The 71,324-nt window shown below is 40.1% G+C and overlaps 3 protein-coding genes and 1 long non-coding RNA gene across 8 annotated transcripts; 1 reads left to right on the top strand and 3 right to left on the bottom strand.

The window, feature by feature from the left end:
* Nucleotides 1–1,640: 1,640 nt before the first annotated feature.
* Nucleotides 1,641–14,592, bottom strand: LOC121514809 (hyaluronidase-5-like). 3 transcript variants are annotated; one of them, XM_041795158.1, is made up of 5 exons: nt 14,330–14,592; nt 7,075–7,185; nt 5,364–6,306; nt 4,901–4,990; nt 1,641–2,530 (listed from the first exon to the last, which is right to left on the bottom strand). In XM_041795158.1, exons 3-5 carry the CDS (start codon nt 6,285–6,287, stop codon nt 2,117–2,119), a joined length of 1,428 nt encoding a protein of 475 aa, XP_041651092.1. In that variant the 5' UTR covers nt 6,288–6,306; nt 7,075–7,185; nt 14,330–14,592; the 3' UTR covers nt 1,641–2,116. The 3 variants fall into 3 exon arrangements, with proteins under 3 accessions (XP_041651092.1, XP_041651094.1, XP_041651091.1); XM_041795160.1 differs by lacking the exon at nt 14,330–14,592 and adding an exon at nt 9,482–9,729; XM_041795157.1 differs by lacking the exon at nt 7,075–7,185.
* Nucleotides 14,593–16,467: 1,875 nt separating this feature from the next.
* Nucleotides 16,468–21,037, bottom strand: LOC121515413 (hyaluronidase PH-20-like). Its single transcript, XM_041796167.1, has 3 exons — nt 20,124–21,037; nt 19,216–19,305; nt 16,468–17,080 (listed from the first exon to the last, which is right to left on the bottom strand). Exons 1-3 carry the CDS (start codon nt 21,027–21,029, stop codon nt 16,739–16,741), a joined length of 1,338 nt encoding a protein of 445 aa, XP_041652101.1. The 5' UTR covers nt 21,030–21,037; the 3' UTR covers nt 16,468–16,738.
* Nucleotides 21,038–29,834: 8,797 nt separating this feature from the next.
* LOC121514550 (hyaluronidase-4) lies at nt 29,835–59,225 on the bottom strand. 3 transcript variants are annotated; one of them, XM_041794699.1, is made up of 4 exons: nt 59,105–59,225; nt 36,274–37,263; nt 33,920–34,009; nt 29,835–31,723 (listed from the first exon to the last, which is right to left on the bottom strand). In XM_041794699.1, the coding sequence occupies exons 2-4, from the start codon at nt 37,228–37,230 to the stop codon at nt 31,226–31,228; spliced, it is 1,545 nt and encodes a 514-aa protein (XP_041650633.1). In that variant the 5' UTR covers nt 37,231–37,263; nt 59,105–59,225; the 3' UTR covers nt 29,835–31,225. The 3 variants fall into 3 exon arrangements, with proteins under 3 accessions (XP_041650633.1, XP_041650635.1, XP_041650636.1); XM_041794701.1 differs by having other exon boundaries at nt 36,274–37,231; nt 59,105–59,217; XM_041794702.1 differs by lacking the exons at nt 33,920–34,009; nt 59,105–59,225 and having other exon boundaries at nt 36,274–37,260.
* LOC121514551 lies at nt 33,898–36,253 on the top strand. The gene is made up of 3 exons (XR_005992311.1): nt 33,898–34,026; nt 35,905–35,963; nt 36,113–36,253. It is a non-coding gene; the product is annotated as an uncharacterized LOC121514551 (long non-coding RNA).
* Nucleotides 59,226–71,324: the final 12,099 nt, after the last annotated feature.

The raw sequence follows: 71,324 nt of genomic DNA on the forward strand, positions 1-71,324 counted from the left end.
TTTCTACTTTAAAACGAACTATTTCTGATTTCATCTCATATTTTGACCTTTCAAACTAGTATTTTCTAATTAAATCTCATATTCAGTTCTTCAAAACTCCTGGTTTTTAAATTTTATATCATGTTGTAGGCTAACCTTTAAACTGTTGATTCTAATTTAATTTTGTTTTTTATCTCATAGTTTTGAATGTAAAAGTCATGATTACCAATTTGATTTCAAATTTGACCTGATTGTGAACTTGAACTCATATTCCTTCCTTTGAACTATGATTTTGAATTTTTTTAAAATAGGTTATATTCTGACCTTTAAAATTCATAATATTGTACCTTCTTTCATATTTTGAACTTTAAAATTTGCAAGTCAAATTTGTTTCTCATATTTTCTTTTTTAAAAGGCATAACTGCTGATTTTATATCGTATTATTGAATTTAAAACTCCAGATTTTCACTTTTCTTTCATGTTTTCTCCTTTTGATTTAAGGGTTTGGAATTTTCCCTCATTTTTTCTACTTAAAAACTCACTGTTTCTGATTTTATCTCATATTTCTACCATTAAATCTCATAAATTTCAATTTCATTTCATATTTTGACCTTTTAAACTAGTATTTTCTAATTAAATCTCATATTCAGTTCTGCAAAACTACTGGTTTTTAAGTTTGATATCATGTTTTAACCTTTAAACCTGTGATTCTAATTTAATTTTATATTTTTAATCTCATAGTTTTGAATTTAAAAGCCATGATTACAAATTTTATCTCAAATTTTACCAGAAAAGCTCATGATTTTGAATTTTATTTGATATTATGACCTTTAAAATTCATAATATTGTACTGTCTCTCATATTTGAACTTTAAAATTTATAATTAAGAATTGTATCTCATATTTTCTTTTTTAAAAGTTGTATATCCGATTTTATGTCATATTTCTTAATTTAAAAATCAACATTTTTGCTTTTATCTCATATTTTGAAAATATTTTGAATTTTATTGCATGCTTTGACCTTTTAAACTCTTGATTTCTTTTTTTATAATCCAGCGTGTTGAAATCATTATCATTATTATTATTAAAATCATTATTTTGAATTTCATCTCAAATTTTTCTTTTAAAATCATTACTTTAACTTTAAATGTTGTGTTGTGCTTTGAACAGCAGTGCCTGCTAAATGTCATTCCAACATTGTTTTGGCCTTTTAAACTAATAAGTTAGACTTTTTTATCTCAGAGTTCAGGCTCTTAAACTTATCATTTTGACATTTTTTCATCTTAAAATCATGTATGATCAGTGCTAAGTTTTTTCCCCCCATATTCATTACTGGTGAAAATGAGTTTGACCGTTAAGGTTAAATGTTGACCTTGTTCGGCTCTCAGGTTAGACCTAAATTCAGGATTGTGCCCCTGCTGTGATTGAGTTTGACACCCCTGGTTTACTGCATCCTTAAGGATAATGAGGATGTGTCCCTTCCATCACCAATGCTACACAGAAAACACATTTCAACGTTGTTTTTTCTCCGACAGCATGATTTCCTCTACGCAGTTTAGTTGCATGTTAAACAGAGGGTCCTCAGCACAGCAACATGTAGCCTCCACATAACAGCCTGTGCATTCGTACTCTGATCACAAAGCCATTGAACTCAGGACAGGATTGTTTATTTCTGTATTTATTTAATGATTCGTATTGTCTATCTTACATTTTCTTCTCAGAGTTCTTTCTAAGCTGTAGTGAAATCAAAATAAGGTGAAATTCTTTCTTTTATACAGACTGATCTCTAACCACTATAGTTTTCTTGACAGACTTTCCATCTTTCACTTCCATCTGCTTCCTCTGTGCCTGTCAGGATGTGGCGCCATCTAGTGGTGACTCTTCTGTATTACATTTCCGTCACCTTGCTGTAGTCCACCCCCTACAGAAGCATGGCTAAGGCTATGTTTTAAATGGAAATGTTCCATGCTTTCAGAAAAATATGAGAATGATATGTTTTAATTTTAAAATCTTAATGGGTTCACAGTGCTGGTAAAACAATCACACACAGCAAAAGAAAGCATTCTGATCAAAGTGAAATAATGCTGGAACTGTTCTTAAATGGCCTCAAAGCAGCCGTTGTTTGCTTTATATTTCCATCAGGACAAACAGAACTTCAGACACAGCAGTATCACCAGCAGCAGGAGGGGGCGGGGCCTTTCAGAACCTCCATTCCTTTTTGTGACCACGGCCTCAGGGATGAAGTTGAACATTTGGACTGACCTGCACGGCTCCTGGCTGTAACACATGCAGTCAAACTTCCTATCCAACCACTGGATGTCGTCCTGCCAGAGATCGCCGATCACAGTCAGAGGGCCGCCACGCCGCTGCCGCTCGATCCTAAAACTCCTGGGACTGAGGTGAAGGTAGACATCCTCTTCCCAGTTCTTCCTCACACAGCGACCTCGGCCCTGACACAGCGCCCTGCTGCAGAGTTTGGCAGCAGTGGAGACGTTCAGGATGTACGGGTTCATGATCTGCTCCAGGTGACGTCTGGCATCATAGCAGGAGTCCTACAGGAGAGTGGAATTAAAGGTTTGTTATAAGCTGTCTTCTAGAGCTGGAATCTGCTATGGCTGGGGCTGGTGACATCACAAAAGAGGCGGGCACTCTGCTTCAACCCAGGCTCTCATTAGCTGTTGTAAGCTCAAGACAAAGTAAGGAAGGTCCAAACTGGTCAAATGAAGTGTCAATCTAAAGGTCAGAGGTTTGGATTGTTGTCAAAACTTTCTACATCATATTTTGGACTAAATGTCTGATTTGACAGGATTTAGATGGTGGGGAATCTTTATGATGCAGTTGGGTTGTTTTTAATAGAATATTATGGTTAGGAGAGAAGAGGAGAGCTTTTAATAGTTAATTTTATATTTTGCAGGGCTGTCAAGATTAATTGGTTAATTTCATTCTTTACAATTCACTAAGGTCCAACAATTCTGCACAATTTTTTCAAACAGGATTAACTGCATGATTTTCTGTGCCTTTTAGCACTTTGATTCATCTTGTTAGCATCTCCCTGCTCCTTAAAGTCTCATTTCACTTTAAAAACTCACAGACAGCTCAGTGGACAAGTCAAAGCTCATTATGTTTTCAAACATTTGCATTTTACTGTTCTCTTTTCAATTAGAAATTCATTTAATTGTGGCTATCATAGTCTTCAGTCTACCTATTAAAACAGGTATATCCAAACAGAAAGTGAACTATCTGTAGTTTAAGGCAGTAGAAAAATCAGGGATGACACAAAAACAGTTTTGAATAGGGCTGAACGATTTGCAAAAATAATCTAATTGCCATTTTTTTCCAAATATTGCAATTTAATATGTGATTATTCTTGGGTTAATCTTAGGTATTTTTCGACAAATTCAAGCGATAATTAATTCCGTAAATAAGACCATGTGTATTAAAAACAATGAAATTACACTGCCTGGCCAAAAAAAAAGTCGCCACCACAAAAAGGTCACACACGCTAATATTTCATTGGACCGCCTTTAGCTTTGATTACAGCACGCATTCGCTGTGGCATTGTTTCGATAAGCTTCTGCAATGTCACAAGATTTATTTCCATCCAATGCTGCATTAATTTTAATATTGATGATGGGAGAGTCTGACCACTGCCCAAAGCCTTCTCCAGCACATCCCAAAGATCCTCAATGGGGTTAAGGTCTGGACTCTGTGGTGGCCAATACATGCGTGAAAATCATGTCTCATGCTCCCTGAACCACTCCTTCACAAATTGAGCCCGATGAACCCTGGCATTGTCATCTTGGAATATGCCCGTGCCATTAGGGAAGACAAAATCCATTGTTTAAGAAATGAGAAGTTACTCATTGCATCAGCTGGGGTTAAGTAACTTGTTGCCAGCTGAAAGATAATGGCCCATGCAGTAATTATCCAATAGGAGGCTCGTACCTATTTGCTTAGTTAAATCCAGGTGGCGACTTTTTTTTTTGGCCAGGCAGTGTATTTTCAAAGCAATTAATCCAGAGTAGCATGAATCTGAATACAGGGGGGCAACAAGCTTTAAGATATTAAGGAGGCAGCTGGGGTGGGGGAAGCGAAGCTGGCTACCAGCTGATCACAGCTGGGGTATGACTTTCGTGAAGTAACGCCAGACTTCATCAGTTTCAGATAGAATGAACTAACTGTTTTAACCATGGAAATTCTGAGATTAACTCCTTAACGCCTGTTGTTGCAAATTTTATACACTGATGATACCTCTATCTCATCAATATGCTCAATAAATTACTCAAAAAAACTTCTGAATACAACCTGATAAATGATAAAAATGCCCTCAAGTGGATTATCAGTCACCAAAAACACCAAATGAATGAAATGAGATACTAAAAATGTATTAGTTAAATTTTATGGAAATTTGGATTTTTAAAAATTTCAGTAGAAAGTTAAATGAACATTTCATTTCCAAAAAATTAGAATTTTCTGGCTATTATTTGTGTTTTCAGGCTTTAAGGGGTTAATCACTATTATTTTTTTTTACTTTTTGACAGCCTTAGTTATCCTATATTTTATTATTGTTAGTTTGTAGTCTAAATGTCTGCTGTGGTGGTTTTATCCTGGAATTGTTTACATGGTCAGGATACTGATAATCAGAGCTATCTGCTGGTGTATAACATGTGGTACTTTGCCATAGTTAAAAAAAAACAGTGGGCCAGACAGGATCAAATGAAGTTAAGTCTCTTTTTGTGTGCTATGACTCACATTCAGGGGCGTTTCCTCTTTCCCTCTCGCTTAGATGCTATCTGAACAATAGCCTAATAATAAAAACCTACCATCAGCTAGAACCTGATAATGTAAGGGAATATTCTGTGTGGTCTAAAGCACATAGAGGTGCTGTAAACTGTATGGACTTCATTATTTGTCTGTTTTACCTCTGTGTCTGTGACCTGCATGTCTCCCCAAGAGACAACTCCTGCAGCACCGAGGGCAGCAGCTTCTCCGATGGTGTTCACTAGATCATACTGCAAGAAAGAGAGCCAGCCACACAATTAGAAAAGCTGCAACTGTTTACATTAATATCTCAGTTGCAATGAGATTAGGGTCCAAAATAAATGTATTCAATTTTTTAATTGAAGCAATTGTGCCATGTTGTCATTTTAGGTGCACAGCAGTTAAGATAGCAGCTGGATACTACTAACTGTGGCATCATCCTGCTCTCACACTGATGCAAATAAGGACACTAACATATATACATAGTTTTACCAACAAACTGGCTGATAATAGCTAATTTATCCTGAATCACCAGTATAGTTTCATTGTTTATTCATCTTCTTACATACAAAGCTTGTGTCTGGCAAAGATTTTGTCTCTTTGGCATTCGAAGGTGTATCTAACCTCTGACATGTAGTCATCAACGCTGTCTTTGTACACAGGGCGTATGTAGGCGTAGATGGGGATGGAGTACGAGCTGTTCGGGAGCATCGACACCCTCATGGTCTCCTTGATGCGGTGACGGACAAACATCCGAGCCTGCTGGGAGTCTTTAAGCACCGCCTCAAGGTAAATGGATGGAAAAAGGGCTGTGGACTCCTTCCAGAGCCACAGCAGTTCATCATTTCTGTTCTCTTCAAGGGGGGGGCACTCCCCGGTGAAGCCCGCCATGTCCTGGTTGTAGTCATAGTTGTAGCAGTCAGGGTACAGGTAGTATCCCCAGAGTCTGTTCGGCCTCAGCCTCTTCCCGATGCGGAGAGATCGCAGAAAGTACCTCTTAGCTCCACGTTCAAATGATTTCTTCGCTCGAGCCTCGACCTCCTCTTCAGACAAAGTGGGGTTCTTCTTCTGCACGGTTTCAATGGAAATCTGTCGGTAGATATCTTTGCTGCCCCAGTTTCTGACCCACTGTGGCCTCCATTCTTCAAAGTCCAGAACAGCAAGGCCTGGCTGGTGGGAAGGGATGTAGTACTGGATGTCATCCTCAGCTTCTTCATGGTGCTCCTCCATGTCGACCAGCTGTGGTAAACCGTCCTCATACATTTCACCGGTGTCTTCTTCCACATAGGGGAAGACACCAAAGCGGTCGGTGTAGAAAATGGAGATGCTCTGGTTGGTTGCAGTCTTAAGGGTGCTGCTGACGAAATCAAAATAGGAAAGGTCGAGTGGCATGCCAAAGCGGATTTCACACAGCTCGGTGGGGGCATTCCACATGAACATGAAGGGCTGTTCTGGGCGTATAGGAGGGTCTGTCCTCGGTAAGGCTCGGCTAGAGCAAAGGAGAGCCAACATGTTGAGGAAAAAGATGACAAAATGCTTTTGGCTCATTTTCAAACAATGATCCAATCTGTAAAGAGGAAGAAAAAAACAAAAATAAGAAAGCGATGTTTTGCATGACACGGAAATGTTTTCTTCCCCTAAGAAGAGTAGCTCAAAGAGTCTCTCTGATGACCACTTAACAGTCACAGAGTCACTCTGATGATCACTCAACAGTCACAGAGCTACTGTGATAATCATTCAACATTCAGAGTCACTCCGATGACCAGTCAACAGTCACAGAGTCACTCTGATGACCAGTCAACAGTCACAGAGTCACTCTGATGACCAGTCAACAGTCACAGTCACTCTGATGACCAGTCAACAGTCACAGAGTCACTCTGATGACCAGTCAACAGTCACAGAGTCACTCTGATGACCAGTCAACAGTCACAGTCACTCTGATGACCAGTCAACAGTCACAGAGTCACTCTGATGACCAGTCAGCAGTCACAGAGTCACTCTGATGACCCATCAGCAGTCACAGAGTTAATCTCATAACCAGTCAACAGTCACAGAGTCACTCTGATGACCAGTCAACAGTCACAGAGTCACTCTGATGACCAGTCAACAGTCACACGGTCACTCTGATGACCAGTCAACAGTCACAGAGTCACTCTGATGACCAGTCAACAGTCACAGAGTCACTCTGATGACCAGTCAACAGTCACACGGTCACTTTGATGACCAGTCAACAGTCACAGAGTCACTCCAATGACCTACTGCCAGTTAACTTTTTCGCCTATTTTTGAAATAATACTGTTTACAGTTGTAATCAGTTCGTTTTTACACCCCTTACCTCCTCAAAATGTTCTGGTTTCTTACTGGAACTCATGACACACACATTGTTTACTTCCATGTTTTGGATTCGTCATTTTTCTCCATATCAGCAGTTCAGAGACATTCAGTTCTAGTTAAAAAAAAGGGGAAAATTATCTCCTATGACAATTGTGATATAGCACCACATGTCTTGACTTAAAAGAGATTTATGAGTTTTTAACATCCTGAGAAAGAATGGCTGACTCTAAAATTGTTGAGGAATGAGACATCGGCAGCTTCTGTTCCTGCCTGCTGTACATGGCATCAACAAATCCAGCTGTGAAATTTAGAGACGTCAAATCCACTTTACCCTGCATTGGGGGAGTGGGAAGCTGCTATTTCACTGGGGGAAAGACCAATTAAACGTACAAATAAGGGACTGTTTCTACAGCTGCTGTTTTTCTGCACTGGCAGCGCTTAGTTTCAATACACAACAGATGTAGTTCGCCATGTTTTTGTGCAAAATTGATGCACGTTAAAAAAATAATGAAAAAAAACAATCTTATTTTGTTTGAACATTGGAAATGTTGAAGCGATTTTAACAAGTCTATAGAGATTTAGAGTTCTCCTCAATCACTCAGTCACTTTAAAGAAAACCTCTTTAATATCAAAGTGAAGACAGATTTCTACACAGCAATGTCAATTGAATAAAAATATGTAATGTAAAATAAGTGACTGCACGAATATCTTAAAGTGACTGACCTAATTCAAAGGAGGTCCAGCCAATCGCTGCTAGTAGTCTCACAATTATTAAAATGAGGATTGCCTGAAGGCAGTGAAAGTGTCACATGTGATCGTAGTATAGTGATACCTTTGTCTTGAAGGTCCAGTCACTGGTTAATCAGTATTCCTGGCTACCCTTACACCATGAAGACAAAAGAACACCCTAAGAACCACAATAAAAAGGCTATTGAAAACTATAAGTCAGGGGATTGATACAAAAACATTTCCAAGGCTCTGATCATCCCCCAGAGCTCAGTTAAATCCATCATCAAGAACTGGAAGGAATAGGTCACATGTGTAAATCTGCCTAGATCAGGCCATCCTCACAAACTGAGTGAGCGTGCAAGAAGGAGACTAGAGAGAGGCCACCAAGACACCTATGACTACCCTGAAGGAGTTCCAAGCTTCAGCAGCTGAAATGGGAGAGACTCTGCAGACAACAACTGTTGGCCGAGTTCTTCACCAGTCAGAGCTTTATGAGAGAGTGGGAAAGAGAAAGACACTGTTGAAGAAAACTCAGATTCAATCTGGACTAGAGTTCACCAAAATGCACGTGGGAGACTCCATGGTCAAGAGGAAGAAAGTTCTTTGGTATGATGAGACCAAAAGGGTGTTTTGAGGCCATCAGACAAGACGCGAAGTTTGGCAGACACCAAAAACTGTGAAGCATGGTGGTGGCAGCATCATGTTGTGGGAATGCTTCTCAGCAGCCGGCCTTGGAAGGCTTCAAAAGGCTGAGGGTGAAATGAACGCGGGAAAATATAGAAAATCCAGGAAGACAATCTTACTCAGTCTGCAAGAGAACTGTGGTTTGGAAGATTTATTTTCTTAGCAATGACTGGAAGCATACAGAGAAAGCTACACAGAAACGGTTTAAACACAACAAGGTGAATGTTCTGGAGTGGCCAAGTCAAAGCTAGGTCAAGGTCCAGTAAAGGTCCAGATGTGCAAGCCTGATTGAGACCTATCCACATAGACTCAGTGCTGTGATTGCAGTCAAAGGTAACTCTACTAAATACTGACTTTAGGGGAGTGAATATTTATGCAGTCACTTATTTTACATTACATATTTGTATTTAAGTGACATTACTTTTTAGAAATTACTGGGTTTGTTTTTGTATTTGTCAATCCCACAGAAGGTCAGTTAAAAATGACAGGAGCTCGCTGAAACCAGACGCACTACAGATGTTTCAGAGACTTTACGTCTATTTATAGTCAGCCATCAACAAGTGCCCCATAGTCGTAAGTCTTGTTCTGATAAAAGTTAGCATTTCTACTCGTAGGTGTTTTTACAAGCTAATCAGAGCACCTGTCTGTGCTGACTGATAACACTGATTCACCTGCTCTGCTGCCTCACAAACCCAATAAAAACAGTTCTCACTGTAAAAGCACTGACTGATAGTTTTACACTCTCAACATGGTGTTAGCTTCGGTATCTGTACAAGGTCATAGGATCTGATGTGTAACTACAGTAGCTTTGTCTCCAGGCAGCTTACAGCCTGACAGCTTTATGATTTTAGAAAAAAGCAACACTCCCGATGGTTCATATACAGAGTAAAAACAGCACGACCCCAGTAATGTTGGGTTAAACTCTGAGAAAACATCAATAAACCTTTAAACCCAAATGACACATTTAAATGAGACGTTATTAGCTAAGTGCCTACCTGTCCTGGTGGTCCAACTTCTCGCCGTCCAATCTGCCTGCCTTGTGAGTTGTTAAATTATTACCTGTTCGTCGTAAACGCTAACCTCGCTCTACTCTGTGAGTCAAAACAGCTCCTCTTTAAATAAGCTGTTGCTAGAGTTTCAATTACAGCTGACGAACACTTGTGGAAACTTGTCAGAGTAGAATGATTTGTAAGCCCGAGGTGTTCTGTTATTTATTGGGACGTCCTGATGTGTTCCAGGCGGAGGATGAACTCACCCCCCCCCCCCCCCCCTTCCTGCCTGGAGGAAGATATCTGAGGAAGCTCCGGGATGAGGACAATGTGTGGACACAAGTGCCGCTCTTATCCGAGGGCTGTGTCAGGACACGCAAAGAATGCAGTGAGAGTTTGAACTTGGTCAGCTGTGGTTAGAAGGGAAATGAAGAGGAGGAAATTTACCAGTTTTCATCACCTAAGAAGTGAATCACAGGGAGAAGCTGGGCTGTTCCTTTATTGATCATCACTTCTGCTTAGTGTCAGCTAAATGTCGTCACAGGCTGACAAAGGCGAGGTTTACCTGTACTTTGGCTGGAGGATGAATAATAGATAAACACAATTCCACTACTTCTGACTAACATGTCACTGTACAGATGTTGTGGTGCAAATGAATGCAGATTCCCTGTAAGAATATGGTTTATTTGAATGTAGGATTAATGGGATCAGAAATTTGGAGAGACTTACCCTTGATAGATGTTACACTGGTGTGGTTATTAGCTTCTATCTTGGTGGTCCAGACTCCAGCAGCTTGTTTTTTAAAGAAAAGAATCTCTGATAGACCAACACGTTTGGGCTTGAAGCTTTCAATAACTCTACTCATTATCTTCTCTATTGTTGTGTGAAGTCTTTTTTTTCTGCAGTGACACATTCTGTTAAAACCTAAGGTGCACGGAAAGCTCAACTGAGAAATGTTTTTACTTCTGATCCCATTTACACCCGTGATCTGAAGCTCTTCTGAGTTATCAGTATTTGCAAGTACACTTTGTGGCTGGGGCATTTTCACATTAGTTGCAATTGTTTTATTTCATGCTAGGGTGCGATTTCTCCCCCTCTCCCCTCCTGCTGGCTGCTTTCACAGTAATAACATAAAACATGCATAAGCACACTTGCATATGTACAAAGTCCATTAAAGTGGGTGATGGTGTTACAGCCACTCTGCCATAACGCCCAGATCAATGGAGGGCTGCAGTGATGTTAGTCCATCTGGAACTCTTTCCATCTCCGCACAGGATCTCCAAATCTCAGTTGGAGTAGCCATGGGGTTCCTGGTCACCTTTCTTCCTGCACACTAATAATGCTGGGTTATTTTATAACCCAAATGCTGGTAACCTTGCAAAGCAGATGGATTCCCCCGTTTCATGTTTCTCACTGGCAAATCCATCTTGCAAAGCTCCTATCTGAACAGACTAGGCCCTGTATGGAAGTGACAGGACCAATCAGGAGTAAGAGGCAGTACTCCTGGGCGCGGCGAAGCCATGACTTTGCGACAAGAGGCTGGTGTGATTATGGTGGAAGAGATTAGCATGGATGCTTCTATAGCGTCAGTTTTTGTCAGAACAGCATTGAGTTATTTTCAAAGTCCCAACCGGATTGGCAAGAGTCGATTCTTCACGTGTTTTGTTGCTCTGATTGGCCCGTAAAGATCTGACAGACAGAACGTTCATCCAATCACCCTCCGAGTTTTTTCAAAGGCTCTGCCCTTTCCCAAGCGCTGTCTATGAGAGGTTTACCAGATGGATGTGTGAAACAAATCCATCCAGTGTGTCAGGTTAAAATGCTGGGTCAAGGCTGTTGGGTCACAGGTTGGGTAGGTTTGACCCAATGTTGAATTAGAAATAGTGACCCAGCAGAATTGGTTGCTTAATGGGCAGTGAAATACGTGAGAGGCACTGCCATTTTAAGTTTGAGGGGTGGAGTTTTCCCATCATGCTTTGAATTGTTTCTATGTTAAACACTTCTGCACCATGAGTGTAGCTGTCGGTACCTGATCCCGGAAACCCGATTTGTACTGTACATGTGCAAACAAGTGTCTACATCCACTCGCAGGCTTTCGAAGCATTTTACGGCAGTTACTGATTAGGCAGTGATGTTGCTGCCCGATCAAATCTACGGGATGTACCACCCATTAATTTTATAGAAGTATTACTGTTCTTATAAATAATTTTTATTGCTGAAGAAAAGTAGTCACCGAAGCCAAATTTGTTTAAAGACTGCAATATAACCCAGATTGGGTAATTTGGGCCATTCTCCCCCGATTACACAGTTTGGCAGGGCAGCCACCTCTTGGAAGAGTCCCGTTGTGCCAATCTTCTTCTGTTTGAGAATCATGGAGGCCACTGTTCTCTTGGTAACCTTCAGTGCAGCAGAATTATTTTTACTTAGTAAAGTGTGTTACTCCCAACACTGAATATGAGAGACACCAGACTCAACAATCCACACGAGCTTAAGGCTGCTAACAGAGCAACCTGGGCTTCATAACACCCCAGCAGTCCCATAGACTGATTGGCTCCATGCTGCGTTGATGCAGTAATTTCTGCAAAAGGAGCTTTGACTAAGCACTAAATCCATACATGAAAGTCATTTTCCAGAAGGTTGACATATCTGTATCACAAATCCTTTTTTGGGTTCGTGGTTTTTTATTCTCATTATTTGAGATATAAGAGTTTTGATTTTCATGAGCTGTATGCCCTAATCATCAACATTAAGACAACAAAAGTCTTGAAATATTTAACTTCTATTGGGATGAATCAAGCATATATGGACGTTAAAGTTCTTGCATTAAAGTTATGGGTGAATAAAGTAACTTTCTTTCATGCTATTCTAATTTTTCAGATGCACCTGTAGCACATTTCACAACATCAACATTGCACATGTCCAAATGTTTACACAACACGCTGTGACAAGAAAAGCACACCAGACTGGTATTACAAAAACCCGCAGCCTCAAGAAAAATTACACAACACTTTTCTAAAGCAGGAATTTATTTGTTTTTGAAACAGTTGAGTTACAATCAAAGGTGGTTCATTACAAGACTGACTATTCATCTTGTATTTTTTTAGCAGAGCTAAATATGTTGAAACAGATATCTCTGTTAGTGTAAAGGCATGCTTGCATACACGAATGGCTCCATATGCTGAAAAATTTCGTCAGAACTCACATTTAGCAACACATCGAAGACGTCTACTCTGGTTACAACTCATCAGAAGTTGGAAGAAAAAAACACCATAAAAACAACCTATCAGACCTACTTAATGAAATTCAAGCACCAATTTGTACTCAATTTATTTGTGCAAGTTTTAACCAATAATTGCGTACATGATACCTACCATTAACAACTATAATATGCTTAGATTAGTTGGGTAAATATCTCCTTTAAACCTCTTTATATATTTCAAAACCCAAAACTTAATAAAAATGGGTAGTTTGTTTTTGTAACATAGGGGATTTTTCATCTAAAGCATTTGTTATTCATTAGCTTTACTCAATAATATTTTTTGTGTCTTTTCAACTCAAATGAAGCGCAGCTGTGGTATTGTGGTAAGCCTGACCTTACTAAATTGGGCTCCAAGATTAAGCTTAGCACACCTGCCACGTGGAAGTCACATCCATTTCTGAGATAATGTCACTAACTGAGTAGGTAACTTCACTCATGGTGCAAAAGTGTCGACAACAAAAGAGACGCTAACACTAGGAACATGTGCAAAAGAATATTCAGTGATTACTACAAAACAGACATCAGAGCACATTTAAATGGTTGCTTTTAACTTTCTGCAAAGACGCGTTGGTTCCTACTGTGTCTTTACTTTATTTAGGATACTTTTGTTGGTGTCTACTTTTGGAGGCATCAAGGAATGATAAACAAAAGATCTCGTGGTCTTTGACACGATCAAGATATTTTAAAAAGGCTTTTTTGAAGCCTTGAAGATGAGGAAATCTTGTCTCCTGACTTATCTCATTTTCCATTTACCCTAAAGCTCTTATTTTCTGCTCAAAGACAAGAAAGAACCTGTGAAACAGATAATTGATATGACCTAACCTACCATCAGAATGACTGCTCTTTATTAATATGATCCAGTGCCAAGGCCACGGAAATTTGTACAGCTTGTCTACTGACACACCTGAATGGGCAAGATTCATGACTGGTGTTATTAAAGCTACCTGAGTTTCTCTTGCTTTGACAAGTCCACACGTCTGCTGAGAGAAGAGTCTAAAACTCTTGAAAGTGAATATGCAGTGCCAAAAACTGTCCAGTGGAAACTAAAAGATAGAGCCTGATCATAGTGTGATGACCTGTTACACACTGTGGCCATACATGGAGCATCATCAGGACCAATCCAGGAAAATCTGAACCTAAAAAAGACATGATCCCTCCAGAATCAGTCTTCTCTCTCTGTAGTTATCACATCTATCCACTTTGCCCCACACTTTGCAAAAGTTAGTTAAGCAATGCACAAAAAAACTGTCTAAACTATACACAGTTTTTTCTCTGAACCGCCGTGCAATGCTCCATAGGCGTCCACAGACTGCTTAAGCTCACCCAAATTAACTCTTTTAACGACAAGCAACATCAGCCCACCATCACAGCGTACAGACCTCAGGTGCATCACTGCCATCAGCATATCTCTACTCTTCAAAAAGAAAACTATATCTTGCAAGTCACCAATGCAGCAAGTACTAAATAATGTAATCACATTGGTCCCGTTTACACAAGCACACTCAGCTCAGTTGCGTACACTGCATTTCAACAGTGATAAATAAGCTAACTATTACAGTTGTTAAACTTTACAGCAGATAGATTGTGTTTGATACCTTTAAATGCAGAAAGGCCTGGGTTGCTCCGATTAAAAGCTCAGATGAACATGCGATAGTAACTCCGTCTGGTGTGTAACTTCAGTCTGGCACAGCTGTCACTCAAGTATGTGGCAGCTGGGTGTGCATTATCATTGCCTTTATAAGCCTCCCAGCTGCCAAGAAGCATCCCCACAGCATGATGCTGCCCCCACTGTGCTCCACAGAGGGGATGGTGTGTTTGTGGTGATAAGTAATAATTCATAACTCCTCTCTCCACAATGTTTTGCTAGCTATGATGTATAATACTGAAACATTCTACTCATTGTGCTGTTTATCAGGATCCCCATTCTTCCTGTACAGTAGGATATCTTCCAGGTTTACATGACTTCAGCTAACTCAACACAGGCTACTGTAGGCAGTAGATAATACCAAAACAACATTTTTAGCCTATCTGTGTGCCAAAGTGTTCTTTTCCTGCAGATATGCACACACACATACACACAAACATGCACTCACAGCTCAACGTGCACACCGATTTCATGCACGCGCTTCTGAATGCTCGCCCAATCATAAACAGGACCCCCACTGAACTCTACAGCAGTGGTTCCCTCCTTATTTTCCTTAGGGCTCCCCTACTCAGGCCTGAGAAGAGCTGAGCCCCCCAGGACCCACTTGGAAAATTTCAGTCAATTTAGTTTTAAGTGAAAGAATCTGAAAATAAAAGGCACACATACACTTCATCTAGACACAAATCGATGTATAAACTACCCATTATTACAAGTCTATTATGGCCACTCTTGAAAACAACAATAAAGAGGATTTGCTAGTTTTAAGAAAAATCTCTGAATTCTCAAGTTTAAAAAATTGTTGATTACCAAGTTAAAACAAGTAAAAAATTTTTCACTTTAAAAGTTGTAAATGTAAGTGAACCCAAACTTAGTTGGTTCCTCGTAAATTATTGGCCTAACACTATTGTAAATGTAGGATTTTTAAAATTTTGCATTTTTGAATTTCTATTGTCCAAATTTAAGACTCTATAAACTTGGAAATTGCGCATTTTCTTGTAAATATCCTATGTTTTAAACTCTGAAATTCTGAGTGTTTTTTCTTGTAAATAAAAAACTTTATAATCTTATTTTAAACCCCTAAAAATGTGAACTTTTTGCTTAAAAATTCACAAATTCTCTTCATCAACAAGCACTTCAAGGATGGCCTTAATGTGATATGTTCGTACATCTAAATTTGACAACCACAAAGTAGACCCTAAATAATGTAGCTCTATATCAAGAGGAAGATCAGTCTATTTAGAGTGAGATACAGCTCTACATAACCATTACCCATTTCTGTATGGTGTAGAAATTGCTCCATTATGAGTAGAAACATTTCTAAAATTAGAATAAAAAGTAAGGAAAGGAGGGAGGAGAAGATTTGGCACATTTTTCATGGGCGAAACCCACATACTCAGCTTTGCTGCCCATCCCACAAATGCATGTTCCTTACAAATGTGGCACCATTTAAAAGGATAATAAACAGGCTTTCCAACGGTATAAAATTTATTGCCAAGGAGTATTGTTACAACAAGGAAATAATGTACCAAACACAAATTTCCTTACTTTTTGTGCTATGTTTAAAAAGAATGAAAAACAGTTCTGAAAAGACTTAATGTAACACTGTATTGAGAATAAACTAAGGTCTGAATTACTCTGTAGTGAGTGCAATTGATGTAGAGTTGTTTTTATTTTGTTCATTGTGGAGCACATAATCATTTCGAGTTAAATAAAAACACTTTATAGAGTAAAAACAACTCTGAAAACATTACTCTGCAAGCAGAGTAAATTTTACTCCAAATAGACAGGGAACAAATGTTATTTTTTTCAGAGTTAAATTTTACTCAGTTTGAGTAAAATTTACTCAGGTAAATTTACTGTGTACTTTTAAAACCCGCCCCACTCCCACCCAAGCCAACTTTACCCTGAATAATCCATCATAAAACAGCCCAATCTGGCAACACTGCCCCTGAGGGAGGCCTGCCTCACACTTTGAAAAGTGCTTGACCTTTGTGGTTGGTGTTATCCTGTTCCTCATCCATGCTAAGGACACAGAGGAAAAATAACTCTCACGCTGTTTTCTGTTAGAAACAGACCTTAACTCGTCATGTGCCTGTGTATAATTTAGCTCTAAGAAAACCGATGCCAAATACAAACATCTTTTTTTGAGAAAAAACATTTATTAAGGTTCTTTTGAGTCATCAATTCAAGAGTCATCATTGGTGTTACTTTTGATTATAATATTATTTTTACAACATTCAATGTCCAGTTGCCTGGTATTCATTCCATTTTAAGGGGAATAATCATCTAATGTAATATTATATCAAATTACAAACAACTGTTTCATCTGCACCAATAGAAAATTTTGCTGTTTTAAGCTTTAGTATAAAGTTTTAACCCAGATGTGTTTGGTCGTTTTAGGGTGCACCAGTTTAGGTGAGCAGCTTGATCCCCTGTAGCACTGACAGGTGAAATGTTCAGCCCATGTCCTCAGATCAGCAGCAGATGGAAGACCGGCAGCCTCGTACTTCCCATCAGTCTTCTTGATGCTGAAGTCAGCGGGGCTCAGGTGCAGGTAGTGGCCCGAGTCATAGTCCTTCCTGAGGCAGCGGCCATTCCCCTGACACAACACCTCGCTGCAGACGATGGCAGCCGCCGTCACGTTGACAATGTAAGGGTTCATTGTGGACACCAGGTACTCGGACAGAGCTCTACAGGAACCCTGGGGAGAGGAGGTAGGGTTAAAATCAAAGATCAGGGGGAAAAAATGTGGCCATCAGTTGTTCACTACTTTTCATAATGCATTATGGGATAGAATGAGTTCACTATAAACTGAATATCAATGCTCACTCAGATTTCAGACACTACTACAATAAGGCGTCTTCTATGGCATGAATTTTGTGTCAAATTCAAACAAAACATATTATAAACAAAAACAGGTATTTTAAAACAAATGATTAGTCTTTAGATATTGTGAAAACAGATGAAGAAGAAAGCTAAGATTAGATAAGAACAAATTCAGATCACACACAGTACAGTGTCTACAGATACAGCGTTATTTCACATTTGTGAGTTAAGAGAGCAAACACTGCAGAGCAGCAGCCACTTCCTCCCTTAAGAGGAAAGAAGGGCACAATAGATATGTGCTGATTAATGCCTTGTCATCTGTGTTCCCCTTTTTTAGACCTGTGAAGAGAATTAAATGCACATTTTTTGTTATGGCTGCTGAAGCAGACAGAGCCTGACCAATGAGGAGACACGGCTGTGAGCTTTTTACAAGCTACCATCTAATCTGTTTACACATTTACAATCAAGATTAGTGTTACTCTACTTCAGCAGCTATACCAGATAGACTGTTCCATATATACATACACGGTATGGCTAATAAGAAATGGGACTGATACTGTAATACAATTTTACTGAACATAAATGTTCCTTCTGCATCAACACACCGCTGCACTCAGGTCTTCACTGATCAAATCAGTGCAGTAGGTCTTCTTCTGTCTCAGAACTTCTGTGGTTCTTTTCTTAACTTCTGACACAGACTCTAAATTTGTTCTCTGGAGCACAGATCTGATTTTAGAAAAAGGAAAATGTCACACGGGACTAGATCAGGTGAATAAGGAGGGTGGTCGTCACTGTGATTTGTTTTGGTCCAGTATTTACTGAGAGCTCAGTGGGAGCTGGAGTGTTGTCTTGATAAGGAGTGAAATCATTTTTCGCAACCGTGGTCCCTTTCTTCTTTTTTTCTCAGTTTTTCTAGAAGCTGTTTTGTTTTATTGGAATTTTTATATAACCTTTATTTAACCAGGAAAAGAAAATATTAAGATAAAAAATCTCTTATTCAAGTGTGCCAACAAAGTTACAGACTGACAATAAGCAGACATACATATAAGCATAATAGCATACTAGAAACATTAAATAAATATGTAAATATTTGTCAAAATTAGACAAAATTCCTAAAACCCCCATTGATAAAGCAGAACATCTACAAGTCATCCAGCATCCTTTTAAAAGCGACCAATCATGCCAACTCATTGAGTTTCAGATCAAATTTCTGCAGAGGGAGCCACACATTTAACGGCCATTTTTCCAAGTTCAGTTCTGACCCTTAGAAACTATCCTGAGAACAAAGATAGAAGGTTCCAGAGCTCCTCTGACTGATGTAGGTCAGAAGAAAGGAAGGAAGTAGACCGGAATTAGTGTTATACATCAGAAAATGCCAGTTATTTAATCTACGTGCAGACAAAGAAGACCATCACAAGTGCGTACAGCAAACAGTGATGGGTAGGAGCCTTAAAGTAAGTAACACAAACCTCAGGGCCATGACACACAGTAAACTCTGAGACAAGGTGTGCATGTACAAAACATCACCATAGTCCACCACTGACAAAAAATGTTTTCTATTAGTGTTGATTTACTGTTGACCCCTCTGGAACCCACTCCTCCAAAATTATCCCTCTAAGGTCAAAGACAACAGCCAACATGGCCTTGAATTTAGACAGTGTTTGTGGTGTTTTCATGCATTGACTGCTGTTTTGTCTCAGGATGGTATTGGAAGATCCAAGCTTCATTGCATGTTATCGTGGAGCAGTAGTTGAATTAAACGCTTGCTAAAGCCTGTCAGAAGACAAACAACAACATCTTTTCCACCATAAAAACTTTGGTCACCATTGTTAAGAGGCTTGCAGTACAACTAAACCAGTGTTATACGTGAGAGAGAGATAGAATGCTCATTGGTTTGGCCAGGAAAAAATGTTTCCACTCAGAGCTCTGCAAGATGGATCTGACAGACATTCAATCTGAGCTTAGAAAGAAAAAACTGGTATCTACCAGTAGGGACTTTAATAAGCCTACCTTGTTGTCGTAGTCTTTGGTTGCCCCCCACATTATGATCCCTGAAGCTCCCAGAGCTGCAGACTCTCCGATAGTGCTGACCAAGTCAGTCTGTAAAGACAGGACAATTCACAGAGAAGCTTTTAAACCTTATGCTTGAATGAACTTAACCACCATATAAGAAGTTTTAAGACCAGTTTTCTCATTTATGTCATGTAAAATTTGTCATCAGAAAGGGAATTGCTTTAAAAATGTACCAAATTATTTTAGGATATTATTGTCTAAGTAACCTTTTAGGTTGGAAACAATTTCAGACTTTAAAAACATATTTATATGAACTTTCTACTCAGTATGAGGGCTTATGTGAGCCTAGCAAACATATAAAAACTATTAACCCCATAGGATGTTTTACCCTTTTTTTGTTTTATAAATTATTGTTATCAATTATGGTCACTATAATTTGTCTATTTTGACAAGAAAACCTTGTTAATGTCAAAGTGAAAACAGATTTCCTAAGAGTATGTCAATTAATTAAAAATATGCAATGTAAAATAAGTAACTGCATAAATATTCACCCCCTTCAAGTCACTACTCAGTTTATGTGAAGCAAAACCCAAGACTTTTGAGTTAGCAAAAAAAGTGATACTGCCAGTCAGGACTATGTTGCTCTGAATCCAAGCATGTTTGGAGTCGTAAAGTCACTCGTTCTCAATAAATAGGAGAATTTTTAATGGTGTCAGGTCATGTGCATGACCTCACATGTGCATGTAGGGTCATGACGGCAGAAGTCTCATCATTATGATCCCACTGGAAAAAAGGATGCATGAACCTTTGTAGCTGAAAAGATAGGTATTAAGATTGCTTCTTTCATACTGAGTTTTATGGAGAGTCAACATGGAGGGGAAACGATTTAGCATGCATACTCGTACCTCACTCAGGAACACCAGGTTCTGGTCCCGGTACAGTGGCCTTAAGTAGACATAGATTGGTACTGTGTATGGACATTTTGGTAGCTTGGATACCCTCACTGCCTCCTGGACTCGGTTGCGAGCGAACAGGGTGGTCTTTGGGGAGTTCCTCAGGTGCAGGTGGATGTATATGGAGGGGAAGAGGGCGGTGCTCTGCTCCCATAGCCACAGCAGCTGGTTATTCTGCTTTTGCATATCAGCAGGGCACTTCCCTGTGTAGCCGGTATGATTCCAGTTGTAGTTGTAGCAGTCGGGGAACAGGTAGTAGCCCCAGTGCCAGCTCGGGCGCTCTCTGATGCCCAGGGTGATGGTCTCCTCCATGAAGTGCCGCCCGGCTTCCTGGAATTGGCGTTTTGCTTCTGCAGAGATTTTGCTCATCGATGAATATGGATCCATCTGCAAGGTGTGAGCGATGGACAACTTCTGATAAACACGCTTCGATCCCCAGTTCCGGTCCCACAGGGGGCGCCAGGACTCCCAGTCTATGACTACCAACCCAGGAGAGGAATCCTTGGAGATGTACTTTTCTATCTGGCTCTTGGCTTTGGCGAGGTGGGTTTTTAGGTTGCCTTGTTGAGGGACTCCACCGCTGCTAGTCTTGTGTGTTGTGGTGTCAACCTTAGGGTAGAGGCCGAGGCGATGCTCATAGAAGATGGTGAGGAACTGACCATGCACCAGGTTGGGTGTGGTAACGGCCTGGAAGGCTGAAGTGTCTAGGTGGATTTGGAATTTTCTACACTTTTCTGTTGGAATATTCCAAGTGGCGATGAAGGGGTGACCCTCGATCAGCGGGGGCTCTGTAGGGGGCAGTGTGAGGACTGGGGAAGTAAAGAGGACGACGCAGGAGAGAATGAGCAGGACTGTCATGATAGCTCTAGACTTATGGAAGAAGAGAAGAATAGTCAGATTTCCAGTCATGACCCCCTTTTAGCCATTACATCATCCATTTTAACCTTTGCTAAATCAAAAGTTCTCTAAGAATAAAACTGCTGATTAACATTGTATGAGTTTGGGGGTACGCCGGTGATGTTCCTAGATGAATAATTTCAAATATGGTTGCTAAAATGCTCTCTCACCAAAAAATAATAGAACAAGTCAACTGATAACACCAATAGTACGGTATAGGAACTCACAATGTTCAAATAATAATTGATTCTAGTCCACAAGTCTGAAGTTTTTGTAAATTATCTATTTAACTCCGTCTTGTCTAGTGCAGTGCCTATAAAAAGTTTTCACCCCCTTGGATGTTTTACACTTTTAGTGATTTTACGAATCAATCATGGTCGTTATAATTTTGCTTTTTTTGACAAAAAATCCTGCTGGCTGCTAAAAAGCATCCCCACAGCATGTGAGTTTTCTTCAACAGCGTCTTTCTCTTTGCCACTCTCCCATAAAGCTCTGACTGGTGAAGAACCCGGCCAACAGTTGTTGTCTGCAGAGTCTCTCCCATCTCAGCTGCTGAAGCTTCAAACTCCTTCAGAGTAGTCATAGGTGTCTTGGTGGCCTCTCTCACTAGTCTCCTTCTTGCACGCTCACTCAGTTTGTGAGGACGGTCTGATCTAGGACACATGTGCCATATTCCTTCATTTCTTCATGATGGATTTAACTGAACTCTGGGGGATGTTCAGAGACTTAGAATTTGTTTGTATTCAACACCCTGACTTATACTTTTCAATAACCCGTTCTCTGAGTTGCTTGGAGTGTTCTTTTGTCTTCATAGTGTGATGGTAGCCAGGAATACGGATGAACCATTGACTGAGCCTTCCAGACACAGGTGTCTTTATACTGCAATCACTTGAGAAACATTATGAGACTACGACCACTAATTGGCTGGACCTCTGATGAATTAAGGCCAGTCATTTAACAGTCTATGTAGAAATCTGTTTGTACACTGACATGAAAGAGTTTTTTTTTTTTTTTTTTTGTCAAGAAAGCTGAAATACATCATGACTGTTCTTTAAAAGCAATAAAAGGTCCAAGCGGTTAATTCCTTTTAAAGGCATTGTAATACAGGATAAATGTTCTAGCTCAAGATTAGGAGGTACAAATTCTACATAGTTTTCATTTAGTCCCCCAAAAAGTATATTTCCAGGTTGCAGTATGGCTATTTTATATACAGAGACAATTAACTAAAATTTGCCTTCATTCTGAAACCTTATATAAGTTATTGTATGATTTATCACCTTTATCTTTCCAATGATCTCCCTCACAACAGCTACAGATACTACATATAAGAACTATTTCTGCAGTATACTCGTATATTTGATAAGACATCATTAGTTCTTACCTGCTGCTCTCCTAACTGACAGTTTGTTGTTGAACTTCTCCGTCTGTGTTTTTGCTGCTTCACGTGTCAGAGGAAATGGTTTCTTCACTCTGATCGATCGTTATCTCGGCCACACACTGATGTCCTATTCTGGGTCCACTTTTCTCAGTTTTTTTTCAATATGGTCTTCAGTTTCTTCATTTCATTCACGTTTTCAAACACCAAAAATAAAATGAGTAAAAAAAATATGATCTAATGTCCACTGTTATATTAGAAAAATCATTAAACTTTTAATGTATGACACTGAGAGAAACAAACTTCAGACCGGATTACCAAAACTACTCTACAGTGGCTTTTGCTGTCTAACAAAGTGTGCCTGTAGCTTTAATGCTTTATTTGTTGTGTTTAAGTGTGTATCACATCTTTGTACTAAAGTATACTTCTGTGTTTTTAAATTTTAGTCGTAAGCCCTAAAGTCACATTTCATGCTACTGCTGCTGCTGCTGCTGCTGCTGGCTTTATGGGAGAATTTTGGCTGAAATTTGATGCATTTCCCCCTATTTCTCCTAAATATAAAGCTACTTCAATGTTGATCGTATTTTCATGATTGAATGTCATTTAAACGGTCTTCTTAGTGCCTGTCTGCAGTAGGCCTGAATGATTTTGGAACATAATCTAATTAGGATTTGTTGCGCGATTATTCCTGAAGTTCCTCGTTTTATACATTTTCCAACAAACACTATAAATAAATAAATAAATAAGCAGTAAATCATTCGATATAATCACCACCACAAAATTAGATAAAACTAGGGCGGAACAATTTTGGAAAACTATTTAATAGTGATGATTTTGACTTGTATTGCAAATTGGATACGAATAGTTGTATTGACAGGAGTGATCATTTTTATGTCATCCTCATATTTTATCAGAAAAATGTACAAAAATGAAGAAAGTAGGATTTTTTGTAGACTATTCCACAAAAAGGTAATTGAATGATTGCTTGATATGTAGTGCACAACATCTCTCCTGCCAAAAAAAAAAAAAAAAGTTTTAAACCAGTGTTTTGATGCAGATTTCAAGTTAAAATATTATTGCAACTTCTGCTATTTGAAAACTGCATCGCACCATATTGCAATTTAATCACGTTTTCAATTTAATTCCCAGCCCTAGTGTGTAGCAAAGGAATTATCTGTTTTACAGTGAGATCTTATAATTCAAAACTAGATACTGTGACTTCAATGCCTCAGATGTTTCTACACTTTTGAAATGTTATAAACACTCAAGGGTCAAACATCTGCTCTGACTTGTTGAAGACAAATGCAGCAGTTAGTTTCCAGTTGTGTGGTGTTTTTCATGAGTCACTGCTGGTGACAAAGCATCGAGTGTGACATTTTGGTCCACACCTCTTCCTCTTAATGGAAAGAGAATAAACTGGAAGATTATTCATGTGTTTGGCTCTGGATTAAAACAAAAACACTAGAATAACCCCACCCACACTCTCACACAGCTCCTCAATTCCAAGTAGCTCCCCCAACCCCACCCCCACCCCAGTACTCTTTAAGTAAGGAACTACCTTGTTTCAGATGCACCTTAAAGGTCTTTATAAGTCAGTCTAAGTCACTTTTTTCAATTTCACATAACTCAGTCACACATTATTTTCATCGTCATTTGTTGTCTTCATTGCCCTTTAACTAGGTTTGACATTTAGCCCTGGTTTACTTACAAACAGCTCTGTTAACATACTTATCTCCCATTTCTACACTTGGCTTTTTGTTTTATTTTGTTTTTTTCACACCACAGTTTGAGTCCATTTCATATAACTCTGTTATTTATTTATTTATTTATTTTACTGTTGTATCTATTGTGATCTTTTGCATTATAATGCTTTTGTACCCGTTCCATCTCATATACTTCTGTTAATATTAATTTTTTTTTTGCTGGTGTATTTTTTGTTCCTATAGCACTTTTCAATCTGCATCCCCCTTTCCTCAAAGAGAACTACATGTCTGCAGCAAGATTAGCACTACTACGAGGCATCTGCAGAGATTATACATAAAAGATAAATTCATTTTATCTAATTTAAATTTAATTGTATTTGTGAAAATCTTAGATGTTGAAAATTGAAATCCAGATTTCCTTTTGGACTTCCTCTGCTGCTCCCATCAAGCTTTGCCTGGTTTAATACAGTCAAACTGGTTGCCTGTATGAATATGCAGGTGCATTTGAGCAGCGGAGCGGATTCTTTGACTGTACAGTATTTTCCTCACAGACCATTACAGGCGCCCGGTTGCTACTCCTCGCATACATTTTTTGGTATAAAGCAGGAAAGTAAATTGGTTAAAACCGCAAGTCCAGTTTGATGTAAAAAACAAAAAAAGAAAGAATTTATTTTAAGTCCCCATCCCTAATCATACATGGGCTGATCCTGCATGTCTGCAAATACTTTCCTCCTCAATAAAACAGAAAAACAACACAGGTGTACTGAAGAAAAGTCTTTATTTGCAGTGCATTTACATTCAGGTAACATTTTTCATTTGTTGCATAGTCCTCATTGCATATTTAGTTTACAATCTCAATAAGAAAAACAGAATAAGTGCAGGAAACAGTCACCGATGATGATGAGACCCTTGAGATCTGAACCTCACCTGAAGGCTTGTTTGAGATGAAAGTACTGATTGATCAGCGTTTCAGAACGACTGACTGGTGCTACATGAGTCTCTGTGGAGACTTAGAGAGAGCTTTCTTTGGGATGACCACAGTCGTCTATAAACCTCTGATTTAGATGTGTATTAAGAATTATATGAGCAACAAACAAACCTAAATTTGCTGGGACAGTCAGTTGAAGTAGAAGCCTTTAACTGAGTTTTTGTGTGCAGCTGCCACAGAGAAGTCAACACTGTAAAAACACAAGGTCTTCTCCAGAGGGACTGTGATTGGTCTGATTGTACAGAAGAAAACAAAATGACGGCAGTAGAAAATGTAGTCTTACACATGTGGAACAGTTTGGTTAAAGACAAGATTGTGTTAGCTAATGTTTTGTCATCTTAACTGTGGAAAATTACACTTTTAAGAAGTCATCTAAACTAAACCACATCTGTTTCACACATGCACTCCTGAAAATTTCACTTATTACTCTATCCCGAGGCGTTCCCAGACCAGTCAGGATATGCAATCCCTCTGACGTATTCTGGGTCCTCTCTGAGGTCTCGTCCCAGCTGGACAAGCCCGGGATGTTGTGTTCCCACCGAACAAATAATAAAAGGTTTCACAGCTCACCAGGCAATCCGGCTTCCTCGTTCACTTTCAGCTATCTCCTTTTTATTCCTGTGCCGGTAGAACAGACACTTGTCGTAAAGCTCAGGGTAGCCACAGACAGACCCCACAAGTTTCCCCTCCATTTTTCTATTTGGATGAGCCCCCCCCCCAGCCTGGTCCTTCTGAGATCTCCATGATGATTGGCCATCGTGGTGTGAGTGGTTCACTTGAGTCCAGATTTTTCAACTGTGGTGAATAAATAAATGAAGTGACCGGCCCGTTGAACGTGGCATGAATTTACTTCGTTCATACGGATTACTTGCTCAGTTTGTGCGATTTGCATCAATTGCACTGCCCAAAGCAAACTTGCTTTTTTAAATTGACTTTTTATTAAATTAACTTAAACAAATGCTTCTATTAATGTCTGGTGTGAACACAACATAGAGCCTCCAAAGGGAGGTGCCTAGAAGGCATCCTGATCTGATGCCAAAACCACCTCAATGAACTTCTTTCAATGTGAAGGAGAAGTTGAGGCCAACCTCTGGAGGAATCTCATCTCCACCACTTGAACCTGTGACCTCGTTCTTTTGGTCATTACCCAGAGTTCATGAGCATAAATGAGGCTTAGGACGTAGATTCCAGCTCAGGTCCCACAGTTCTGCTAACTCTGCCTGTTAATCTTACACTCCCTTTTACCCTCACTCGTGAACAAGACTTCAAGATACCTGGACTCTTTCACCTGAGGCAGACTCACTCCCCAAAGGGGAAAACGCTCCACTGTTTTCCGACAGAGAACCATGGCCTCGGTCTTGGAGGTTCTGACCCTCATCCCAACCACTCTGCACTCAGATGCAAACTACCTCAGTGCCTGCTGGACGTCCTGAGATGAGAAAGCCAACATCACATCATCATCTGCAAAAAGCAGAGATGAAATTCTGATATCGGCTGATACCGATGTTTAATAGATGCATTAGTGCAACCCAATTAACAGTTTTGCTCATCATGTCTTCTATTGTATTGTACTGTATTGGCCTAAAAGAAAGATAGAATTAAAGTTCATTATGTTGAAATTATTTTTGCAAGATTCAAATGACAGAAAGAGCCAGAAAAAGCCCTTATGTGCAGAGATTTTTCTAGGCTTGTGCTCTGGTTTTGCATAAATAGAAATAATCAACCCAACAAGCTCGCTGTTTTTTTCTATAGCTCTTCCAAAGGAAATTTTCAGGAGTTTTGTGCATGTGGGAATTTGAGTTTAAGCCAGTCTTTGCCCTACAAAACAACCAGTAATGTCATAAAAAAGGACAGAAAACACTCAACGTGATTGGATGGAAATTGGATGGACCCTTTGAGAAGCCATGAAAATCTCAACACTTTTAGCATTTTGCAGCTTGGTTTACAAAACCTGAAGACTCAAATGTTTATTTCCCAGCCAAATAGGTCTCTATTGCATTACTTTGACTTCAGCTTTGACGGCATGGAAAACACACTTCTATTTTGTCTGAAAGACCCTCAATCCACATCCTATCCAAGGTCAGCTTTCTTTCAAGGCATATTTTTACAGAAGACAATCTAAAACTTTATGTAATGCTGAAAATTCATCTTTGGTTTGAACTGGAATCCCCAACTTTGGCAAGAAGCAGGCGTCAAAGACCTTTTAGACCACAAAGGGCCGCTGAGTCATGTTCTGATAGTATGTGCCATCTTTTACATCCTGTTCAGTGTTTCGTCATATCTACAGTACTGTACAGCAGCTTCAGAGACAGAAACCTCACTGCTCTCAGCCACAACAAGATAAGATATCAAAAACTAAACACAGTCTGCTGATCTGAACCCGCTGAACTGAGATATAACAACATAAACCTCAACATAATCACGCAAACAAACCCTATGAGCAATAAGTGGAACTCTTCGTCCAACAAAAACAAAGATAAAAAGATATATGACATTTGAAAAGAGAAGCACCTACAGCGTGTGCATCACGTCACAACAGGCTCAAATATGAGGTGTCTCCTGAAAATGTGTACTAGTGTAGTAAAATATAAGAAACAGTACAAATCATACCCATCTCATGAATAATGTCAAGTAAAATAACAGCTGTATGTTGTGAAATAAATGTCATACGGTTACAGATGTCTAGTGTTCTTAAATCGGACTGTAATGGGCTCAGATTCCTCCTCTAAGTGTCTGACAATAACAGAAAGGTTCCCTGCAGAGATGGACCTTTCATTAACAGTAAAATAAATTTGGGGAAACCAAGAATGGCGGTAGTCCTTTCTGCAGAGCAAACAGACTCCACTGACAAAAACAGGAAATGTCAGTCTACGGCTGCCTGGGCTGTAAGCTCAGATTCAACATGGATAACTATACAATCGGGGAAAGGGCTGGAGTCTATTGCTGCTGGGTTTTGCCCTTGTAGCTACCAGGAGTGTACCGATATTGATGTATATTGATACATCAATTGGTTGATTAATGATCCAATCACATTGATGGAAAGTCAAAACATCGATCTAAATCAATGCTTGAGGCTACATTTTCATTTTGAGATTCCCCTGTAGGCAGCATCCTCAACAAGCTAGCTGCAAGCTAACTAGCAGCAGTAGCTTAAAGTTTTGCAGCTGAGGGAAAGAGGATATCCTCTCCTCTCTCGGCTGTGCGGACCAAGGTTCTAATAGTTTTGTATTTTTCATTAGTTTCTGTTTTTATTTTTGTTTTCATTTTCTGTGTTCAATTTCAGTTTAGTTTTTATTAGTTTTGACTGCTGGTTTGTTAGTTTTGTTTTTATTTTGCAAAAATGCTTAGTTTAGTTTTTATTAGTTTTAGTGTTAATTTTAGTTTCTTATGAATAGATGTCGGGGCTGAGAGAGCGTAATACATATTAAAACAGGCCACTCTTCACTTATCGTTTTATGTACTTAATGATGATGTTTGAATACAACTCCAGACGTAAAACTACCACTGTGTGAAGTCTTAACCAATCAGATAAGGCAATTCTACACTCCCTAGACTTGGGTGTAGGTGCCAGTTAGTATAGTTGTGTCAAAGACTAAAACTAAGGGTATTTTGTTTGTGATAAGCGTTTGTGATAACTGGTGATGAGTCTTTCTCATGGCTGTGGAGGAATTTTGACCCACTCTTCTTCACAGAATTGTTTTAACTCAGCCATATTGGAGGGTTTTCCAGCATGAACTGCCTGTTTAAGGTCACACCACAGCATCTCACTTGGATTTAAGTCCAGACTTTGACTTGGTCACTCCAAAACCTTCATTTTCTTTATTTTGAGCCATTCAGAGGTGGACTGGCTGGTATGTTTGGGTCGTTGTCCTGCTGCATAACCCAAGAGTGCTTTAGCTTGAGGTCATGAACTGATGATCGGACGTTGGCCTTCAGGATTTTCTGGCAGACAGCAGAATTCATGGTTCCATCAATCACAGCAAGTGGTCCAGGTCCTGAAGTAGCAAAGCAGCCCCAGACCATCACACTGCCACCACCATGTTTGACTGTTGATGATGTTCTTTTTATCAAATGCTGTTATTTCTACTCCCGATGTAACGGGCCGCACACCTTCCAGAAAGTTCAACTTTTGTCTGGTCAGTCCACAGAATATTTCTGCAAAAGTCTTGGGGATCATCAGGATGTTTCATGGCAAATGTGAGACAAGCCTTTGTGTTCTTTTTTGTCAGCAGTGGTTTGCGGCCTTGGAACTCTCCCACGATGCCATTGTTGCCCAGTGTCTTTCTTATGGTTGAGTCATGAACTGTGACCTTAACTGAGTCAGTGAGGCCTGCAGGTCTTTAGATGTGGTTCTGTTTTTTTTTGTGACCTCTTTGATGAGTTGTGGTTGTACTCTTGGAGTCATTTTGGTTGGCCGACCAATCCTGGGAAGGTTCACCACTGTTCCCAGTTTTCTCTATTTGTGGGTAATGGCTCTTACTGTTCTGGAGTTACAAAGCCTTGGAAATGTCTTTGTAACCTTTTCCAGACTGATAGATTTCAATCACTTTGTTTCTCATCTGTTCTTGGATTTCTTTGGATCATGGCATGATGCATTTCTTTCTGAGATCTTGTAGCCTACTTCACTTTGTCTGACAGATTCTATTTAAGTGATTTCTTCATTCAACAAATCTGGCGGTAATCAGGACTGGGTGTGGCCAGTGAAACTGAACTCCACTTTCCAAGAACAGTGGTTAATCACAGTTAACTCATGATTGAACCACAGGGGCAATAACTTTTTCACACAGGGCCAGATAGGTTTGGATTTTTTTTTACCCCCTTCAAAAATTAGTCATTCAATCACTGCATTTTGTATTTACTTGGGTTGTCTTTGTGAAATATAAAAATTGGTTTGATGATCTGAAACATTTAAGTGTGATAAAATGCAAAAAAATCAGGAATCAGAAAGGGACCAAATACTTTTTCACAGCACTGTACATCTCTTGAAGTCCGCATGTCTGTAAATAAGTTCAATAAAAAATTTAAAATGGGAAACAGGCCAAAAATGTTTAAAAAATGTTTTAAATTGGATCTCTAGAGATCCAAGGTGGATACTACTTGTAAACATAGGCAATTGCAAAGATTTCTAGATGCGGCCTATAGGGGTTTCTTATGGGCTGATCCACACTTGAGGGCAAGCACAGTTGGAGCCACCATGGAACCCACTGACAAACCCACATGGGACCCATATTGTAGCCCACATATGGGGCCAACACGGACATGCTGGCTGGGGGAAGCATTCTGAAATTAAGGGTGTGTGCACTACCAAGCAATAGACACAGACTCTAAACCAGCGACCCTAGTGTACTGCAGCACTAAATTGGAGGTGTTGGCAATGGAGTCTGCCTGTTTTAAAGAAAGATTGAACTAAAATCAAAAGAAGGATCTCACTCAACAGAAAAGGTCAGTATCTGAGTGTATGATTCAGTAACGTAATAGTTTATCAGCTGCAAAAACAAGCATTTTATAGGAGGCCATCTTTGACTGTGAGAGTTTCTGCAGCCCGTCTCTTAGATGTAGAAATCTACAGAGATATTCCACTAATTTTAGTCATTAAGCACACAAAGTATGACCCGGACGGCATCTTTAGCACAACCAAGTGTTAAATGTTAGTGATTATGTTCCTCTTTAATGCCGAGTGGTTAGTATTAATACCCTTTGGTTTCCATTGAAAGTCTTGGGTTAGGGTTGCATTTAAAAAAAAAACTAAGTTTTTCCTGTGAAACTTAGAATAACTTAGAATAAAAGAAAACCAACTCTGCAGTTATGTTTCATGCTAATCTCTCCAGAAGTGCCTCCTTCTTAGAGATGACCCACCCTTAAGTCTGACCTTTAGTGTCTACAGTCCCTTATTCAAACTCCTATGCAGTTGTTGGCCAACAAAGGAAGCACAAGGTGTTCAACAGGTGATCAGTTTACAATCAAACGGACCTTCATGTTTCAAGTCAACATGTCAAATCTCTGTTTTATGTAAAGTGCTGTTTTACTTGGTAAAATGAAGTGACACTTGGACACAGCTGTGTTAAAATGACCATCTGTCCACCAGAGTGCATCATACGGCTGTTTTAGCTAACGAGTTCAGCAGGAGCATCAGCACCATCAGGTGGAGGCTGTATCCGGTCCATGCTGCCCTGCTCTCCGCTCCCTCCCACCGTTCACCCTGCTCGTCCTCCCACTCGGTCCTCTTCCTCTCCTGCTCATCCTCCTCATCGTCCCCCCACGGCCCGTCGTCCTCCTTCACTATGTTGATGCTGTCGCAGTGCTCGCCCTCGTGGCCTTCGTAGCAGTGGCACTTAAACCTATCCGTTAGAAGCTGCAGCTCGTGCTGAGAGTGCCACCCGGTGACAGTAAAGTCTCCGTCGCCAGCGCGCCGGATGCGGTAGCTCTTGGAGCTCAAGTGAAGGTAATGAGGAGAGAGGGGGTCCTGGCGGACACAGCGACCGTTCCCCTGGCAGAGGAACTCGCTGCAGACCTCGGCGGCTCTGGTCACGTTGGTGATGTACTGACCCAGGCGGTGGTTCAGGAAGGCCTTCACTTTGGAGCAGTTATGCTGTAGGAAACACAACACATGACATTTACTCCATAGCAGGGATGTCAAACTCAATCACAGCAGGGGCCGAATTCTAACCTGACCGGCCAGATAAATTTGTTTCACACATCCATCTAAAGCTTCTATAGGAAACATTTGAGAAAAAGGCAGAGGCTTTGAAAAACACTCGGAGTGTGATTGGATGAATGTTCTGCCTATCACATCTCAACGGGCCAATCAGAGCAACAAAACACGTGACGTAGCTGCTATCGAGCTGCGCGTGTGCAGCTAATGAAGAATAACGCGAAACATGGCGACTATAGACATGTAAGTACTTGACTTTTGTTGTTTTTGAAAAGAAAACAACTCACTGCTGTTCTTTGTTCTTCTTTTAATGAAGAAATGTCATCAAGTTCTGATAAAACTGCCACTTTAGCAGCATCGATGCTAATCTCTTCTGCCATAATTGCACCGGTCTCTTGCTGCTGCTTGTTTACGTTGCAACTCCGCCGCGCCTGAATGTACTGCCCCTTGACGCTGATTGGTCCTGTCACTTTCTAACCGGGCCAAAACTGTTCAGATGGGAGCTTTGCAAGATGGATTCACCAGTGAAAAACAAGGAAACGGGCGTATCCATCTGCTTTGCAAGGTTAGCCGAATTCTGAATTTGGATCCAACCTGAGGGCCAAGCAAGGCGATCATTTAACCATAAACTGTCAACCTCATTTTTACCAGCAATGAATTATGGGGGATATAAACCTTAGCACTGATGATAAAAGATTTTGAGATTTAAAAAAGTAAAAATGGTAAGTTAAAAGACTCAAAATCTGGGTTAAAAATTCAAACTTACCAGCGCAAAAGGAATTTAAAGTCAAATCATATTTATAAAAGGCAAATATATAAGAATGAAAGTTTAAATCATTTTTAAGGGTCAAAACATGAGTTACAAATTTGAAATAATGAGTTTTAAAGGTCAAAATATGAGATAAATTGTAAAATCGTGGGTTAAAAATGTCAAAGCCCGGGAAAAAAATAATAATTTCAGTTTCACAAAACATTACTTAAAATTTAAAACTGAGGATGCAAAAGGCCAAATTATGAGATTAAAAAAATATCAAAGTGATGAGCTAAAAAGGTAAAAATGTGATAAAAATAAATAAATTGTGAGTTAAAGGTCAAAATATTACTCAAAATAAGATAAAAAGTCAAAAATGTGAATTATAAAGGTCAAAATATGAAATAGAAACCATAACCATAACTTTGCCTGATAACTGAGATGCAAAATTAAGAATATAAAATGAAAACAGAAATTTATTTTCCCACATTCCTGCCTTTTTGTCTAACTATTTTAACTTTTTCTTATTTTTCTGACAGAACAAGGATATTTTAAATCATCAAGGTTAGATTTGTATACTTTTAAACTGGAGGAAATCTGCAGATCAGCGGGCCAGTTAGAATAAAAATATGTTATGATCTGGCGGGCCAGGTCTGTACCAAGGGCCAGATTTGGTCCCCGAGCCTTGAGTTTGACACCCCTGCTCTATTGTTTCCAGACAACCTGGAATTAAAGCATTCTCGAAAATAAGTTTTACAAACTTTGTTGGCATACTGGTGGTTATGTCTGTTAGGGACACCATACTGGACTTTTGCTGATATCCTATGACCTGAGGAGGGATAATGGTATGGGGCTGTTTCAGTGAAGGCCAATCTTAAAGCTTCAGCACACCAAGACATTCTGGACAATGCTATGCTTCCAGCTTCGTGGCAACAGTTTGGGGAAGGCCCTTTTCTATTCCAACATGACTGTAGCTCGGAGCACAAAGAAGGACTATAAAAACATGGTTTGATGAGTTTGGGACGGATCTTGACCGGCCTGCACAGAGCCCTGACCTCAACCCCACCTAGCACCTTTGGGATGAACTGGAACAGAGATTATGAGCCAGGCTTTCCGATGTCAGCCTGACCTCATAAATGCTCTATAGAAAGAAAGGGCACAAATTCTCACAGAAACACTCCAAAATGTTGTTGACTGTGGAGGCTGTTATAGCTGCAAAAGGGGGCCAACTCCATGTTAAAGTACATGTATTTGAATGCAATATCATTCCAGTCTCCATATAGTGAGATATTTATAAGCCAGCATATCAGTCTGTCAGAGTAAGAACTGCATTTTTTTTGGGGGGGGGTTGTGTTTTTTAGGAAAACTCAAAGGACTCCCACCCTGGACGAGGTCAGGTTCAGGTCCCCCCAGATGACGAATCCTGCAGCACCCAGAGCGGCGCTCTCCCCGATGGTGTGGATCAAGTCTTTCTGCAGGAAACACACAGGTAGGGATGTCACATCTACTCCAATGCTACCACATGCTAGCTGTCTTTGCCTGTTCAGTACCCATAGCTGAAAGTATTTAGTTGTATTAGATTCTGAGAAACTTTAAAGAACAGAACACAATTTTTTCTTAAGCTATAACAATGTTTGATATTAGATCTTTTTGGAGTACAGAATGACATCTCAAATATGTGCTTCTTAAATATTGACACAAATATTCAAATTTTGCTTTTAACCTTACACAGAGTTCCCACGGATCCTTGAAAAGGCTTAGAAAGTCTTACATGTGGCATTTGAAATTTAAGGCCATAAAAAGTCACTTTAAAAACAGTTCTAAATTTTTTCAGCCCACCTTTATTTAACAGGTTTTCCCTGACAAAAAAAGTGTTTTTCTGCTTTTAATAATTAAAGTTGTTTTGAATCAGCTCAGCATCCCTGCTAAAAAGTGTTATGACAAATATCACCATATAGCATATTGAAAGAATAGAGGTGTTAAATGTGCTAGAAAAAATCAAATTTGGGCTTTTATGACCAAAAGATTTCTTAAAATCAGAGCATTTTGTCCTGGTTCAGAGAAATCTCACATGGCTTTCATTTTAGACTGTTTCCAGTGCAAAAGCATTTCTCACTTCAAGTCTTTAAAAATATCTTATAAAGTTTTAAATTTGATTTTAAAAGTTTGTAAGAGCTTTCCTGTATCAGTGCAATAAATATTTTCCTTTTTTTCTAGAACTTCAATTATAAAACTTCAGCTGTTAAACTGGAATCAGAAGAAAACTTGAGGGCTGTGTTCATGAGGTCTTGGTTTTTGTCTTGACATCCACTAGATGGCGGTAGTCAACAATTCTGAAACACTGACACTGATGAAAACAGCAGTAACAGCAGAGATATGAAGATGTTTCTGAGGAGTTTCTCCACAGTTCACAAATCGGGGGAACTTTTACAGAAGTACTTTTTGGGGTATTGGTGTAGAAGTTGTGAGTTTTTTTTTTTTTAACTGCAAGTTTTAAATTGTCTGCAACCACTTAATCCTTCATCAGTTTTTTTTTTTTGACGGATCAAAAAACTATACTGATTCATGTTTAATTCCATTAGTGCCCAACCTGGGGTCTGGTCCCCCTTGGTGGGACAGGGGGGTGTTAATGATCTGTGGGGGGGGGGGGGGATTAGGTGGGCATTTATTAATTAAAACCATAATTAGGGTCGTAATGTATGCCGGCATATTACAGCCACCATAAAAGATTAAAAAAAAGAGAGTATCCCTTCATTTTTGAGAGAAAAAAAACATTAAAGTTTTGAGGAGAAACTCAGATTTTTTCAGATTATCAAGTTGTTTATATACAGGAAAACAAACTCAGTTTGAAAAGTCATAAATATATGTGGTAAACTCAAAAATTTCAAGATGTTAAAGTCACAATTTTACAACTTCAAGTCATGAATTATTAAAAAATAAATAAATAAAATAAAAACCGTGTTTGGCTAACCCCAGCTTCTAGAAAGGTCTCCTCCAGGTGATAATAAAAATATGTGATCTGGGCTAAAATAGCAACTATTTCCTGATTGCTCAGTCCCAGTTAAAGTTATAATTTTTTCCCTTGGCTCTTAACTACAGAACATTTGCAAGGAAGTCAGCTTCATTTAGCAGGATTTTCCCCCATGCAGTCAGCTACTTTGACATATTAATCTCTAAAGTTCAACCTTTTTTTTTTTTTTTTGAAAATGAACAGATCCATTGTTTTTCTTTATTAAGAGTTACGCTAATACGCTTTTGTAATAATAGAAAGTTTACACTTAGATCTTTTGTTAAAAACAAGTATAGTTAGGTCTTTTATGTCGAGATTTTGTCAATGAAAACAATTAAAATTGTTTTTTTTTCCAAGTGGGTCCTGGGAGTCTAAGCTCTTCTAAGATATGAGTAAAGGGGGTCTGAAGGATAAAGGTTGGCAACCACTTTTTAATTCCACTTTAAGCATGCAGTGAAACAATTTCTGTTATTCTATTTGTGATTATCTTTAACATCAGCTAATTAAGTGTTTCAAATAATCTGCAAAAAAGAGGCTAATATAGAGTTTTTGTACTTTTTTCCAGCCTTTCACAAGCAGGAAAGATTCATCAGACTCAGGAGAAATGAGGGACTTTGTTCTGCATCAGTACTGAGAACAGACAGATAAAAGAAAGGATGGAACTCATGTGCTTGATACCAAACTCTGAGTGATACACAGATATAAGGTGATCAACGTTGCCCTTACTGGGGTGAGGAAGGCCAGGGCCTCGTCCCGGTAGCCCAGCCTCAGGTACACGTATGTAGGGAGGTCGTACTCCTTGGAGGTGAGTGAGGCGATGCGGAGCGACTCTCTGATCCTGTGCTGGGAGAAGTGAAGGTTGCTGATGCTGTCGGTGTGACTTCTCCGGATGGCTACGGAGGGGAAGAGCGCAGTGCTGCTGTTCCACAGCCACAGCAGCTCGTCATTCCTCAGCCTCTCCAGCAGGGGGCAGAGGCCTGTGTAGTTCTGCTCATGCAGGTTGTAGTTGTGGCAGTCAGGGTAGAGGTAGAAACCCCAGTGACCGTTGGGGCGAAGGCGCGTCCCTAGCTGGATAGTCCTCTGCATGAATGCCTTGGCACTTTTTTCAAACCGCCGTCGTGCCAGCTCCTCCACCTGAGCATCCGTCACATTAATGTACGCCTTGGCGGTCAGCTCCCTTGACTTGCGCCTGTAGATGTCCTTCTTGTGCCAGTTACGGCTCCACTGAGGCCGCCAGAACTCCCAGTCGATGACGGCCAGGCCACGGAAGTCCTCTGCAGGGATGAAGTGGTTGATGTCCTGGTACGCCTTGAACAGGTGCAGATCCAGGCTGCAGTTCTGAGGCAGACCACCATGCACCGCGACGCCCTGCGGTGTGTAGTGAGGGTAGTAGCCCAGCCGGTTTGCATAGAAAATGGTGACATTCTGACCCGTCCAATCAGCACGCGGGCTCCCGTGAATGTGGAAAAGGCGGTCAAGGTTGGTGGTGATGTTGTACTTGATGGTGCACATGTCCAGCGGGGCGTTCCAGGCGGCGATGAATGGCTTTCGGCCAATCAGAGGCAGCTTGGCAGGTTTTTGGCCGAAGGCGGCGTGGAAGAGCAGGACCAGCCAGGAGCAGGTGAGGGCGACAGGTACCACATGTTGGGAGGAAGATGACCCGCCCACTGGCACCACAGGCATCCTGGGGATCAGAGAGAGCAGCTGTCAATCATCCTGGAGGGAGACAGGAAGAAAGAGATTTTTTAACCAGTTTTAGCCTGACTGTTTAAAGAGAAACTAATCCCTCAGACCACTTTATCAGATGAAAACTTACACACATGAAAATCTAGTAGTAGTAATGATCAGTTAGACATTTTAGCACCAAGTATTTTCCCCAACTGCTTACTTAGCTAGTAGCTGCTCACCGCCAAAATTACAGCTCCACCAATCAGAGACTTTTCTGTGACACTAGAGGATTGTGGTGAATGTAGTGCTGTTGCCCAAAATCACAAATAAATTGTGTTTTCCTTAAACAGTGTTGATAATGTCCAAGCTTATGTCTTCTCCATGAGTCTTTCTGAACCTTGTTCCTTTAAAAGTTTGAAAAATCTCATGTCACCCCTGTGAACATTATTGATTAAAACTAAACATTCTACATCCCTATGACTACTAGTGGACTCATGATAGAATAGCAACTCTAAGAGCGTTTTCACATTAGGCCCAGTTGTTTGGAACCGCGGCGCGACCCCCCCCTCGCCCCTGCTTGCCTTCACACTAGCAACATCGAATCGTGCCTGCATATTTACTCAGTCTGTACAGCAGGTGGCGGTATGCACGTAGCTGGTTTACAACCCTGCAAAGTAGGAGAAAGAAGAAGAAGCTACCATGGCAACCACTGGGGTCATGACCTGAGCGAAGATTGTTTTTGTTTTGCCCCCCAGATACAGCAGTTTTTGAGGTGAAAAGAGATTTTTATTGCCTTTGTACCTCCTCTCACTGAATCCAACTTGTGTTCATCTGTAAGTTGAGTCACAACAGACCGTTTATTGACTGGATTCTGATGATTTCTGCCCTTTGTTGAGGAAAAATGTGAACAAACTGCCGTGCTGTTGAAAGACGTTTAGCTTTTACGATGATGTCATAAAGCTGATACGACGCTCTGTCCCGCATCCGAGCGCGGTTGCATTCACATCTCCACCCGACCATGCCAAAGTCCACTTGAATCGGGCCCAGTGCCCGGGTGCGGTTCGTTTGCATTCACACTACCCAAACGAACCAGACTTTGGGCTCTAGTGCACTTGGGTTAGGGATATTAGCGGACATACATCCACACATATGCAGGGTGTTTCAGCATATAAAATGGCATTGCAGCCATCCCCAGGAATTTCGTGCAATAGCTCTGATGTATTTTTTGAAAAGCATTGTACTAGATGAATCATTTTTAACTGCATTTGGCATCTGATTCTAGGGAATTGGGACATAAAATGCATTTATATTGTCCTGTCTCTTTTTCAGTCATTTAATGCATCAAAAATCAGAACTGCAACATTCGCATTTAATAACTAGAATGGTCATCTGAGGCGGCAGACCCACGCCTAAGCAGCACCACTGAGGAACTTGCGCTCCCATTGATTACTATGGTATTCAAAATTTTGAAGTCAGAGAAAAACCGAACAAGGGCGCGGATCATCACCAAAATCTAATCAATTCTTCCCTGTCACCATCCCAATTATCCCTGAAAGTTTGGTGAAGATCCGACTTTCCGTTCTCGAGTTATCTTGTACACATACAAAGAAAGAAACAAAGATACGGAGCCCCTTACATAACCCCCTGCCGATTTAATCGGCGTGGGTAAATATGCATTGTTGAATGTTTTTTTAATTTGTGTTGCGTTTGTGGTTAAAGAGACCATGGTGGATCTTAAGATGGAGAAGCGCTGCTCCAAACCACTTTCATAAAACAACTAAATTGCCTATTTTTTTTCTTCAAATGGACATGTAGACTTTTAAAACATATTTTGGTGCAACTTGGCCAACATGCAGAAATGAAAATAAAAGAAAAGCCAGACTCCTGCACAGTTCTGACTGATATACAGCTGTCCATTTGCTGACTCAGATGCTGACATGATTCCAGGAGAGGGGCAAATGAGACTATTTTGATTATTAATGTCAGGGTGGCTTTGAATCTGCATATTTATGGTCATTCTAAAAGCATTTGAAAGCTTCCTGGTGGACAAAGGCTGGGATAATATACAAACTTATGTCTTCTATATGATATTATATCTTTGACAAACTTTCATTAGCCAGTTTAAACCGCCTTGTGTTGAAAAACAACAGTTAAATTTGGTTCTAGTGATACATTTTGCTCCTAAATGTGCATTCAGCCAATCAGAGGCGTCGCTGTGACACCATAGGATTATGGGTAATGTAGTACAGTTAGCCGAGGTCGCAAATAAAACATGTTTTTTTCTCAAAACGACACTGTGAAGTGAAGTGAAGTGTGAAGTGTTGTGCTCTCCATGGCCATGCATCATAGCTGTGGATCTAAAGAGCAGCATGGATGAGTGATGTTGTGGCTGATGAGGGACAGTAGGAAGGAGGGAGGTGGTATGTCTAAGCCAAAGATTGTCTCAGTGCCCTTCATGCCTAAATTACTGATGGAGAATGAGGTTTTCACTGAGAATGCTTGATCAGTCATTACTCAATCTTCGGTTTTCCAAACAGATTTACCAGCTGGCTCTAAACATAATCTGGGAAGGTTCTCCTGGGAATAGCTCCCATTGTTTGGAAATATCTCTCGCCATTAAGAGAAAAGATAATCCTACAAATATTTTTCCAAGTCTGATCTGAATAATGTCTTGAAGAGAATTCCTCCGTGTGCAAATGTTTACTGACTAACCTCCGGGGATGTTGGTTTCCTGACCCTGGGTTAAGAAACTCTGGCGTCATGTCTCCTCTAGAGTTTCACAACGCTGACAGACGACAGAACAAGCAGCAGAGACGCTCAAATCTGAGATTTTAATGACAGCATGAAACTCTATCCGTCTGGATTTCTATTGTTCCTCTCCAGTGGATTTATACAGCCAGCTCCTCTGAATTTCCTCCACACTGGGCGAACGGCTTTCTGTCACATGAAGAAACGCCTGTTTTTAGTGTTTGACTTAAAGCACAACGGAGGATTGTAAAGCTTTGGAGTTTGCTTTAACGTGATTTTATGAGCCGATAGTTTTCCATGTTTACGTCTATAAAGACATCTGGAATATTCAGAATGATACTAAATCCCCTTTTATTTTCCAGCTGTTTGAATGAAATCACTGAAAGTCCCGGCAGCCTGAAGAAAGACAGAGAAATAGAGACAACAAGGAAAAGACACTGACATAGAAAAGAGAGTTATATCCTCCTAAAGCAGGACTGTCAAACTCAACCACAGCAGGGGCCACATTCTGAATTTAGGTCTAACCTGAGGGCCTAACAGGGTCAACGTTTAATCATTAACTGCCAACCTCATTTTCAACAGTAATGAATTATGCAAAAAAAAACCTGACAACTGATGATAATGATCTTGAGATTAAAAAAAAGTCAAAATGATACGTTTAAAGGCTCAAAATCTAAGCTAAAAGGTCAAATTTATTGGTTTAGGAGGTCAGAACACAAAGTTATAAGACAAAATTCTGTTTTTAAGAGGCAAATATATGAAATAAAATTAGAAACCAAGACTTTGAAAGGTCAAAATATGAGATGAAATTTTAAACTGGAAACCTAATAGTCAGAACGAGATAAAACGTCAAAGTAAGAAGTGGACATGGACGAAATATTAGATAAAATCTAAAATGATAAGTTTAAATGGTCAAAATATGAGTTTTTAAGGTCAAAATATGAGAAAAATAGTTGCAATCATGAGTTTAAGAGATCAAAATGCGAGTTAAAATGTAAAATTGCTACTCTTTAAGGTCAAAATATGATATAAAAAGTCAAAGTAATGAGTTCACAAGGTCAAAATATGAGATAATATTCAAAACTGTGAATATAAAGGGTAAAATGTTACATAAAAAGTCAAAATTATGAATTTAGTCCAGACTGTAATACTTTCCGACTCTCTCGTCTCTTTTTTTCTGATTCTTTCTGTCCTCCTCTGTCAATAAATGCATAAAAAGCCCAAGAATGAATCCTTCAAAAAACAGAATTTTCAGCATTTTAGCAAATTCCGCCCTGTCGTGTTTGATCAAATATTTTATATTTGATTACATATTTATATAGATACAGTCTTAGCATTTCTTATTCTGTCTGTTTCATGTCATTTCTCCTATTTCAGAGCATTTAAATCACATTTTTTGCTCATTTTAAAGTCTATTTCAACATCTAAAGCATCTGTTTGATTGTGTGCACACCCATCTGACCATTGTTTTTTTTTTTTTTTTTTTATCTACTGACCACTGAGTCTTTAGGGTCATAAATAGTTCTTGGCTTATTTCCATAGCAGCCAGAGGTCAGAGGTCACACAGAGGAAGTCAGTTGACACCCAGGGATAAGAGGGAGGACCTCGGCTGCACAGGCCGCTATTTTCCCGTCCACATGTAGTCGTCCTCTGACCAGCGCCGAAGCCTCAGGCCACAATGACAGACCTCGTTGCCAAATGTCTCAGTGAGGTTTAGAGTCCGCTGCATCTCTGCGTCCCGTTTACCAAACATCCAGCCGGCGACAGACAGAGCAATAAGGCGTCTGAATTCTGCGTTCAGGCTGTTTTGGCCTAGTTTAAGTCTGTGTAACACAACAGTTTAGAGGTCCAGCATAAGACTGAGGAAATGTGGGTTTTATACTGGTTTTATAGGGATATGATAGTCAGGAGTGTGTTTTTATTGCAGTAAAACAACCAAAAAGCTCCTTCATGCTCTTCTCTCGAAGCACATGCTGACACCAGGGATGCATGATGTCGGGTTTTTGCTGATATCTATGATGCTGATGTTTCCAAACTCATTTAGCCGATACAGGTATCGTTATACACACATTTCTTACTGTAAAGAACACCAAGTGTCTCCTGTGCAAAGAGGCTGGGTCAAACAGAACTGAAGCAGACATTCATTTTATATTTGAGGGGTCATACGGACTGTCCAGGCCTCCTGGAGTGTGTGGCACCCTAGGGTCAGGGGTTCTCAACCTTTTCAGTCCACGACCCCTAAAATAAAGATGCCAGAGACCAGGGACCCCCACTGAACCTGAAGGTGGTTGAACACAGCTATGAGCATTCAAGAACAGTCATGTGCAGACAAGGCCACCCATTAGGGGGGTAAATGGGAGAGCTTTCTGGGGTCCAGCCAAACTGGGTGACCATGGAGGTCAGGAAAATCATGATGCACTCTAAAGTTAAGTACTTACTATATTTTAAATTTATATTTTTATTCATTTACGTATAGCCTTCTTAAAAATGTTCATCCATTTCCTTAAAAACAGAATTAAATGGATTGAATTAAATGGATGGAATTAAAACAGTGGAAAAAATGGTAAAATGGGATTGTAGAAGTAGCAGAAATGGGTTAGATGTGGGAAAAATTAGATAAAAGTGGCAGAAAATAAGCAAGAAATGTCAGAAATGGACTTAAAGTGGCAACAAATGAGTGGTAAATTTGGTGAAATGGGATTTGAAAGTGGAAAAGTGGTTTAAACTGGCAACAATTGACATAAATGGATTGAACTGACAAAAATGGTCATTTCAGATAGTGAAATGTGGTTAAAATGGGCACAAAAAGTGGTAGAAAGGGGTTGATAGTGGAAAAAATTAGATAAAAGTGGCAGAAAATAAGCAATAAATTGCAGAAATGGATTTAAAGTGGCAAAGAATTGTTGGGAAATTTGGTGAAATGGGATTTAAAAGTGTGAAAAGTGGTTTAAACTGGCAACATGGGGTAAGAGAAATCGCCAGGAATGGATTAAACTGGCAAAAATGGTCATTGCATATGGTGAAATGTGGTTAAAATGGGCACAAAAAGTGGTAGAAAGGGGTTGATGATGGCAATAATAGGCAGAAAGTAGCAAGAATTGAATTAGAGGTAGCAAACACAAGCAGATGTAAGTGTTGGAAACTGTTTAAAAATGACAGAAATGGCTTTACAGTCACAAAATTGTTTTTAAATCTGCTAAAATTGGTGGGAAAAATTATGACAATGAGTCAAAATTTGGCAAAATTGGTATAAATTTACAAAGAGGCAGAAAATGGTTCAAATTGTGCAAAAATTTATGAAAAGTGGCAAATAATGGTGGAAAAATTGTGTGGGAAAAGTGATTAAAAAATGGTTTTAACCATGCTTTCAACATTAGAACCCAAGAATAGTTTGACACACTTTTCAGCTCCAAATTGAAGGAACTGTTATTCAGGATGCCAGCACCAGTGTCACTGGTAAAACACCTGTTTACTGATAAATCTCAGCTGTGTCTGGGCTCATTCTCTCGGTTTGGCAAACATTCATGCCCCACCTGCAGAGAACAGTCCTGCAAAGAACCATGGACCTTGACTTTGAGGTGCTGACCCTCATCCCAGACTTTGCGCCCCTCTCCAGACCACCCCAGCGTCTGAAGAAGCCAACATGACAAGTTTTTCCTCAATCATGACAAAATTCAGAAAAGAGCAGGACATTGAAAATGAGCTGAGTGGCTGTACTCAGCTGCAGAAGTTGCATACTGCAGAAATGTAGGATATTTTCACAAATGGTGTGACTGTGTTTAACATATGTGTGCAAGGATGAGTATTTTCATCTGCCAAAGTGAGGCAGAAAAAGGTTGGGAACCTCTGCTCTAGTGTTTCTGCAGAAATTGGCTGTTTGTAGAGAAAAAGACTGATTCATAATTTTAATTCTGAACCAGCAATGATTTCTCTCTTTCTGCTCTTAGATCCTGTCAAACCGTTCCAACTCGATCCTCACTTCTCAGTTTGTTGCTCCTACTTTAAACGATGGCATAAAAGGGAAAGTCTTGGCATTTAGAAGCATTTTATCACTGCCCACTGACTGAAACACTACAAACTTCTCCATCTCTCCCATATTGTCTGATTGGCCTCATTCTGATGTAGAAGTGAAGAGAACTGCAACACACATGGACCTGCCAAACCAGGTTCAACAAGGCTATTGTCTTTAAAGGCCTACAACAATGTTGCCACTATTTATAACCATAAATCAAAACCCGTATAGTATTTTCACTCTTCCCAGGTTGAAGATTGAACCCCATCTGTTCAGTTTGAAGCTGTGATTTCTGTGTGATCTGGATTTCAGTGTGACAGTTTATCTATTTTTATAAAAGGTAAAGTTTGGTGTTAATCCTACCAATGTTTTTGGCAGAAGTCTTCTCCAGAAGTACTATAAAGAATGTTCATTTTGGTTTCTTTTCCTATCATACATATGTGGGTTTAGAATCAAAGTCCTTGCCTTTCTTTTTCTTCCTGCCAGCCCCCCCCCCCCCCCCCCCGGGAATAATTTGACTGCTCTCAGTGAAAACAGATCATTTTTCAAAGCCGGCTCTACTGCAGCGTTACCGGTAAATGTATGGATGCATGGTTGGTTAATGGAGCTGAAACCACTTCCATCAGAAGCCTGGCAGAGGGACGAGCACACTCGATTTGATGGGAGGTATGTTTCAGATTATTCTCTTAGTAGTTTTTTATTTTTAGCTCGAAATTTCCAAGAGCTGCTCACTGGTGGTCGAGGTTTGGAAACAATCAGGTGTGAGAGACGGATCACAGGTAGCACTCCAGCAGCGGTCCGGGAAAAAGGTTGTGCTTTGGTTTATTCAGGTATGAAATTATCTGAGGAGGATTTCAAAGGTTCTTTAGTTTTTGTTTGGTTGCTGTGAAAGAAGAGGTCTAACTTTATCCAAGGCCACAAATGATATACTGTTGAATGATTGGTTTTAAAGATATCTAAAGGACTGATTCTACAGCCACTTTTCATTTTACAGGCTCTGTGTCAAGTAGTTTTAGTTCTTCTGTGAATTTCAGCTTTTAGAAAACAGTCTTTTTTACATTAGGAGATGCTTAGATAACATCCAGGTGCAAAAACACCTGTATGCAGAGAAGAGAGAGCACAGGGAGACCACACAAGTGTACATATCATCCATAGCTTTTAAAGTTATAACACTGGCTGTTCACAAGGCCTGTATAATGAATAAGGAAACCATAGCAGGGACCCAGAGAAATCTCACTGAAAACTTTGGGCTTTTACTTTGAAAAGCACGCCACATGTAGTACTATTTACACCTAAAGTCAGGGGTTTATGGATGGATGTAGCAGGGAGCTGACCAGCATTGGTGGTTTACCATTAAGCAAAGGTAGGCAGCTGCCTGGGGCCTCATGCTTCAAAGGACCACATCCACCATGTACACCACCCTAAAGATGCAGATGTAGCAGTTTTTAACAGATTGTTTTCCCATGCCCCTGCTACTCAAGGACATCTAGAGCTAGATCAGGGTTGTGTCAATCCTCCACATTTACGCCTTAACGCAGCCTCGATTTTGGCCCAAACATGCCTCAAATTTCAGCTCAGTGCTGTACATTTATGACTTTTAAATCAAAAACTTTTAAGTGTTTTCTCATAAATATGCCTGCATAATTATGGATTGTTTGTACTTGAATCGTTTGTCAAGAACAAGTATATTTAGGCATATTATGATGGGATTTTGTCAATGAAAACATTTCAAATTGATGTTTGATATATGCTAGTGCACTGATCATCAACAGGAGGTCTGGGGGCCACATCAGGCCCCCCGCAGCTTCCCATCTGGCCCCCAGAAGATCAATTAAATTCAGAGAATGTGCTGAGGACAAATACACATTGTTGCATTTAGGGTAAATTTTCTGTTTTTCTGTTTAATCAGTTTTATAGAATCTACCCATCAGCCATTAATAGCAAATAAGATGCTGTTTTCTGCATCCACTGCAGCTCAGGTGCTTTGAGAATAGGGCTGGGCAACTTATCAAATATAACCAAATCGCATTGTGGCCAATATTTACATTTCAAACAGTGCAATGTTTCTTTTATCCAAAATGTGTCAAAATACTAGTTAAATACATTTTTTGCTACAGAGATTTTATGCTCTACATCATTATTTGTTGCCAGGCAACCAGAGCAGCTGGCAGCAGGAAGGATGCACTCTTCAGTTACATCTTGGACTTGTAGTGTTTTTCACAATCAAGTTGACATATGTTGAAACCTGTGAAAACAAATAAGATGGATGGTCTAGGACACCTTTGAGAGGAAGACTGGGAAATTTCCATCAAGAAAAACCCATAAAAGGTGAAAAAGAAGACCTCAGTCTCAACTACAGCCCTGGCTAGCTTAAAAGCTAACAACAGCTGATATTAACTGCAACGAAACACTGCCTGATCAACAGGAGACTACTGAATGCTACCTATTGAGGTAGTACGGGGTGGCGCACAACAGAACTAACGGCGTTCCCACAGAGTTTACATCTTTCCTGATTGAGATTATCCGGAGAACGTGGCGCTCGGAGACTGACAGGAAGAGGACGTGGAGCAGCACAACACCTACAGCCAGTGAGGAGGAGGCAGAGACGACATTGTACGAGCAAGCGAAAGCGCGGCAAACAAACCAGGCTGCAGGCTAGGCTAGGAGCGGCCCCACACAAAGCTGCCCTACCAAGCATCTTTCTCCAGGATGCCTGCTCTCTCACCAGCAGGATGGATGATGTAAGGCTGCAAATTTATAACCACCGCTTGGATGACTGTGTTTGCTGCTACAGAGGAGACAACCAAACGTAATTTTGTTGCATTTTTACAATGCAATGACAATAAACAACTATCCATCTTATACATACATTCAAGTGTCCCTTTTTAGAATTATTTACAAAAGTTTTACATTTCTTGTTTTTCAGATATTTTTCTTAAAGGTCACATATTATGCAAAAATTACTTTATAAGGTTTTTCTGACAAAAGTATGTGCCCCTGGCCTGTCCGCAATCCCCTCAAGTACCAGAAAAATCCACTCCCTCCCTCCCTCCCCCTCTTTTTCATCCTTTCAGAAATTGTGTGCTGAAACAAGCTGTTCTCAGATGTCATGTAGGGGGTTAGCCCCGCCCCCAGGTTTGGTTGGCCCTCCCCACTTGGAAGAAAGTTCTGTCCTCCTCTCCTGGTGGAATAACAGGAGAGCCACATCCGTTAAGCCGCATCCATTTCCTGAAAGGGGTGTGGTCGGGGGCCAGCTTTTAGACATACAAAAAACAATACTGGTGTGTTTTATCAGCAACAAACTTCACAGGCTCTGAGGCTTTAAACTCGTCTTAAAGGGGTAAAATATGTCCCCTTTAATCAAAACGAGAATTGCATAAAAATGACCATCCCTTTCAATATAGCAATTGATATGAAATTTGCAATATGATCCAAAATATTTGCAATTAGATGATGTTTTTTTTTTGTCAAAATAGTTCATCCGTAGGTAAATGAATTGAATATTGTGCTGGTTATGATATAGAGTGAATTATTGCTCATCTTTGTTAAATAATACATAAGATAAGGAACCTGAAATATCTTTAATATTAAATCACAACTGCAGTATTGGGGGGAAAAAATCACAATTAAAGGTTTTGAAATTGTCCAGCCTTATTTGTAAGTGTACTTTTTACAGCCTGAGAATTAAAATTTTATTTTAAATTTAGTTTATTTTACTGTCTGGCCCCCACTGTGTCTGCATGGACATAAGCTGCCCCTTGTAAAAAATAAAGTTGACCCCTGTCCTAGTGAGTCCTGGGGGGCTTAGCTTTTCTTGAATATGAGTGGGGAGTGGGTGGGGGGGTATTTAAAGTATCAACAATAGTTAGGATGATTGTAAATAGTTCCAGATTTATCTTGTAGACAGCCCTAACAATACAAAGTTGATTAGCAGGAAAAGTAAGACGGCGTGTATCTTTGACAAACAACTGTTTCCGGTTGTTTTCCTCTCAGGACTAAAGAAATTCTCTTACCCCATGAGCACAGCCAGGGTCCACGTGGGAGGACCCAGCCTTTATTTGCTCCTGTATTCGCTCCTTATCGTAAAGAGCAGAGGGAGCAGTCACAGATTAAACTTGAGGAGTTCATGTTTAGTTCAACTTTGGCTTTGTGTCAAAGTGAATTATTTATCCAGAGGAGCTCGGAGCCGTGGGCCGGTCTGGCATCGATTAAGATAAGACTGTGTTGATGTCTGTGGTTCTTGTGGAGCGGCTCCATTCATTCAGGAGAAGCAAGAAAAAGAGAGAACGTCTAATTTTCATCGGCTCTGTTGGGAAACTTGGTTATGTTTGGAGCCATGGCTGCCGGTGATTGATATTTCAACAGATCTTTGGCTTCCCAGCGGTGCCACCAAACCAGATTGTTGAAGAGTGAAGGTTTGACAGAGGAAACAAGGGAGGAAAGTTTGCTCAATATACTACAGCTCTCTAACTCCACCGCTTTTATAAGGTCATTGAGGAGCGCTTATCTGGACTGAAGAACACCAGCGTCTATCTTTGATGTAAGCGTCCTGCTGTAGCACCTCTCCCACCTCTCAGGAGCTGGTTTCTCACCAGTTCCTCCTGGAAAAGGAGAGGCTTTCATACCCAAAGAAAACATGTTTGAACACAGGAGTAAATGACGCTGACAGTTTGATGGAGGGAGGAAAAAGACAGGAACGCTCTGGGCACACTCAGAGATGCCAGGAGAGGGAGAAGGCTGTCCTTGGTTTGATGTTTGGGAATCGAGCCGAACCCCTGATGGAGGGCCGAGGGGCAAGAGCCAGAAGAACAGATTCCCTCACATTGACCATCTGGCACATAAATATGTTCCAACGCTGATCAGACGTCACCAAGTCACATTAATGCAGCATGAAAGCTTTACAAACCATGAAAGTGTTGGACGGTTCAGGCCTCTGCTGTCCAGTAATTTACCACAACTGAAGACCGGAAACTGTACAGCATAAATATCCACATTCTGTACAAGGCAGTGCATGAATCGAGACAACTGTGGGGCTATTAGATGGATCAAATCTGTCAACAACACTACCCAGGAAGCTATGAAGATAAATTTAGAATTGAAATGATAATTTTTTATTAAGCAAAAATGTCAAACGGGTTTGATTAACCATAAGGCCAGAGATGGGGCTCAGTGTAAAATGACAAGTGTTAACTAACCACAAATATAAAAAAAACAGGAGCAAAATTAATGGGAGCTCAGCGTTAGTTCATGCAGAACACCGTAGTCAAACGCCTAGCTGTGATCAGCTGAAAGCCAGCAGATCTTAATTATTGTCTCCCAGCTCCCACAGCCAATCACAGCTCTTTCTCTCAACACAGCGGTGTATTTAAAAAAGTTATTCTCACTCATCCCTGCTTGCATCAGTGCTGATGCACCATGCTGCTGCTGCTGCTGCTGCTGCTGCTGGCAAAGCTTCACCTCCTCCACCCCAGCCTCCTCCTTTATAGCATAAAGCTTGTTGCACCCTCTTGCTTTTGATCTAATTATGGCATTGCCATAAATGTATCTACCCATACGGGGCTTTCTAGCACATGTGCTTCCTGAAAAGTCAAAGCAGCTGCTTGACTAACCCATGGAGCATCTTTAGAGCAGAGCTTTCTCCACCAAGTAAAACTGCAATAAAATGGTTAAATGTATTATGAGTGTTCCTGACTGAAATTAAAGTTTACTGATGAAAACTGATCTAAAACACTTTGATTTTTTTCAACCAGAATGCAATAACTAGAGATGGGCAAGATCTTATCCAGCATCAGTATCAGGTCCAATATTGGCCTTGTTTTTATATCAGTCATTGAACTAAAGGCGCCAATCTACGTCACTGATCTTTGGTTTAAAAAAACACCAATATTGGATCCAAATTCAAACATTTTCGCTGGGCCGTGAGATTAATGCATGACATTGTGCCGTAAACAACGATGCTGCTAGCATAGCAGGATGCTATGTTACAGACTACCACTCAGTCCACCAGTGTTGGGGGAAATGTGTGATAAAGTAATCTGTTTACTTTTTTGTTGTAACAGGTATTGTAACAAGTAGAGGTGGGAATCTTTTGGGCACCTCATGATTCGATTCAGTAACGATTCATAGGGCTACAATTCGATTCCTAATTGATTATTGATGTGTTTTGATGCACTTTGAGTTTTTTTTTACATTTCTGATGTTCTTACTGAGTCAAACATCATAAAAACATTACATTTGTGTTGAGAAAAAAAGAGAAATTGAATGTCTACTATCCTCTAATGGAGGATGTGTGTAAACTAGAAATTTAGAATTGCACTGAACCAAAGGCTGCAGCATTCTTTCCTTGTAACATTTCTGAAATCGCAAACATAAAAATGTCCTTTTTCACACATGAACAACTGGTAATCTGAATCTTGCTGTTACGAGATGCCTGTCAGAATTCCACCTTTTTGTTGCTGCTATCCCACAGTATCAAATATTTAAATTATTATCGATTATTGGACATTTATAAATTGATTCAGAATCTTCCACCTCCACATCAAGTTGCATCTAAGAACCGATTTTTTCTCCCACCTCTAGAAACAAGTTAGTTTTACAGTTCAAGTAATCTGTTATTAGTTATATTTTCATGAAAGCAATCAGTTTCTGAAAGAAAAATTCCCATTTTCCTTTCTCTTTTGTGGCCACAAAAAGAGAGAGGATAAAACAAGTCCTTCGAAGTATTTGCACTGTTTTTCTTTCTTTTTTAAGACAGTTTGTCTTATCCCAGTGCTGCAGCGGCTTGTATTAAATCCACAATTAGTGATAAATTTCAGAGCTCCATGATACACACTGTCCAACATATGGAGAGTAGAGGCATTCAGGTACAAAACATCACCATAATCAAGAAAAGGTATTTAAAAGTGGACTCAACTCATTTCTTTTAGACCATAAAGGAGAAACAGGACATGTTTCTGTAGTAAAATCCCAGTAAAACCTTCAGCTTTCAAGTTTTCCTCAAGTAAAAACCCTGAATATTTAAAAGAAGTTACCAGCTAGATATAAAGCACATGAGTTTAGTTTTATCTGTGTTAGAACAAGTTGGGAAAGACATTAGGAGTGGCTGTAGACCTCTATGGTGGGGCTTTTTAGGCTCATGCGTTGCAGACCTCTGCAATGGTTCAACCTTGACCGTTAGGTGGGAAGTGAAGTACTAACTCTTGTTGGGTTTCCCCTTAGTTTATGGTGGTTTATTTTAAATTTTATCCCCCTCGTCTTCCCCCTTACTCTAACCCTAACCTTTAGGGTTCGGGAGCCTAACCATAACCCTCTTTGGGTTTTTCCTCAGTCTGTGGTGTTTTATATTAAAACGTATCCCCCTGAATAAATTTTCAATTGTATTCATAAAATTCTGGAAAATATCCAGTTACCATAACCTCTGACTGCGAGCGAAAAATAATCGTCCTTCAGTATGTCATTCTGGTTTCAACTTGGGTAACATAACTTCCTGCCCCATGGCTGCAGACCTCTACCATGGGGTGACCTCAACCATAGAGGTTGCCCCATGGTAGAGGTCTGCAGTCAGATCCTCTTTGATCTTGGACTACATCAAAAGCATGCTAAAGATTTTTAAAGGCTTTTGCAGGTGCACATAGGTAAATAACCATATCATCAGCATAAAGGTGAAACTAAGTGTTTGGAAGTATTCTGTCCAATAGTAAATAAGAGTTTTCCCAAAACTTAGGTACCCCCTTGTAGATTTGTAGAACCTCTGATGCAACACCTGTATGAAGGGGTAGAGCTCACTGAACCTACCTTTTACAAAGCAACTTCAAAAATAGCAAAATGTCCCTTTAAACCTGCTCAAAAACCTGCAAAAGCTGTCCTAGTGATACTGACATTCCTTTAGAAGGAAATCATAATGCTGTTGTCTTCGGCATACTGGGATTATTCGCTCAAAGATTTATGGTAGCATGGCAGCAAATGTTAGGTAGAGATTCATTCTGTCTTTTGTTTAAACTGTACTGTAACAATTTCTTTAGTCAGACAGGAGTGTTTGTTTACCTGCTTTACATGTTTCAGCTACTTCCTGTAGCCTTCCTCAGAAGCAGCCTACAAGACACGTCACAGCACCATCACGTAACGCTTCTGAGGAAGGCTACAGGAAGTAGCTGAAACACGTAAAGCAGGTAAACAAACGCTCCTGACTAAAGAAATTGTTACAGTATGGCAGCAAATGTATGAAAACTTACATCTGGAACACCTACAAGTGCTTAAAAATGGGTGTAAATGCAGTCTTAGTGAAAAGCTGACATGATATCTGCTGTCAAACATAATAATGTCCTGCTGCTCAGCTTAGTTCAGTGAAAGGAGAAAGTCTGAGTCCCATCACTGTTTCCTGAACTTACTTATACATGTTTTTGGCAAACAGATTAGCACTCCAACTGTGCACTAACAATGACTGTGCCATGGCCTTTCTCCTCCATCATCACTTCAAACGCTCAGTAACATGACTCTGCATCAGGACTTTCCATGAATCACACAGAAAGCTGGTCAAAAAGTTAACCAGAGCAAAGAAAAGCACTTTTAACAATTATCCCTGGTGCCTGAATGTGGTGAGGATTCATGTTTCTCACACGAGAGCGAAGACACAAAAGCAGCTGAAGAAGTAAAAACTGGAAAACAGGAAGCAAAAAGACGGAAATCTTTCCACCCAGCAGAGCCAAAGCTAATCACAGCCTGGTGATCTCGGTGCCAGGGCGAACATGATTGGTGAGCTCTGGTTTGAGGTGGATTTGTCAGATGGAGAAACCAGACGGATGACCTAAGAGGAAGACAAAACGCTAAACTAAACGGAGGTGAAAATAATGAAAGGGACCATGGGATATTTTTCAGACTGAGCTACGTAATAAGCCTTCCTGAGTGCCTTTGTTTATTCTGATAGTGTTTACTTTACCAAAATATCCTTTTGTTTTCAGCTTAATGTCAGAGCTCAACAGACTCATAGCTGCTTCCTGTTGGTTCGGCTGGACAAAGTGACGTCAAGGCTAACCGTCTACGGAGGAGGAAGGTGCAGAAATCTTTTTCATTGGTAGAAGCAATGAGAGATTATCAGATTACATGTTTCCTCTTTGCAAAGACGTGTTTTCAGAGGAGCTTTTTAGGATTTTTGCAGACTTTCAGGATTTGTGATGATGGTTTAGGCATTGCTATGATATGACAATGGCCATATATTGGCTTTAGAACATTGTTTTTGCATTATCAACTTCATATTGATATAAAATATGATCAGTTATAGCTGAAACATTCATTCTTTCATCACCAGACCACACTTAACCACTCACACCCATGCATTCACTGATGGTGGAGGCTGCTTACAGTGTTAACTAATCCCATTCATAGGCATCCAAACACATTCACACACCACTGATGCAGCAGTGGGAGCAGTTCTGGCTTAACTGTCTTGCCTAAGAACACATTGATGTGACTGCAGGAGCTGGGGATTGAACCCATGACCTTCCAGTTGACTCCACTGACTAATCCACAGCTGTCCCTTCAACTTAACCTTAAATTTTTCACCTATTTCATTCCAATCTTGTACACCTCTACTATAAAGGAATAAACAGTGGCAAGAAAAAGTTTGTTATCCCTTTGAAATGATGCCGTTTTCTGTACTGATTGCTCATCAAATGTGTGCTGATCTGCCGAATACCACACAAATAGTTGTAATATTTAAAGTCTTTATTGGACATAGCCATTAAATATCTGGGAAAAGTAAGTGAACTTTAGGCTAATGACTCCAAAAAGAGCTAATTGGAGTCAGGAGTTGGCACACCTGAAGTCCAATCAATTAAAGGAGATTAGAGCCAGGTGTAGGTGACTTAAGAAAACACTGAAACTCTATGAGTTTGACTTTGATCAGGAATTGTTGAATTGTGTAAAACTGGAAGGGGTTCCAAAGTCATGTCAAAGCCTTTGGGTATTCACCAGTCCACGGTTAGGCTAACTGTGCGCAAATGGAGACAATGCAATACTGTGGATACTCTAGCAGTGGTCGTCCAGCCAGGTTGGCTCTAAGGGCACAAGGGAGAATGCCCAGGGATGTAAAAAAGAACCCTAGAGTAACAGCTAAAGGCTTACAGTAGGGGTATCCAAACTTTTTCCACTTTTTCGGTGTGGCCGTTCCGAGACCCCCCTGCCTTTCCTCTAACCTACATAAAAAGCATCAGGCAGGAACAGCACATGTTCCTGCTCTTACTATGCTGATAAGGAAAGCCTAAGGCAGGGAGAAGAGCAGCAAAAATCCCAGAGCAGAGCAGGCATCAATGACAACAGAATGACACTGATTAAGTCAGAAGCAGAATGAAGGAGGAGCTGGGGTGGAGGAGGGTTGCAAGAGCAGCTTGCAGAGAGAGAGAGGCAGAGCATAGCCAGGCTAGAGCAGTTTAAATAACGTAGCATGAGAGCGTTTTGACAATAAGGTGCTCAGAGCATGTTTGTTTGGTTTTTGGCAACGCTTCACTGTTTTTGGGGAAGCCAGTCAGATTCCAGGGGGCCCTGTTTGGTCCTCGCTACCACTGCCTCAGCCCCTTGAATATTATTGGTAGTCTAGTTGCTGCTGCAGTCAGGGAGTTAAAAAACAAAATACTGATATTATTTTGGTTGCCAGTATGTTTACCATGTAGAGTTTTGTCTCTAGTAAAAGAAACCTCACATCAATAAAATCTTTTTGTCAAGATGTTTGTTTACAGAATTAGCATGGTCGCCCTGCCTTGTGCTGATACTATAAAGTACGATACAGTTATGAACAAGTTTCATGTTGAATGTGGGCCATATTTAATTTGATTTATTGAATTTTCTGCAGTTTAGTTTGGACACCCCTGGCTTAGAAGATTAATTGGAAAAAGTCAACACCTCTGTTCATGGGTTTGCCTTATACTAAAGATTGAACAGGCGTGGTGTCCATGGCAGGACACCATTGAGGAAGCCGCTGCTTTCCTAAAAAAACATCACTGCATGCCCAAAGTTTGCCAAGGAGCACCTTGGCACCCCACAACACTACTGGAGCTGAGGTTGAATTGTTTGGGGAGAACATGCAGCACTATGTATGGCGTAAAAAGGGGAGCGCATACCAACATGAGAACATTAGGCCCACAGTGAAGTAGGGTGGAGTCAGAGTTTGGGACTGCTTTGCTGCCTTGGGGTCTGGGCCATTTCCCATCATGGTGGGAAAAATGAATTCCCAAGTTTATCCAGGATAAATTCAGGGTCGCTGTCCTCTCCCTCAGTGGTTCTCCACCTTGGGGTCGGGACCCCCTTGGGGGTTGCCGGACTCTGAGAGGGGGTCACCAGATGCCTCAAAAAAACTAGGAATATTTTTTAGATGACACTGTTGCCACTTTACACCAATTTTACCAAGTGTTAACCCTTTTTCTTCACTTTTTAAAACCAATTTTAGCACATTTTTGCCACTTGAAACCAACTTTTGTCTATTTTAAACCCTTTCCATCACTTCTTTTTGCCTGTTTTTGCCACTTCAAAATCAATTCTTGCCACTTCTGCCTATTGTTGCCTCTGTTGACCCATTATTGCCTCTATACACCACTTCCTTTTGCCCATTTTAACCACAGTTAAGCTATTTTTGCCCATTTATATCAATTTTTCATCCCATTCCATTTAATTTCCACCATTTTTTGCACATTATAGCCATTTCACCCATTGACTGTGACTGTTATTGCCACTTTAACCTATTTTTGGTTATTTTTTGCCACTTTTATCTAATGTTTCCAACTTTTAACCCGTTTATGTTCTTTAAAAAATCCAATTTCACCACCTTTCCACCATTTTTAGCCATTATTAACCAATTTTTGCCACTTTCAATCCATTTATGTTCTTTAAAAATACAATATTACCAACTTTTTACCTTTTTAGCCATTATTAACCAATTTTTGCCACTTTCAATCCATTTATGTTCTTTAAAAATCTAAATTTCACCACCTTTTCACCATTTTTTATCCATTATTAACCAACTTTTGCCACTTCTTATCCATTTATGTCCTTTAAAAATTCAATATTACCATATTTTCACCATTTTTAGCCATTATTAACCAATTTTTGCCACTTTTAATCCATATATGTTCTTAAAAAAATCCAAAATCCAATTTCACACCTTTTGACCATTTTTAGCCATTATTAACCAATTCTATCCACTTTCAATCCATTTAATGTTCTTTTAAAAATCCACTTTTTCCACCTTTTCACCTTTTTAGCCATTATTAACCAATTTTTGCCACTTTTAATCCATTTATGTTCTTTTAGAATCCAATTTCGCCACCTTTTCACCATTTTTAGCCATTGTTAACCAATGTTAGCCATTTTTAGCCCATTTTAATTATGTTTTTAACAAACGTTCTTTTCATCTAAAGAAGGCTAAATGAATAAGTAAAGATATTTGTTTTCTTGATACGAGTGGTTATTATTAAGGTCAAATATAAAATATGGTTTTCAAAGCTTAACTTCACAGTGGACCATGGTTTTGCTGACCTCCATGGGCCCTCAGTTTGGCTGGGTCCCAGAAACCTCCCCCTTTATGCCTCCTTATGGACGGCCTTGTCTGCACACAACTATTCTTGAATGTTCATGGCTGTTCAACCACCTTCAGGTACAGTGGGGGTCCCCGGTCTCTGGCTCCTGTATTTTGGGGGTCGTGGGCTGAAAAGGTTGAGAACCCCTGCTCTAGCTGAAGCTCAGAAGAAGCTGAGCTATGCAGCAGGACAATGATCCAAGAGAGACATTCAGGAAGAATGATCCAAAATTCCTCCTGTAGTTGTGTAGGTCTGATCCACAACTATCGGAAAGGCTTGGTTCAGGTTATTGCTGCCAAAAGAGGTTCAACCAGTTATTAAATCCAGGGTTCACTTCCTTTTTCCAGCGTTTGGGGGGTATTAGGTGAAGAACATCTTTGTGCTGAATGCATCTTTGAGACAGATTTAAGTGTCAGTGTTTTAGAGGTCAGAAGCAAAGATATTAAATCCACTATTTCTACAAAGGGAGTGTGCACTGCTGGAAATGTATTTTATGTTGTAAGCTGTTGCTTGAAAAAGAGCTAAACAAACAAACATTGATGGCATTGACATCTAGCTTTAGAAAACTATCAAATAAGTGTCAAAGAGACGTGGTTGAATGGGAATGCAGTGAGACAGAATATAATAGACGTGTTTATCACTTTTGCATGAAGAATAAGTCTTTTTGACATGCAGTTAGATGAGATTAGATCAGACTGGATTAAAAGTCTGCTGTTGGGAATACTGCAAAAGAACGGACTGCTCAGTGCATGCTGACTCAGCACCAAAGCAACACAACACACACACATATATGAGATATAAGAGAATCCATATAGGAATCAATTAGAGCATGAAAATGCTACATGCAAACTAGATGCAAGAGTCTTAAATATGCATGATAGTGTAAAGACAAAAATACTTGCCATCACTAAAGGCTGGAAAATAAATAAAACACAAGCTATGGGTTGCATGCCATGCCACCACACAGGCGAGTCCAGGAATGGACAAGTGTCATGTTCAAGGGGCAGAAGGCACCAAGGATGGAGTATTCTGTAGCCACCGTGCTAACTATGGAGAAGATTGAGGAGTTATCTGACAGACAAGCCAATAGATATTCTGCTAAAACTCAAATAAAGAGCAGTAACAATGTTTTGCACCACAGCAAAAAATGTGCTTCTGTTTTTCTTTCATGAATGCTTCTCAAACTGTCAGCACGTACCCAAACCAATGTGCAACCTTCCTCTTTACGTTAAAGTTTGTGTTAGACAGTTAAATCTGAATTTCTAAGAGGAACTGAAACACCATGTTAGAGAGTGACTCTGTGAAATACAAATACAATATTTGCCTGTGGATACCACATTTATCTATGCATCTTATAAAGGCACAGAATATTTGGTACTTTCTTTATTTTAACAACAAATTAAGCAGGAAAACTTTTGCACACAACATTTTTGTGCAATTTGGGATTATGTATAAATCTAAAGATTTTGAAAATGATTTTGGCTAATAGTGGAGGTCTGCGCTCTCTGAATGCTTTTGTACTTTTCAAACTTATGGAGACGGACCCGCTTAAACATATGGCATTAAAAAGTATTGAAATTTTGCTTGCATATGCTGTATATCATTCAAACCAAACTACTTCCTGTGGCTGATCTGTGAATCTAAAATCCTAGTTTAAAAGTCAACACCACTATGACTTTCTCCAACTTCTGTTAGACATCTTTACCAAGAAAAGCACCAGAGTTTTTACACAAATAAAGTACGAAGTAAAAGTGTCTCTTGTTCTGCTGCATCAGAGAACATTTGCTGCAATGATGCAGACAGGAGTTTTAACAATGCATCCACCTGCTGACTTTAACCGTCAGTCAGCCGTCCTGAAGGCCGAGCATCCTTCTGATTACCTGCACAGATTAAATCTCAATCCTGAAAATCCTGTCAGCTAATCAAGGCTCCCAGCTCCATCCTTGTGATCCCTCACCTCCGTCACTTTCACTCCGCGCGTCTGAGCAGACAGCAGGCTCAAAAACATCAGACTCCCATAAACACAAAGAGCTTTTTTACAGCCTCTCTGATGAACTTTAATCCAGCTGTTTAAGAAACCGTGACCTCCCGTGTCGCCGGCTTTTCTTACATTTTACTGTAAGTCATTATGAGTCACAGCATCTGCTAAATGACTGTAAGTGTACATAAATGAGGCCTTTAAAGTCGACATTACTGCTGATGTGCAGCTTTCAAACAGCCTGTTGTGTAAAACTCACTCTAGACATGAAAAAGGAGCTGCTGTGCCTCCAATTTCAAAATAAGAGAAACTTTCTCAACTGAGGGTATTCTTAAGGGTAAGCCAACATTCCTGACATGACAGGGCACTCCTCCTCTTCCTCCTCCCCCTTCCTGCATCACCCAAAAACAGACCATGCTGTAACACCCAGGGTTGCCGCCTCCCTCAGAGTTAAAAATACACTTTAATTTCCTCTTTGTGCAACCGAACAGAAGCTGCAGAAAAGTGTTTATAATCCGGATAAAAATGACACAAACAAGCCTTAGACATCTGCAGGTGAAAACTTTGAACTCAAGATGAAACGCTCACCTGTAGATGCTGCAAACCGACCAATACTGAGCAGCCCAGTGGGAGGTTGGGGTGTCTTCTTCGGGGTCACCACAGGGGTCATGGTGGCCCTCTGCGGCGTACGTCCGAATGGCTCGCAGTCATTCTCGTCTGTCTGAAACCAAAGCCAGCCTTCTACACTTATATACAGCCCAGAGAGGAGTGCAGAGAGAGAGAGAGGGAGGAGAAATCGTCACCACCACAACACAGCGATTAGAGAGCAGAGAGGGAGGGAGGGGGGCGAGAGACACAGAAACACAGCAGAGAGAGAGAGGTTTATAATCCCTGGGAGTTTGCTGAGCTCCTCTGAGGTCTGATCCTCTCTGGAAGAAAAGACTCGACTCATCCACTCCAATCGCTTTTAGACAGACGTAAACAAACATGTCAACAACCACGAATTTTAACTGAAGTTAACCTGCATGAATGAACTTTACCTTACTCTGCGTTTGGATGAAAGAGAAAATAGGCAACAGTTTACAGACAGCTTAGATCAGTGAAACTCAGCGTGTGGCTCATTTGTGATGATTTGAGGCTCTTTTAAAATATTATTCCCCCAGAAAATCTAATAAAGGAAAATTTTACCTCAGAAATTTTCCATTGTAAGTAACATTAATCAGTTTGTTTCCCACTCTTACACAGTCGGCTTTAATTGTCAAACTTGATTGTCAACCTCTATTTTGTCTGCATATTTCCATTGGCCTTTTTTGTATTTTTTTTTTTTTTTTTTTACTAATTTCCTTCCATTTTTACTGCTTTTAGCCCATTTTTGACACTTTTATCCTGCTTTTTGGAATTTTTTGCCCCCGTTTTTTTAGCCTTTTTTGCCACTTTTCGTCCATTTAAGCTGCCTTTTGCAATTAAATGCCACTAATTTCCCATTTTGCCACTCTTTCATGCTTCTTGCCAATTTTTCCTACCTTTTTTTCTGATTTTGAGCATTTTGGTGGCTTTTCACTCATTTTTTGCCACTTTTGGACCATTTTTGCCCCCTGTAACTCACCTTTCTCTCAATTTTCTCCCAGTGTTTGCCACTTTAAACTCATTTTTGCTGCTTCCTCTTGTAACTTTTCTCCCTTTTTGACAATTTCATCCTGCTTTTTGCAATTTTTTGCCCCTTTTTGCCACTTCTTGCCCATTTAAGCTGCCTTTTACAATTAAATGCCACTTTTCGCCCATTTATCACACCTTATTTTCTAAATTGTTGCCCATTTTAGTCACTTTTAAATTATTTTTTGCAGCATTTCTCCAACTTTTAACTCATTATTTGGTCACTTCCCACCCATTTTTGCCACTTTTTTCTTAGTGTTCGCCGCTTTTTGACCATTTTTGCCCCCTTTAACTTATTTTAATTACCACTTTTCAGTTAGATTGTGGCTCTTGCAAATTTATTTTTTAACAATTTGGCTCTTTGGGTGAGCAGGGTTGAGTTACACTGGTTAAGATGTTTTTATGTATTTCTGCCCATTGTTTCACAGTTGAGACCCTGGGTTATCAGGGGCCCAGATGTGTTGGGATATTGGGATATTTCTTCTCTCTGCAACATACAGCGTAGTTAAAAGGTATTTGCCCCCTTTCTGATTCCTGAGTTTTTTGCATATTTATCACACTTAAATGTTTCGGATCATTAAACCGGTTTTAATATTTCACACAGACAATCCAAGTAAATAGAAAATGCAGTGTCTGACTTATAATTAAATTTTTTAAGGGGGGGAAAAAATCCAAACCTATCTGTGGTTAATCACAGTTAACTCATGATTTAACAACGGGGGCAATTACTTTTTCACACAGGGCCAAATACACAGCCCCCCCCAGAAAAAGAAAATCCTTGTTTAAAAATGACAATGACATTTTGTATGAACTTGGGTTGTCTTTGTGAAATATAAAAATTGAGTTGATGATCCAAGTGTGATAGATATACAACAACAAAAATCAGGAAAGGGGAAAACTCTTTTTCATGGCACGTTATGCTGTGTAAGAATAAGTAGAAGACCCTAACCCTCCCAAAACGCCTGAAGCTGAAAGTTACCAAAAAACCCCAGCAGTTTTTATCAAGATGGACTGATAAATATGAGTCAAATGTTTTTGGAGTTATTTTACAAGCTGTAGGGAGTTAATTAAATAGAATTACCCATAATACCACAGCCTATTTTTTTCCTATGCACATCTTTTATATTTCATCTTGTTCTGGGGATGAGAACTAGTTGGCGATCAATGCCTTATTTCCTTTTTTATCCAGAGCAAATTCCTTTTTCCGTGGTTAAGTTCATGTTAAAATCTTTGATCTACGTATAAAGCATGTCTGTAACAGGAAGTCAGTTACCCTGAAGACAGCAGAAAAATCCAAAATGACACAAAACCGTTTCAAAATTCTGTGTTTCCTCTAATAAAGGATGGGAATCAAACTGCAGCTGGGCCCCGTTTTACAGGGGTCTTGGTCAGAGGTGGAAAAAGTAAGCGTAAATATCTGAGATTAATCAGGTTTAAAAGTCCATCAAACAACACAGAAGTAGCAGGATGATGTGCCTAAGAGCCAATTTATATAGGAAGGAAAAAACACCAACGCCTGAGAGTGATAAAGGCACCATGTGAAGTCTTGAACCACTTTCTTTGTTTTTCTGAGCGGTTTACTGTTTTATTTGTTCTCCTGCCCGGGCAAAAAGTCATCATGATTGTGGGTGACATGGTACACATTCCTTCCTATACCAGCGTGTATTAGTGTACGGCTATAAGGCTCCAAAAATGAAAGGATTAATGCTCCAGCAGAAACAACACGCCTGATAAAAACACCCCAAATCTGCTCTGCACATGTTTTACAAGAAAAGAAATAAATTCAGTGTGTACAAAAGTCCTGCATGCAAGATGCAGAATCAAGGCTGAACATGAGGGGGGAGAAAGGGGAGAGCTTTCTGGGGTCCAGCCAAACTGGGGGCCCATGGAGGTCAAAGAAGAAGCAGGAAAAATTGGCAGAAAGTGACAGAAAAGAGAAAAAATGGGCAAAAACCAGCTAAAATGGGATAGAAGAACCACAGAATTGGTATAAAATAGACAAAACATGACAATTATGGGTTTAAGATGACAAAAAGTGGCAAAAAAGGGTTGGAAATGGCAAAAAGGTGGTATTAATAGCCAAGAAACTGCAATATTTGTTAAAACTGGCATAAAGAGGTGGAAAATTGGGTAAAAAATGGGAGGAAAAAATTGAGTAAAGCACTAAAATTTGGTGGCAAAAAGAGGTAAAAATTAGCAGAAAGTGGCGAAAATCAGCAAAAAATGGGAAAGAATTACCACAAAAGTTGCAAAAAATGGCCAAAACATGGCAGAAATGGGTTAAAGGTGACAAAAATTGGTAAATTGGTTAAAACTGGCAAAAAAGAACTGGCAAAATTGGACTAAAAAGGCATTAAAAATGGATGGCAAAAAAATTGTAAAAATTGGGTTAAAAGCATTAAAAATGGATGTAAAAAGGCGCGCCAGTAGTCGAGTGGTTAAGGCACATGCCATATACGCAGGCGACCCTGGCTCGATTCCGGCCCGTGGCACTATTTCCTGCATGTCTCTCCCCGCTCTCTCCCCTGTTTCCGACTCTATCCACTGTCCTATCAAATAAAGGCAAAAAGGCCAAAAATAAATCTAAAAAAAAAAAAAAAAAAAAAATGGATGTAAAAAAACTGAAAAAAAAATGGTGAAATGTAGCAAAAATGGGTGGCAAAATAAGTGGTAAACATGGGTGAAAAGCAGCAAAAATGGGTGGAAAAAATTGGGTGAAAGGCACTTAAAATTGGTGGCAAAAAAGAACTGGCAAAATTGGGCAAAAAAAAAAGCGCTTAAAATGGGAGGCAAAATAGCGGTAAAAACTGGGTGAAAAGCAGCAGATTTGGGATAGAAGTACCAAAGAAGTATCAAAAATGGGTATAAAGTGGTGAGACAAGAGGAAAAAAGGTAAGAAAAGTGGCATAAAATGGGCAATATGTGGCAAGAATGGCTTAAAGGTGTAAAAAAGTGGCTAAAAACAGTGACAAACATCTGTGAAAGAGTTAGAAATGGAATAAAGAAGTTGGAAAATGGACGAAACATGTTGAACGGGGGTTAAAAGGCATGAATTGATAATTCCAACATCAGAACCCAAAAACAGTTAAACACACTTTTCAGCTCCAAAATGAGGCAACAACATTAGCGACACGATGTTAGCACAAATGCTACTGATTCAACACACATCGATGACATCGTCAATGAGTCACAAAAGGGAGGGGCCATACTCTGGGTTTGACAGGGGCCCAGACAGTTCTGTGGGCGGCCCCGAGCAGAATGAGTGTAGATACGCTTTTTTAACTGTGCAGGCCAGCTTTAATAAGCAACAAGCTCTCTGTGTTTGAAATGTGTTGCATTAAGTAAAACATAATTTTACATCCTTTATGGCCGACGTCATGTCTTAGGAAACATTTTACATCAATTATTTTTATACTATTGGATGCAAAAGATCAGCATTGAGGTCAAAGAGTCGCCTCAGAAAGCTGTATTTTAAATATGTTTCATTCATATGAGCTAGCTTTATAGTCTTTTATAGTCTTAGTCATATTTAGGAAAAATTGAAGGTTTATTTCCTGATATTCAAGGAACATTTCTGAATTTTTAGGTCCTAGAGTTCAGTGAAAAAGCAGAAAAGTTGGAGGTTTAGCTGAGATTTAGAAAAGAAAAACTATTTTTATTCATTTTCCCCTCTAAGTCCACATTTCCAAACAGAGTTTCTCTCTGATTTTGTGAAACAGTCAAATGGGAATAAGTTTAATAAGTGAAACCACAGAAACACAGAGAGCCCTGAGAAAGTCTGAGAACAGGGAATCTTGAGGAAGTCGTAACTGTCACATGATAACGTGCATCTATTCATTTGTCGGCCTTGTAAACACGTAGCAGAGGAGTTTATCTTTCTTAATTTGCATCCTCGGTTCTCTCGGCAGCAGAGTGTGGCTCTGCTGATTGAACGACATTACATGTGGACCCGGCACTTTAACCCAGCCGGAGCTGGGATTCCTGTGGTGAGCCACACATATTTACAAGCAGAAGACAAAAGTCACAGCGAAGCCGAACTCTCCGAGTCCCTCTGTTAAATATACACATGGATTTTCCCTTTTTAAGTGTGTGTTTTTGAACCGAGTAAATATGTCAGCCAAGTAAAGGCCTGATTTCAGTAGGCAGGCAAGAAATACAAGCAAGTTTGTGCTTTCAGATCGTACAGAGTGTATATTATAGGAGAAACCTGACTCTATTATGCTACTTACTAGGAAATGTAACATCTTGCATCACCCATGTTTGATTATAACAGGCTGCAAAGTCTTCTGTTTTCTCTCTTTTTTTCTGCTCTTTAAATATAAAAGCTCACTCTCAGCAGTGGGCTGCTTTTACTCCACTGTTGAAGAAACTTCAGCACTCTGAAATCAAACACTGGGATGAATGGGACGTGGTTTTACCTTCTCTGTCTTGTAAATGACAAATCTTTACTTTCATTTGTCGGAAATGTAATTGAAAATATTCCTCAGGAAAAGTCAGAGATTCAGTCATCTCAGTTCCTGCTGCTGAAAAACACCCCCACAGCATGATGCTGCCACCACCATGCTTCACTGTTGGGATGGTACTGGGCGGTTCCACGTAACGTGGAAATCTTGTTGCTCTCAGTCTCTGTGTGACTAACCTTGCAAAGCAGATGGATTTCCCCGTTTCCGTGTTTCCCACTGGTGAATCCATCTTGCGAATCTGAACCATTTTGGCCCGGTTAGAAAGCGACAGGACCAATCAGCGTCAAGGGGCAGTACTTTCGGGTGCGGCGGAGTCATGACTTAAGAAGCAGCAACAAGAGGCCGGTGCAATTATGGCAGAAGAGATTAGCATGGATACTGCAAAAGCGCCAGTTTTATCAGAAATTGATGACATTTCTTCGTTAAAAGAAGAACAAAGAACAGCAGGACATTGTTTCTTTTCAAAAACAATGAAAGTCGTCTACTGACATTTCTACAGTCGCCATGGTTCGCGTTATGCAGCTCTTTATGGAGTTTACTCGTCGGTAGTGGCGCACCTTGGTTTGGGGCTACGACTTCACGTGTTTTGTTGCTCTGATTGGCCCGTAAAGATTTGACAGACAGAACGTTCATCCAATCACCCTCTGAGTTTTTTTTCAAAGGCTCTGCCCTTTCCCAAGCTCCGTCTATGGGAGGTGCAGGGACTGCAAATGAAAAAACATCTTGCAAAGAGCCAACGCAATCAAAAGCAGAAACGTAAATGATGCAAAGATAGAATGACTCAAACACAGAAAACAAAAGCTAAACCCTGTAAATCCAGTCATCTTAATGGAGATACTCCAGGCCTTAAGGAGCATTTAGTGCAGTGATCACCAACTGGGGCCAAGGGGGGCCACACTCGGCCCGCCACAGCTTCCCATCTGGCCCCAAGAATGTTTTTAAAATCAGAAATTGTGCAGAGAAAAAATATGTTGTTTTATCTAGGGTATGTTATTTCAAAGAATCTCAGTAGACTTTAAATGTTGGCTTAATGTTTGTTCCATTTTACAGAAACCCACCTGTCAGTCATTGTTAGTGAATATGATGCATGATAAAGACATATTCATGACCATTTCTCCACCAATCACAACACAGCATTTTAGCATCAACCCAGTGATGACAACATGCCAGCCCCAGGAATATATAGCCCAGATATCACAATCGCCCCCTAGTGGCAGCTGCAGTTAAGGGGACTAGCACTGACCTCAGTGCCACAGGCAAAAAATAATTTACATTCTTGAAGGAAAAAATAAAGATCTAAACAGTTATATCATAACTGGGCCAAATAATTTAGTAACATTTAGGTTTTTGGGAAGTCTGGCCCCTTCAGTGTCTTCTAAGGAAAAAATGGCCCTTGTACAAATGTAGTTGATGACCCCTGATTTAGTGGAATATATACTTGTCATTATGTCATCTATAGTTTGCCTGCTTTTGTTTTAAAGCCTTGAGGTCTGCTGTCTTCATATATATGTTTGAGTTTATGTCTTTAGTCTCTGTTTTTGTTTAAGTAAGCGTGGCGCTGGTGTGTGCTTCCCTTAAATCACCATCTTCAGTCAGCAGTCTTTGGGGAGTCTTTCCTCTCCTCTGGATAATAAGCCATCAGTGGCTCCTGCAGATCTCCTCTTTGTGTAATTTTCTGCCTAAACACTCCTTGTATCCCAGTGTTTCATTTCTTCTTCAGGCTGAAGGTCAGAGCTTTTACCAGAGCAGCAAATAGATGTCTTTATCAGCTGAACTGTGGGTTGTAATTACGCTCTGTGATTCTGTGTAGGAGGGACAAGAGAGAGGTTTGTTGAGAGTCTCAAAATCTTACAAACACTGTTTAGAGATGACATCTTTGTTTGATTTGCTCTGTGGTTTCTGATCTCTACCACAACAGCTCAGTTTTCCATGTAGGGAAACTTAGCCTTCAGTGAACTTCCCTGAATAACTAAAGGCTGTTTTCCATTGTAGTGGAGCTGCAGCAGAGGAGGAGCTCAGGAGTTACCAAAAAGTCTCTGCCATTAAATTTCATGTTGTTTGACACGCACTGGGACAATAACAATGAATGAATTTTTGTTTTCACTAGAGATGGGACAATCCACTTTTACAGTTTCATGCATTCTTTTCACTATTGTCTTTTTATTATTATTATTAAGATATTTTAACTTTTATTTAGAACAGGGGGGTATGGCATCCAGACAATCACAAAAACAGTAATCAACAACATCCTTGTACTGATGTAAATAAGAGTAATTTGGTACAAGAGTAAAAAAAAAAAAATATATATATATATATATATATACAAATGCACAATGACAAATCATAATTCAAAACAAACAGAAATGGTACCATATCATTTCTGACCTCAACATGGTGCATTATAAGCCCCGCAGTTTCATGCATTTTTAATCTTTTTTTTTTTGGTCTTGAATGCGAAATTCTGTTTTACATTTTACTAGAGCTTTGTGCAGCCTTCCACATAAAAACAACAAAAACAATAAGAATATCAGTTATGATTCAAAAAAAGATTCACAAATGCCGTTTTCAAATTAAATATTTGAAACTTCTGTGCATTGCAAAGATAGCTGCAACGATTGTAAACAACCAACAGAAGCACAGCAAACTGAATATTTAAGATAACGATGCAAGGCTAAATAAAAACTAAATATGCAGAAATATTAAACTACAAAAAGGGAAAATTTTTCAAAAAATAAGTGACTGTTCTAATTTAACAGAGGTCCAGCCAACTGGTGCTAGTAGTCTCCAATTAAAATGGGGATCACATGAGTGCAGTGAATGTGTCTCAGTGATTGCAGTATAAAGCCACCTGTTTCTGGAAGATCCAGTCACTGGTTAATCAGTTTTCATGGCTACCATTACACCATGAGGACAAAAGAACTCTCCAAGCAACTTTGGAAAAAGGTTTAAAATCCATCATCAAGAAATGAATATGACACATCTGTAAATCTGCCTAGATCAGGCTCACAAACTAAGTGAGTGTGCAAGAAGGAGACTAGTGAGAGAGGCCACCAAGACACCTATGACTACTCTTACCCTGAATTTCCATATACAGCGTGTGTGGCACGGTGCGCCGCAGAACGCCGGCGAATCGAACTGCAGAGCACTTCACTCCCTCTCTAGTCTATCAGAGCATTTCCATAGCCGGCATGCCTGGAGCGCCACTCCACTCCGCTTCGTTTCAGATACGCTGCAGGTCTATTTCAGCGCCGCTGCCAAACCTCGTAAATTCACTGTTGTTCAGAAAGCACCAACCATGGAAGTCACAAGCGTAGAACATCCGGTTCTTTCAAAATAAAACACAATGCACAGACTCCCGATCGTAAATCATCACTTTATCAACATTACGTCTCATCCTGCAGCGAGAGCAAAGGGTCACCGAGAGGTCAGTGGGTCATATAGCTACAATGGCACCATTGATGAGGAAAAGTTAACTTTTGGGGATATTTAGCACAAAAGAATTTTGCATAAAACCACAGATCCTTTAAGCAAACATTAACCTTTTAACTTCCTAATGTACTCACTCAATGGAGGTAGCAATAATATCATGGAATTATACCAGAAAGGATGATAAATTAACCCCAAAAGGTAAAATAGTCCGCTGTTGACATGCTATTCCTGCGTGAACTTGCAGTTCTCCCGTGATCTCTTCCTGATGATCAGGGCTGCGCGCCGTGGGCGAGGTCGCTCGCCTTTCGGTCGTAGCAAACCCATGGCGCTTTGGTGCACGGCGCGCACGCTGTATATGGAAATTCAGGGTAAAGGAGTTCCAAGCTTCAGCAGCTGAGATGGGAGAGACTCTGCAGACAACAACCGTTGGCCGGGTTCTTCACCGGTCAGAGCTTTATGGGAGAGTGACAAAGAGAAAGACACTGTTGGAGGAAACTCAGATTCAATCTGGACTAGAGTTCACCAAAAGGCATGTGGAAGACTCCATGGTCAAGAGGAAGTTCTTTGGTCCATCCCAGCTGTGAAGCACGGTGGTGGCAGCATCATACTGTAGGGATGCTTCTCAGCACCCAGACCCGGAAGACTTGTAAAGGTAGAGGGTAAAATAACTGCTGCTAAATGTAAGAAAATCCTGGAGGACAATCTTATTCAGTCTGCAAGAGAACTACTGCTTGGGAGAAGACTGATTTTCAAGCGAGACAATGAGCCGAAGCATAAAGCAAAAGCACAGAAATGGTTTAAAGTCGACAAGGTGAATGTTCTGGAGTGGTCCAGTCAAAGCCCAGTACTCAATCCAAAAAAGAATTTGTGGCTGGACTTGGTAAGCGTTGTTCACAACTGAACCCTGTGCAACCTGACAGAGCTTGAGCAGTTAAGCAAAGAAGAATGGAGTAAAATTGCAGCTGCCAGATGCAGCAGGAAGTAAATGTGAAATTTTCGAACCAAAAATTGACACAAAAGTGTAGCTTCTACTAAAACTTTCCTGATGTGGGCGTTCACAATAAAAGAACTCAAGGAAAACATCTTTCTGCATATTTGTCTCTGAGTAAATACGACCTCATTTTTTTGCATCAGCATCTAAAGAGTTTTTACATTTCATAACTGCGAACATAGAATGTTTGCACTTTTCTAAAATGTGCTTAATCTTAGCGTTATTCATAAAAGTCTACACGAGTGGACATCCTGAACTTTACACCCTCTTTGTCCTTATATAAATGCTCAGAGAAATGCAAACTCACAGGAAAACACACCTACAGACTGATTTCATAACACCTCTTCCCAGTGTGTGTTCAGGAAACCACATTCCCACAGTGGGTGGAGGGCTGGATGATGGGGGGGGGGTATTTGGATTCCTCTGGCTCCAGCGTTGTGATCCTGACTGCAGATTTGTTTCCACCACCTCCATGGATGAAAGGCCTCTCAAACCCCCTCACCTCTTCACCCCCCTGCTCCCTCACCCTCCCGCAGAAACCTCAGCGTCCCCGGCTGAGGCGGTCAGCGTCGTCCTCACAAACATATGGACTGTGTTATGGAAATGTCTGAGCTCAGACTGTGTGGATCCTCCTGCAGCTGTAATGAGGCATTGAGTTGCCCGAGGAAGAACTGACGGTTCAGGATTGGTCTGTGTTCAATGTATGGTGAATAATACGCAGCCTTTCAGGGGAAAACGAGCTGATTTTCATCTGTGAAACGTGCACGACGCCTGATGCTGCACGCTGGTGGTCGATAGAAATTGAATTTACCCTTTAAAGAACGGAAACTGGAAACTGAATCCTGTGGTTGCTGCAGATGAAGGCCAACATCCTATCATCAAACCGACTGTTTAAATCAGTGGTTCTACTTCAGTTTTACAGAGGTTTTCATGTAACTGTGCAAGTTTTAACCCATGCATATCAGTCTGTAGGGTTTTCAAATTAGTAGCAAGGCCTTCCTTCTGCTTTTTCCTTTAAAAAACTTAAGTTTAAACATGATTGAAAAATAAAAAACAATGTACGAATGGAGGAGTTGTAGAACTACAAACCCAATTCCAAAAAAGGTCCAGAGCTGCTGCCACCTTCTCAGGGTCAAAGGTCATTTAAATCTGAGGTAAAATGGAAAACTGTTCTGTGGTCGGATGGAACAACATTTGAAATTCTTATGGAAACCATAAGCCATCTTGTCAATACAATTCCAGGGTTTCCAGGATTATACTCACACCAGTATCTCTGATACTGAGCGTCTTTTTTTATATATTTTTTATCCATTTTTCATCATTTCTGCTTCTTATTTATTGCTATCCACCATGTTGTTTTGTCACATAAGTTGTGACAACCAATAGCAGACTGTTCTGTCATGCTTTGCCAGACTGCGCATGCATTTACTCTCAGATCTATCCAGGAGAGGGTCTAAAAAACTCACAATGGAGAAAAAGAGAGACAGAGACCGGAACTGCTTTGAATAATGGCTCAAAAATAGCTTATTCAACATAGCACAAGGACTGTTACTGTAAATATGTGAATATTTTTAAAGTTTTTTAGTCACAGAAGGATTGGTTTTTCCCTTCTTGGTCCCCAAAAGATTGGAGATTAAGTTAATGCAAAAAAACGCTCTTTTGTCTTTGACTCTTTAAATCGCAAAAAAAATCGCAAAATTGTGACAAGCAACATTGCTGAATCAAATGGGCTCTAGCTGCAAATATGGTGCCTATTGTTGTTAAAACTTTACACCAGGAGATGGCGGACATGAGTAACTTCAATCCCAGCGACATTTTTTGGTGTGTTTCTATTCAAAGTTTTGGAGTTTATAGAGTTTGAAAGATGCACGCCCCCGGTCAAGGAGACGAGTCGGAGTGTAACAGAGAGAAAGACAGCTAATTGTAGCGAGAATACTCACAATGCTGGGAGGAATTATAAATATTCACCCTCTGACATGACGTTCAGTTGTCCGGTGAGACCATGGGTGGGACTGACAGTGCATCTGTTGGCACTGACAGGGCGTCGCCATGACAGATATTAAGCAGTGAAGCCGATGCTTTGCCTCACTGTGGCCAGGGTGGGAGTAATCAGCAAATGCTGTGGTGGGGGGATGTGGGGACGCGGTGGGGGTATCGGGGGTATCAGGGGTATGTGGGGGCGGGTGAAAACACCACGAATAGTGCCGGAGATCGGGAATGAAAGCACAGCGGAGGAAGAGACGTGGTAGAAGCATAGAGTAGAAGCTGTTGG

This window comes from Cheilinus undulatus, linkage group 9 (assembly GCF_018320785.1).
Source record: "Cheilinus undulatus linkage group 9, ASM1832078v1, whole genome shotgun sequence".
Lineage (NCBI taxonomy): Eukaryota > Metazoa > Chordata > Actinopteri > Labriformes > Labridae > Cheilinus > Cheilinus undulatus.

Excerpts from the sequence above, each read along its gene's own strand:
- LOC121514809 (XM_041795157.1), bottom strand. The coding sequence starts at position 6,287 with ATGAGCCAAAAGCATTTTGTCATCTTTTTCCTCAACATGTTGGCTCTC. Across the intron at positions 4,991-5,363 it reads TTGATGACTACATGTCAGAG|TATGATCTAGTGAACACCAT; the intron begins GTTAGATACACC and ends TCTTTCTTGCAG. Across the intron at positions 2,531-4,900 it reads TGCAGGTCACAGACACAGAG|GACTCCTGCTATGATGCCAG; the intron begins GTAAAACAGACA and ends ACTCTCCTGTAG.
- LOC121515413 (XM_041796167.1), bottom strand. The coding sequence starts at position 21,029 with ATGACAGTCCTGCTCATTCTCTCCTGCGTCGTCCTCTTTACTTCCCCA. Across the intron at positions 19,306-20,123 it reads ACCTGGTGTTCCTGAGTGAG|ACTGACTTGGTCAGCACTAT; the intron begins GTACGAGTATGC and ends CTGTCTTTACAG. Across the intron at positions 17,081-19,215 it reads CCAAAGACTACGACAACAAG|GGTTCCTGTAGAGCTCTGTC; the intron begins GTAGGCTTATTA and ends TCCTCTCCCCAG.
- LOC121514550 (XM_041794699.1), bottom strand. The coding sequence starts at position 37,230 with ATGCCTGTGGTGCCAGTGGGCGGGTCATCTTCCTCCCAACATGTGGTA. Across the intron at positions 34,010-36,273 it reads CCCTGGCCTTCCTCACCCCA|AAAGACTTGATCCACACCAT; the intron begins GTAAGGGCAACG and ends TGTTTCCTGCAG. Across the intron at positions 31,724-33,919 it reads TGAACCTGACCTCGTCCAGG|CATAACTGCTCCAAAGTGAA; the intron begins GTGGGAGTCCTT and ends TGTTTCCTACAG.